Genomic DNA, 72,089 nt, shown 5'->3' on the forward strand with positions numbered 1-72,089 from the left:
ATTGTCAATTGAAATACAGTTACCTGTTAGAAAGGAATTTCAACAAGTAACGCTTGATAGGAATTTTCTTTTTAGTTATGACCTAGGCCTAGGGATAATACCATGAAATTGTATTGACCGTGTTAATTGAATGCTTTGTTTTATCTGTGATTCATTAATATCCATAGATAATTAATTTAAGATCAAAGGTTTATCCTATAAGGAATTAGAGGTAAATATTATTTGAAGGCAGTAATCACTGGGAATAATAATTAATTAGAACAAGGTCAATTTAGGGTACAAAGAGATTCAAAGTCAAACTCGCATCCGTGACATGTTAGTGAGTTCACTTTCCTTGTAGAAATATTTTGAATGATGTCAAAACTAGGAAACTTAGTATTTGTATATGTTGGACCTTATTCTATGTGTCTAGATGTGCATTTTAACATTGGGACACTTAAAATCAATCTAGAAATGTTTTATAAGTTAAAATTAAGTTTTTATGTGAAAAAACTAGTGCATAGGTCGACACATGCGTAAACAAATCAACACATGCTGTGAACTTTGCACAACCAGAGTTTCTGGTCATTATAGGTCGACACATCCAGCTTACAGGTCGACCTATACTGAGTGTTTTTGCAAAATGTGACTCTCTGGTCAGCATAGGTCGACACGTACGAGTTTCAAGTCGACATATAGACAACACATGTCAACACATCCTGTTTTAGGTTGACAAATAGACAATACAGGTTAACACATACGAATGTCACGTTGACACATAGACAATATAAGTCAACACATAGGGTCTAGAGGTCCACACATCCTGTGCATATTTCCAATAACTTGTAAAATTTTCTAAGTACGGGTTTTCAATTATTTTCTCTCTTACACACACTCATATATATATATATATATATATATATATATATATATATATATATATAGAGAGAGAGAGAGAGAGAGACATTCATGCATATTTTACAAAGTTGAAACCAAATAATTTACAAAGATATTTTCATCATCTTCAACCTCTCTCTATGTATACACACAACAATTACACATAATCATTTTTGTTGGGTTCCATCTAGATTTAGATTGATAAGGTCCAATTTAGGATTTGTAAATTAAATTGGGTTGAAAATTCTTCAGGGGTTTCATTGATAAAACTAGTTGGGGTTTTCCCTCCAGGATCAAGGTTGATTTGGGGGTTTTGTGCAACTTCTAACTAGGAACCTCCTAGATATGAGATCCCCCTCTCAATTCTTACAACCAATCACCGCAATAATAAAACATTCTCAATCCCAGTTACTATTTCAAAATAGTCAAAATCCCAGTGACAAAACAAAACAATCACAATCTAGTGGTAAATACCAATCACAATCCCAGTGACTGGTAACCAAAACAAAGAACCAAACAGAAGATACACTTCCAATACAAAACAACTCAGATTTGCTTCAAAGATTTTATTGAGAACAATACTTAACTTTGTGCTTACAAGCTTCTAGAGTGAGAACAATAACTTGACAAACAGTCAAGTAATAATCAGTCTACCTCATGGTATCAAAAGATACATGGGTGACTTAAAACACAAGAGACTCTCAAAACCTAAGACTCTAAGCTTCCCCTAATTTTACAATTGTGAAAGACTTGATTACATTAGGTTTAGGTATCCCTTTAAATACTACGCAGCAGTCCACTGGCTTCAAAGTCTTCACCCAAATATTAGTGGATCCATAAGCTGAGAGCTACACCAATTATGCATAAAATCTCCTTAAATCTTGGAACAAAACCTTAAGTTTCCTAAATTGTTTCAATATCCAATTTTAGAAACTTAAGTTCAGTTGGAGATCAACTCACTTGTTCCAGATTAAATCTTCTTGACCTGCAAAAATAATTGAGATATGTCCAAAAGAAATATCACAAAATCAAATCAAATATGTCAAGATTTAAAACAGCATGTATTGATGTTCTGGTTCAGCATGTCATAACATATGTTAAAACATCTGTCTTTAATGCAACCTTTACACTCTGCTGTATCAGCTTGATCAAGATGTTATGACATCTTGCTCAAAATCTATCATGAACCGTGTTTTAGCAAAATTGTTGTCAATCATAAAACCATGGTACTAACAACATAAATCTTGGACACTACCAGAGGGGTACTGATTCTGACACAGCACAATCCCCAAAAGTTGTAGACCTGCATTATTTGCATGGTCACAAGTCTTACCTATAAAGGAAAGTCATATAGCTTCTTCATAATTTCAAAAAAAAGAGAACTTATTTACTCGTTGTCAAATTGATTAAAATACCACGTTCATCTACTATTCATCTTCATCTTCAATTCAAAGGTTCAATCAAGGTATGTTAACTATTCATTCTTTACTTAGTTATATCTTTAAACATAGGTATCAATAGATGATCATACCATTTAAGCTATTAATAATGAAATCTCCAACGCATGTTAACAAAATCCTAGGTTAACATCAAAAATATCACTTGTATGTATCTTTGTACCACTTTCATGCTCAACAATCAACAAAAATTCATGTTTGAAGTAGATTGTCGCGATAGGCGAGCTATGAGCCTCGCCTAGTGAGAACATTGAAACAGAACAATGTGCACAAAATTAAAAATATGCCATGTTTAGAATTGGACTAACCACAATAGAAAATATATGTGTTCATTTGATTATGTGCAAATGGCTCCAAAGAAATTCATTATTGGGTGGAAAAGACAATATAGGATAGAATTCTACAGAGTACCCTATGATATAAATCAATTCAATAGTCCAAATCATGAAGAAGATTTTAAAGAAAGTAGGCGATTGGTCGCTTAAAGAAGGATTCAACTGGAAGACCAAAGAGAATTTTCCAAATTCATACACAGAGGACAACAAAATTTAGAGAATCCCCCATATGAAATCAATGTGGATATTATAAGTGAATTTTATGCAAATGCCAAGCCTGTAGAAGAAGATGCAATAATGGCAAGAACATCATGGGTAAGAGGGAAATCAATTCCATATGACTCAGATGCTATACATGATTATCTTGAAGATGCATGTGAATTTCCTGAAAGATGAATGAATGCTTTTTAATGGGAGTTTCATAGGAATAACTAGGATTATGATAGGATAGTTTCCAATATCTACATCAAGAATGAGTTTATGAAATAGGTCGTCCAGGTAAACTTCTCCAATTAAGAAAATCTAACCTCACCCCGGAAGCCCATATATGATTAATTTTCTCTTGGATAATGTCGCTCCTAAGCTAAATACCTCCAGCGTAAACTTGCAAACATCACAGTTCATCTTGTTTACTCTGACTCAACAAGAAAGAGATGTGGCTAAAATAATCTCTGATAAGATGTGGGCAATTATGCATTTAATATCAAAACCTCCTCTAACTTTTCTAAGATTAATTACATGGTTTTGCATGATATATGAAGTTGATTTCCCTGATTACAATCATTATCGTATAGATAGTCCAATAGACGATGACTATGCTCGTCGTAACTGCATGACACAACAATATAGGGCCAACAACAGCTGAATACCAACCTCATCACCTCACCACAACCAACAAGAATCAATAGATTTGGAAGATATCAACATAAGAATGAAAACATATTTTATTCATGAGAGGAACATAATGGATACCTATCATAGAGGCTTGCTTGCAATACAAGAATCCATGAGTAATTTGGAGATCAGAATTCAAATTCCCTATTCAGTCACATACAGTCCCAACAAGAATTTGAAATAAATCTTCAATGGCCTAAAGATATGTCATTTTATCCATAAGAAATGGGACCAGAGCACGTTGGTAGAGGTGGAAGCAGTGGGCATGTTGGAACAATTGGTAGAGGAAAAGGAAAAGCAAGAGCGGTTGAGGAAGAAGAGGAGGAGGAAGAAGAGAATCTAGAAGAATATGAATAAGAACCTTTAGAATATGACTCTAATGAATGAAAATCCCTTAATTTTAAACTTTGGCATTTCTTATGAGCTTGTTTTAATTGCTTTCTTGAATTTGTGTGTGTTTTAATAGCTTTGCTGAATTTGTGTGTGTTTTATGAGTTGTAATCAACTGAACACCAATGAAATTTTATATTGATACATCAATCCATTAGATCTGAGTTTCAAAATGACAAAAAAAAATATGTTCTGTTCCTATCACAAAGTGCTTGTTAAGTGAGCCACACATTACGCCCAGCATAATTTGAAGTAGAGGCTGGCTAAGCGCTACCCAATATGCCTAGCGCGACTTGGTCACATAGGTGGGCTAAGCGAGGAAATTAAGGTTGGGAAAAGATATCTTTGCAACATTCAATTATTTTTTCCCAAGGACATGAAAAAAAATTTGTAGGTGGAATGCAAATATGATCCAAACAAACCATATACTTGTTTGTTTTGAATTGTTTTCATGATTAAGTGTCGATTATTCTGCAATTTTTTTTGAAATTGTTTGAAAAAGTGCTCCCAGAGGAAGTTTATATGCAGATGATTCAAATAATGATCTGAAAAGTAAAAAATACATGGAACCACCAACAATAGGTTTACTACAAAAGGTCAAATATCAAATGGCTTGAAAAATGTTTTGTTCTCTTTAAATGTTTCATTCATAATTAATGCCTAGCTATTTGTGAAAAAGAGCATGATTATGAATTTTGTTTTATCCAAAGTCTCATTTTTCTACTATCTACAGAAAACATGTTGGCATAAGTTAGGAATCATGAAGCCTACCAAAGTGAGAAGTGTTCAACCTCGTGTTTTACTAAACACTAAAAGTAAACATGGATAATAACTATGTAGACTTTGCATTAGTCTTGATAATTGCTTGATATGTTTGAAAGTCATGAATATGATTAAGGCATGGTTTGTATTGAGTGAAAAATCTACTTAACCTAAAAAGCCTACCTTGTGAGGGTGAGAATTCTTTGACAAACCCCTTTGAGTCATACAATGAAAATTTACTTTGTTCTTTCAAAATTATAACCTTTAGCCAAATTTGAAAATAAAAACAATGTTCACTACCTTATCTTAAGGATAGGAGAGCAAACAAAAATCAAGGATATTGAAAAAGCAAAAGTTGAGAAGAAAAAGAAAAAGGAAAAGATTTTAAAGAAAACTCAAGTAGTATTGGTGCAATGAAAAGAAAGAAAAATGATTTGACAAAAACCAAAGCTAAAAATCCAAAGCCAAGCATACAAAAAAAGGCACCAAAAGAAAATGGTTGTATAAAAGTGCAAATAAAGAAACAAAAATACGTGAAAAAGAAATACCCTATGCTCTCTTATACGTAGGCTTTTTTAATCCAAATAAAAACCATTTTATTGTAAGCCCAGTCACGTTAAAACCTAAAGACCTTAGAGAGTCATGACTGATGATATATCTTGTGATAATGCATAGACGATATAAAAATACTACTACAAATAATACATTTCATGATAAAGATTTCACCTCGGCCAATAAAAATCTGAGATCGAATAACTTAAGATGCGTCATTTTTTTTAGTTTCATTTTATCGCTCGGTTTTGTAGAAAACCGACAGGTTATGTAGATCAGGGTTTGAGCTTCGATTCCCAGCTTCTTCAAATTTATGCTTTATTTAGAACCAAAAATTTTCCTTTATTTTATAAATCATCTTTTACCTCGATTTTTTAGAAACCCGACATTATAAGTTATTAATGTTTTATCTAAATAAATTAAATGCATTTTTTACCTCGCTTAGTTCCCTTGGTTTTTCTAAAAGCCGAGATGTAAACTCTATTTAATATTCTACTCATAAATCATAAATGTTAAGTTTCATTCATTCCCTTTTTATGCCCTAGAACTTTTCTTCAATTGAAACATCATTCTTTCCACCTAACAAACTGAAACACCATCTTCTTTAAGAAGGAAGGAAGCTCGAATCTTAAATCAACAATTTTCTCCATCACATTTTGTTTATGTAAAACTCTCTCCATGTTATTGTTGTTGATGTATTTGTAGTTGTTGTCGTCGTTGTTGTTATCATTGTTATTGTTAAATTGTAATTCATAGTGTTGAATAATGTGTGTGTCGAACTAGATTTTATTTAGTTATACACAAATTTGATTAGATTTGATTTAGTTCTAAAATAGGTATTTTGGGCTTTTATAGTTTTAGGATTTTGGCTTAGAGAGCAAGCTAACCTAAATCTATAAATAGAGAGAGCAATCCCTATTTTCGTAATCAACTTGTATTCATAGAATTTGCAGTTGCAAGTGAATAAGAAGTTTTCCACAGTTTATAGACAGAGAGAAACTCTGCAGAAAATCATTGTATTTCTTTTTTAATATTTTTCATTGTCATTGTATGGTAGTAACAATCATGTTCATCAATATTAATAGAAATTTATCATAGATATTGGTGGATTTCCAACATTTGGTATCTAGCGCTCCGGTTAATCGATTCAAGGCAAGAAGAATGACGATGATAATGAATCATACGAATGGGCATTTTCCAGCAACTCTTCCAATTCTGAAAGGAGATAAATATGAGAATTGGTGCAAGCAGATGAAGGTTGTGTCCTGTTGTCAAGATCTTTGGGATCTTGTGAAAGAAGAGATAGAACCGCTTGTAGAAGACGTGACGGAAGAACAAAAGACTGCACATAAAGAATCTGCAAAAGAAGCTTGGGAGATCCTTGAAAAGTCTTTTGAAGGTGCAGAAAAGGTGAAAGCGGTGAGGTTACAAACTCACAAGAGAGAGTATGAATTGCTTCAGATGGAACATAGTGAAAGCATAACTGATTTCTTCGCTAGAGTCAAGAAACTGGTGAATCAAATCAAGGTATATGGAGAAGTGTTGACATCAAGATCGGTTGTTGCAAAGATCTAGAGGTCGATATCTCCTAAGTTCGACCACATAGTAGTAGCCATTGAAGAATCAAAATATTTTCCGAAATTGACGAAAGAAGAGCTTCAAGAGACGCTTGAATCTCATGAACAAAGAATGACTGAAAGAGATGCATGCAAGTCGAAGAGCGATGTGGCTCTACGGGCTCAATCAGCAAACAAAAAGAAAGGCAAAGGAATTTGGAATGGAAATAAAGGTAGAGGTGACTACAAAAATTCGACTGGTCAAAGTCAGCAAGAAGGAAGCTGGTTGAATCATAGAAAACCCTCATACCAAAGCAACCAAAGAGGTGGTACTGCAGGTAGAGGAATAGGTGGTGGTTGAAAGCCTGAAAAGAGTTACATTCAGTGTTTCAATTGTCGGAAGTATGGTCACTATTCTACAGTTTTTCCAGAAAAGCAAAATAGTCAAGAAAGTGATGCAAAGTTTGTAAAAGAAGAGGAAGAGATGTTGATGATGGTCACAACAAAAGATGCAGATAAATTCAAGGACCAATGGTACTTGGATTCAGGATGCTCATCACACATGTCTGGAAGGAAAGATTGGTTTGTCAACATAAAGCGCTCAATGAAGAACATGGTGAAATTTGCAAATGACAATACTCTAGTAGGTGAAGGTATTGGTGATGTTATGAAGACGAGGAAAGATGGAAAAAGGTCAGTAATTTCCAATGTGTTGTACATACCAGACATGAAGAGAAACGTGCTCAGCACTGGGAAGTTGGTCAAAAATAACTACAAGGTGTCGATCGAAGACAAGATTATGAGAGTTGCCGATACAAGTGGGAGGTCAATGTGATGGAGCATGAGTAACTTGCAACTACAACTAGGAGAGATAAATATATATGGCACTATCGACTAGGCCATCTCAACTTCAATGAAATCAGAGAGTTGAAAAGAAGAAATTGGTTTTAAGGTTACCAGCGATCCACATTCCAAGAGAAGTGTGCAAGGAATGTGTACAAGCGAAGCAGCACAAAAGCATCTTCAGCAATGATGCAAGAAACAAGTGGAAGGCAATCCTTGAAGTCATATACTCTTATGTATATAGTCCAATCCAAGTGGATTCAGATGGAGTTAACAAATACTTTGTTACATTCGTAGATGATTTCAGTCGAAAATTGTGAAATTACCTTATCAAGAAGAAAAGTGAAGTGATCAAGGTATTTGCCAAGTTTAAATCTATGGTCGAAAGACACAGTGGGCGAAGGCTCAAAGTTCTGAGAACTGGTGGTGGTGGAAAATATATGTCGGAAGACTTCGACATGTTATGTGAGAAAGAAGAGATTATGCATGAGGTGGTGCCACCCTACACTCCACAGCAAAATGGAACTGCATAAAGGAAGAATCAAACCATCATGAATATGGTGAGAAGTATGTTGAAAGACAAGAATTTACCTAAAGAGTTTTGGGATGAAGCTGTGTCGACTGCAACATATATTCTAAACAGATGCCCGACAAAGAAGCTATAAGGAATTACTCTAGAAGAATGTTGGTCTGGTGTAAATCCTAGCTTGAGTCATTCGAAGGTATTTGGATCTATAATACATAGACATGTGCCAGATTAGTTGAGAAGGAAACTTGATGACAAGTCGAGTCAGATGATTCTAATAGGATATCATTCGACTGTAGGATATAAGTTGTTCGACCCAGTGAATAAGAAAGTAGTGATTAGCAGGGATGTGATCATAGATGAACTTAAATAATGGGATTGGACTGAGAATGTCAAAAAGGATTCAGTGAGAATCTTTGGTGAAGAACCAGCCACTGAAGTCAAAAGAGAAGAAGTTCGACAAGAAGAAGGCAGGGGTGATGCAGGCCCAAGAAGACCTTGGAGAACAAGACACGTGCCTGCAAGGTTGCAAGAATGTGTGATTACATCAGATGATATGGTCGATAACGAAGGTGAGCTGGTACATTACGCTTTCTACGCAGATGTCGAACATGTCAATGCAGCTGAGGCATTGAAGGATTCGAAGTGGGTGAAAGCTATGAATGAGGAATTGAAGTCCAACAAAGATAACAACACTTGGTCACTTGTCGAATTGCCTCAAGGCAAGAAGGCAATTAATGTGAAGTGGGTATACAAGGTGAAGTGTAATCCCAATTGGGAAGTGACTCGACACAAGGCAAGGCTTGTGGCGAAAGGATTTCTTCAGAAGGAAAGAATCGACTTCGATGAAGTATTTGTACCCATTGCCAGGATCGAAACAATCATGTTGGTTGTTGGTCTGGCGAACATGAACAATTGGCACATGTGTCATATGGATGTTAAATGTACATTCCTGAATGGACCCTTAGATGAAGAAGTCTATGTTGCACAACCAGTATGGCAAAGAGGGAAAGATGTACATGCTGCATAAAGCCCTGTATGAACTGAAGCAAGCTCCAAGAGCTTGGAATAAGAAGATTGACAGTTTCCTAAGGGAGAAGGAGTTAGTGAAAAGCACAAATAAGCATGGAGTATATGTAAGAATAAGCAAGAGTGAATTGCTTATAATTTGTCTCTATGTTGATAACAGGTAGTTGCAAGAAGGAGATCAAAGACTTCAAAGGTGAACTCAACAAGGAATTCAAAATGTCAGATTTGGGTGACATTTCATATTTCCTTGGCATAGAGTTCTACAAGAGCAATAGAGGTTTGATGATGCATCAAAGAAGATATGCAGGAGAAATTGTCAAGAGATTTGAGATGGAAGAATGCAACTCGATTTCGACACCTACAGAACTAAGACTGCAACTGCCAAAAGATGCAGATAAAGATGATGTCGACCCAACCCAATACAGAGAACTTATTGGGTCACTAAGATACCTTTGTCATACTAGGCCTGACTTAGCATACAGTGTAGGTATGTTAAGTAGATTCATGTAGAAGTCAAAGGTATCACACCTAGCAGCGGCGAAGAGGATACTGAGGTATCTGAAAGGAACTCTCGACTATGGTATTTTGTTTCCTGCAGGTGATGAAGGAAAATAATGCAAGTTAGTGAGATACACTAATTCGAGTTGGTGTAGTGATGATGAGGATCGAAAATCCACAGCAGGTTATGTGTTTATGTTAGGTGGTGCACCAATTGCTTGGAGTCCGAGAAAGGAACTAGTGGTGGCATTATCATCATGCAAAACAGAGTACATAGTTGCTTCTCTTTGTGCATGTCAAGCAACATGGATGGTGAACTTGGTCGAAGAGATAACAGGTAAAAATAATAAAGCAATTACCCTGAAGATCGACAGCATGTCAGCTATCAATATGGCGAAGAACCCGATAGCACATGGCAGAAGCACGCACGTCGAAATGAGGTTTCATTATCTTCGAGAGAAGATAGCTAAAGGAAAGATGAATCTGGAACACTGTAGAACTGAGAATCATATTGCATATAATAGGACGAAATATTCAGAAGACTAAGAGCTATGATGAATGTAGATAGCTTAGACACAATGAATTAGGTGGTGTATTAAATTGTAATTCATAGTGTTGAATAATGTGTGTGTCGAACTAGATTTGATTTAGTTAGATTTGATTTAGTTACACACAGATTTGATTTGATTTGATTTAGTTTTAAAATAAGTATATTGGATTTTTATAGTTTTGGGCTTTTGCCTTAGAGAGCAAGCTAACCTAAATATATAAATAGAGAGAGTAACCCATATTTTAGTGATCAAGTTGTATTTACAGAATTTGCAATTGCAAGTGAATAAGTTTTCTACAGTTTGTGGGTAGAGAGAAACTTTGTAGAAAATCATTGTCTTTTTTTCATATTTTTCATTGTTATTGTGTGGTAGTAACTATCTTATTTATCAAGATTAATAAAAATTCATCATAAATATTAGTGGATTTCCAACTGTTACTAAATTCAACCATATACAACTTTCAATTTAAAATCTCTTTTTTTTTTTATTACTAGAACAATCCCTTAAAATTTAAATAAATACTCATATAAAAATATAAGATATATCAATATTAATGTAACATATTTATTAAGACTGGAGAGAATCTGATTTCAAATATTATGTATTCATAAAGACACTTTATCAAATTTATTGAGATGACATTTTTGTATATCCTCATTAAACAATTGATGTGGATTGAACACTCTATGTACTATATTATACAAATAAACAAATAAATATAATTGATTATTATGATTCTTAGTCCGTGACTTTCCAATGTAAAAAGAAGTGAATTTATTCCATTTTACTATCATAAGAAAAATAATATTACCATGAGGGATTCTTCTGGATTTTTCTATTAAAAAATCCCTTACGATTATTCATGGGTCATATACTATTTTGTTTTCTTATGCTTTTTTAAAAAGAATTAATATATAAGTGGAGTATTCACTATTCGGTGCCTCCAATCATTGCCTTTGTTTTTAATTTTATTTATTTATTTTTAATATACTTTAATAAATTAATATATCAGTTTAATATTTTTTTTCCAAAAGGCAAAATATATTAACAAAACTATTCAAAGCATAAATTTTGTCCTAACTGAGAACCATGGAATGTGGATATAGAGGACATATCTAATGTAATTTTGGCTCCAATCTATTTTGAACGTGGTTTCTATTTTTATTTTTTTAAGATGTACCCTAGTAATAAATTTATTCTTGATTAAAAAAATAATAAAACAAAGGTCACAACCATAGGTTAAACCTACAAATAAATTATAATCATCAAAATCACAAGCAAATATGAGATAATTGAAACCAAATGGTAAACACCGAAACCACCAACCCCATTAACAAATGGGATTAATGGTTATGCACTGTCAATGTAAAAAGTTTTACAATGTCATTCCATCACAAGCATTCATAATTATCATTTTATATACTGTCATTCCATCACAAGCATTCATAATTATCATTTTATATATAATTAAAATAAAAGTCAAACATAACTTTGAATCTGACGGTTATAATTCTTTGACGATGTAAAACTACTTTACATCGTCGGTGTATTCTGTTTAAATTTTTAACAAATTACTCACAATCTCTTTCAAGTAAAATATATAAAAAATAATTTCATCAAATATATATATATATATATATATATATATATATATATATATATATATATATATATATATATATATATATATATATATATATATATATATATATATATATAAACAATAAAAAAGTCTAAGTGAATTAGTCCACCATTAATTTAGTTCAAGGATTTTACTCTGCACTTTTATCATCATTAATGTCGCAACTTTATGCAGTCAAGAATAAAATTGTCAAATAAAATTTAAATTCTTTAAGTTTTCATTTATTAATTTTAAGAGCGGTGTTATTTGAGCATATAAACATTGACATTATATAAGATTAGATTATTTATAACAGTTGCGAATGTAATTCTGTAATTCTATATGTCGAAGTATGTTGTTCAATATAAACAAGGTCGTGTCGAACTAGTTTATTGTGTCTGTGTTAAATTTGTGTGTGTGGAATTGTCGAAGAATTTGCCTCAGAATTTTGACTTAAGCCTATTTTTGTAGTTAACAGAATTAAATATTTTGGGCTTTGCTTAGGAAAAAACAAACTCAAAATCTATAAATAGGGAGTAATCCCTATTTTGTAAACACACTCTTGAATACTTGCAGTTGCAAATAAACTTCAGTTTGAAGGACAGAAAGAAACTCTGCGGAAATTTTTTTTCTTCCCCTTATTTTGTTCGGTCCTAATTCCCTTTCTTCCCAATTCATCTTTCTTTCTTCTTCCATTAACAATTGTGCAGCGAAATCATCTTGCAACCAAGGTTGGTTGATTCACTTGAGTGAAGAGTGAAAACAAGAGAAAATTTGATCGGTGTGATTAAATCTTGTTCATCAAGATTGATTCGAAATTCTCCATAGGTTTGGTGTAATTCCAACATCTGGTATCTAGAGCACTAGATGAGCAATCAGTGGGAAGCGAAACACAATGGTAATGAATCATATGAATGGATAGTTTTCAGCAAGTCTCCCAATTCTGGAGGGTCGGAATTGTGAGAATTGGTGCAAACAGATGAGGGTTGTTTTCTATTATCAAAATCTTTGGGATCTTGTGAAGGAAGGAGTAACACCGCATGCAACAGACATGACGGATGAAGAAAAGACTGCACACAAAGATTTGAAGAAGAAAGATTATAAAGAGGTGAGGTTACAAACTCACAAAAGAACGTATTAATTTCTTGAGATAGAAGAAAGTGAAAGCATAATTGATTTCTTCACTAGGGGTACGAAACTGATGAATCAAATTAAGATATATGGAGAAGTGTTGACATCAAGATCAATTGTTGCAAAGATCTTGAGGCCATAGGCTCCAAATTCGACCACATGATGGTGGCTATAGAAGAATCGAAACATTTGTCAATATTGACAAAGGAAGAGCTTCAAGGGATGCTTGAATCTCATAAAAAAAAGAATGACTGAAAGAGTTGGAGGCAAGTCGAAGAGTGATGTGGCTCTGCAGGCTCAGTCAACAAAAGAAAAGAAAGGCAAAGGAAGTTGGAATGGCAACAAATGTAGATGAGGCTACAACAATTCGACAGGTCTAAATCAGCAATAAGGAAGTTGGTTGAATTAGAGAAATCCCTCATACCAAAGCAACCAAAGAGGTGGTGATGCAGGTAGAGGAAGAGGTGGTGGTCAAAAACCTGATAAAAGTCACATTCAGTGTTTCTATTGTCAAAAGTATGGCCATTATTCTAGTGATTGTCCATAAAAACAAAAGAATCAAGAAAGTGATGTAAAGTTTACAAAACATAAAGAAGAATAAAAGATGATGTTGATGGTTACAACAAGAGATGAAGAGAGATGAAGAGAGACATGTTTGGAAGAAAAGATTGGTTTGTCAACATAAAGCCCTCGATGAAGAACATAGTGAAATTTGAAAATGACAATACTCTAGCAGCTGAAGGTATTTATAATGTTCTAATTATGAGAAAAAATGACAAAAGGTCAGTAATTTCCAATGTATTGTACATACCAAACATGAAAAGTAATTTGCTAAACATAGGACAGTTGGTCGAAAAGAACTACAAAGTTTCGATCAAAGACAAGATGATGAGAGTTGTCGACTCAAGTGGAAGGTTAATCTTGAATGATCCTATATCTCAGAATAGAACCTTCAAGATTGAACTTAATGTGATAGAGCACAAATGCCTTAGGACTGCAGCTAGAAGGGATGAATGGATATGGCACTATCGACTTGGTCATCTCAACTTCAAAGACATTAGAGACTTGAAAAGAAGAAATATGGTTTCATGATTACCAAAAATTGACATTCTAAACAAAGTATGTGAGAAATGCGTATAAGAGAAGCAACACAAGAAAAATTTCAGCAAGGATGCATGAAGTAAGTTGAACGCAATTCTTGAAGTCATATACTCTGATGTATGTATAGCAATGAATGTGGATTCAATTGGAGGTAATAAATACTTTGTCACATTCCTAGATTTGTTAGTAGAAAATTATGGACTTACCTGATCAAGAAGAAAAGTGAAGTGATCGAGGTATTTTCCAAGTTTAAATCTATGGTCGAAAGACAAAGTGGTCGAAAGCTCGAGATTCTGAGGACTGATGGTGGTGGAGAATATGTGTCGAAAGACTTCGACATTTTCTATGATAAAGAAGGGATTGTGCATGAGGTGGTACCACCCAACACTCCACAACATAATGAAATTGCAAAAAGGAAGAATCGAACCATTATGAATATGGTGAGAAGTATATTGAAAGGCAAGCATTTACTTAAGAAATTTTTGGGTGAAGTTGTGTCGACTGCAACATATATTTTGAACAGATGTCTGATGAAGAAGCAAGAAGGAATCATGCCAGAAGAATGTTAATCTGGTGTCAAACCTAGCTTGAGTCATCTGAAGATATTTGAATATATAGCACATAGACATGTGCCAGATCAGTTAAAAAGAAAAGTTGATGACAAGTCGAGTAAAATGATCCTAATAGGATATCATTTGATTGGAGGATACAAGTCATTCGACCCAGTGAACAAGCAAGTAATGATCAGCAAGGAAGTGATCATAGATGAGCTTAAGGAATGAGATTAGACTAAAAATTTCAAGAAAGATTCAGTGTGAATCTTATATGAAGAACCGGCAATTGAAGTCGAAAGATAAGTTCGATAAGAAGAAGTAAGAGGTAAAGCAGGCCCAACCAAACCTCAAAGAACAAGACACATGTCTGTAAATTTGCAGGAATGTGTGATTACATCAGATGATGTGGTCGATAATGAAGGTGAGCCTGTACACAATGCTTTATATGCAGATGTCAAACCAGACAATGCAGCTGAGGCATTAAAGGATTCAAAGTGGATGAAAGCTAAGAATGAAGAATTGTAGTCCATTGAAATCAACAGCACTTGGTCACTTGTCTAATTGCCTCGAGGAAAGAAGGCAATCAATGTGAAGTGAGTATAAAATGTGAAGTGGAATCCTAAAGGAGAAGAAAATCGATACAAGGAAAAAAGGAATCTACTTTGACGAAGTTTTTGAACTTATTGCTAGGATCAAACCAATCAAGTTAGTTGTTGGTCTAGCGAACATGAACAATTGGTACATATGTCAGATGGATATGAAATGTGAATTCCTAAATGGCCCATTAGACAAAGAAGTTTATGTTTCACAACCAGTTGGGTTTGTGAAATAAGACGAAGAAAGAAAGGTGTACACGCTACATAAAGCCCTGTATGGACTTAAACAAGCTCCAAGAGCTTGGAATAAAAATATATACAATTTCCTAAGGGGGGAGGAATTTGTGAAGTTCACAACCGAGCATGGAGTATATGTAAGAAGAAGCAAGAGTGAATTCCTTATACTATGTCTCTATGTAAATGACTTGTTGATAACAGGTAGTGTTAAGAAAGAGATCAAAGACTTCAAAGGTGATCTTAGCAAGGAATTCGAAATGTCTGATCTGGAAGACATTTCATATTTCCTTGGCATCGAATTCTACATGAGAAGTTGAGGCTTGATAATTCATCAAATAAAATATGCAAGTGAAATACTCAAGAAATTTGAGATGGAAGAATGCAACTCGACTTTGATACCTACTGAATCAAGACTACAACTGTTGAAAAACTCAGATGAAGATGATGTCGACCAACCACAGTACAGAAGACTTATTGGGTCAGTAAAATACCTTTGTCACACAATGCCTGATCTAGCATACAGTGTAGGTATGGTGAGTAGATTAATGCAGAAGCCAAAGGAATCACATCTAGCGGCGAAGAACAGGATACTAAGGTATCTAAAAGGAACTCTCGATTAAGACATTTTGTTTCTTACAATTGATGAAGGAAAAGAATGTAAGTTAGTGGGTTACACCGACTCAAGTTGGTGTGGTGATGCTAAGGATCGGAAATCCACAACAGGTTATGTGTTTATGCTAGGTGGTGCACCATTTTCTTGGAGTTTGAGAAAAGAACCAGTAGTGGAATTATCTTCGTGTGAAGCAGAGTATATAGTTGCTTCTCTCTATGCTTTTCAAGCAACATGGATGGTGAACTTGGTCAAAGAGATTACAGAAGAAGATTATGGAACAGTTACCATGAAGATCGACAACATGTTAGTTATCGATTTGGCAAAGAATCTGATAGCCCATGGGCGAATCAAGCACATCGAAATGAGGTTCCATTATTTTTTTAGAGCATGTAGCAAATGGGAAGTTAAACTTGGATCAATGCAGAACTGAGAATCAGATTGCATACATCATGACGAAAGGAGTGCAAGTCGAAGTGTTCAAGAGACAACGAGTAATGATGAATGTAGATAGCTTAGAGACAATGAATTAGGTAGTGTATTGAGAATGTAATTCATTATTTAGAAGCATGTTGCATGATAGAAAAAAGGTCGTGTCGAAATAGCCTATTGTGTATGTGTCGAATTTGTGTATGTTGAATTATCGATGAGTTGCCTCGACAGAATTTCGATTTAGGCCTATTTTTGTAGTTAATAGAATTAGGTATTTTGGGCTTTGATTAAGGAGCAAAAAAATACGAAATCTATAAATAGGGAGTAACCCCTATTGTTGTAAACATACTCTTGAATACTTGCAGTTGCAAATAAATTTTAGTTTGAAGGGCGGAGAGAAACTCTGCAGAAATTATTCTTCATCGCCTTATTTTGTTCAAACCCTAATTCCCTTTCTTCCCAATTCATCTTTATTTCTTCTTCCATTAACAATTGTGCAGCGGAATCACCTTGCAATCAAGGTTGGTTAATTCTCTTGAGCAAAGAGTGAAGAGCAAGAGAAAATTCGATCGGTGTGATTGAATCTTGTTCATCGAGATTGATTTAGAATTCTCTATAAATTTGATGTAATTCCAACAATAACTAATGATGCAATAAAAAGAAAGAGAATTTTAACCAAAAAAAAAACATCATATATAAAATCGTATAAAAATGTTTGCTAAACATTTTAAAAGTTATCAAAATAATATTTTTCATCTCTTAATTATGACTATTTATTGAGAAAATTTTATTATAGCTATATTCGTTATGTAATTATAACTTTTTGGGTCTAGGTCGGGAGCTTAATGACCCATTTTTTCATTCTCTCATCATCAAGAACTACAAGCCAACAACCAACAATTCTAAGGCACTTTAGCAAGCATTCGATCGCTCTTACCTTAAAGAAATTGTCTAAGCCCTAAGGTAGTTATATATATTCTCAAATTTTCTTAATATTAGACACAATATTGCACAACACTTAACAATATTGTTTAGAATCAATTAATAGGAAAAAGTAAGTTTCATAAACAAACATCTAGTAAAGAAACTCTACAAAGAATTACATAAATTACTCAAACATCAAGTAATTTTATTATATACATACTTTCTTTGAAAGAATAAATACTTTTATATATTCTTAGTTTTGTTTCCATCTTTTATTCAGGGATACTTATAAATAGGGTTGGAAATAGGTCAGGTCAGGCTTTAGAAGGCCTGCGCCTGACCTATGATAAATTTTAAAGGCCTGAGTCTGGCTTATGGTCTATTATAGACCCTTTTTTGGCATGGTCTGCCCTTTTTAAAAGTCTGGCCTTAAAGCCTATTTAAATAATTAATTTTATGTATTTTTTTAATCCATTATTACGTAATTAGAAGCAAGACTAAATATAATATTGCAGGCTTGCAGCAATATAATTGACATAATTAACAAACAATCCAATACTTAAAAGTTGAAAACCGTTCATACCATTGTAGCAAGATAATAATATTTATTTCACACTTCAACATTACAAAGATACTAAAAGGAAGTTTAAAAAAAAAAACATAACTCCAAAAAGCTTGATAACTTATGCATAGAGTAGAATAATATCTTAAATTCCAGAATCAGATATGACCAACTCCTTGATTCTAGTATGCAAATAAATGTGATATCAGATCTTCAAGGTGATATATATCTCCTCTTTTTCAACCTTCAAAATAAGAAAGGAAAAAATATAAAAAATACTATATAATTAAATGAACAAAATATGATAATAATGAATAAATATTACTTAATAACATATCATATAAAATAATAACCTTTAATTTTTTTTCTTCACATTATAGTTATGGCGGAACCAATCTCCACCACAAATGAGAGCTTCAACAGATTCTTCATTTAGTTTAGAGCGAAACTCATCTATAACTCTACCTCCAGCACTGAAAGTGGACTTAGATGCCACAATTGAGATTGGAATAGCTAGTATATCAGCAGCCATCTTTGACAATATCTTACATTTCATGCCATTGTTCCTCCACCAATCCAAAGCACAAAAAGAGCTACTTTTAGGAATGTAAATACCTTCATCAAGATAATCTTGCAATTATGATTTTATTTGAGGAATGACTTCATTTTCTTGAATAATACTCATAATTTCATCAAATCCAGTTCTGATAGGTGCAATATTCACTTGGGATGATGATGGATTACTACTATCCAAATTAATAGCAGAAGAAGAAGAAGAAGAAGACTTTGTCAAAGATATAGCTACATACTCATCATATAACTCTTCAGGTGAATACTTGACCTTCTTTATATTCTCATCAGCAACTTCTTTAGATTTATATATTTTGGGAAAACATATACGCACCATATGAAATTTTCACCTAGGATCTAAAACACTAGCTATAGCCATCAACATATTACATCCTCCCCAATATTTGTCAAATTTTATTTTCATTGGACTTGCCATATCTTTCATAAAGAGATCTTCATCTTCATCTGCCTTATCAAGTATTTCTTTCACCTTCTAAACTTCTAACAAATATAAATTTGCAGTCGGATACTCACTACCTACATTTAAAATAGTAGTTATAGGAAACAATTATAAGAATAATAAAGTACAAAAAATGATAAATTACCTGAGATCACATGAGTATCACGATTGGACACTTCTAGCAGTTTACAAACTTTCTCAACTTTGTCCCATTCTTCAAGTGAAGGGGCATAAGCATAATGAGGCTCTCTTTGCTTGTAGGATGCAAATGCAAGCTTAAAGTTCAAAGCAGTTGACAACATATTAAAGGTTTAACTCCATCGTGTTAGACAATCAATAATGAGTTTTCTTTCAAACCTTTCTGCTCAACCACATCACAAAATGCCTTCAATCTTGCATCATTATGGTTAATATATTTAACACTTTCACGGATATTGAAAATGATGTCCTTAATTTTACTAAGGTCATCTTGCACCAACAAATTCAGTATATGAGCATAATATATCACGTGAAATAAAGATCCATCAAGGATTAACTTATTACTTAGAGATAAATCATCTTTGAGATATCTTAAACATGAATCATTATAAGAATCATTATTAACAGATACTGAAAAAACCTTACTTTCAATCCCCCAAGTTTTCAAACACTTATATATTGAATCAGCCACATCAATACCACGCCTTGGTGCAGGAACTTTCACAAAACGCAAAACTCTTTTTTGAAGAGTCCATCTCGAATCAATAAAATGTCATGTGATAACCATATACTCAACTACTTGATGGCTAAATTTCCACATATATGTCGTTAAACTTATCTTACTTACACTTTCTAAAAGTTTCTTCAACACTTTCTTCTCCTTCTCAAATAATGCCACACAATCACTTCTTGCTGTTTTATGAGTAACCTTACGAAAATCGGGGTTTGCAAAGTGGAAACCCCACATCCAAACATCATCATCAACAACACTAAAAGGATATTCATGAACCATGATAGCAGTTGCAATTATTTCTCTCATCTTTTCATTAGAGTATCTAGCACCGGGAGTAAGAAAGGGATTACCTGAATGTGAAGGCTGAAACGGAATGGTGGTTTGTTTTTGTTCGGTAGACTCTTGCAACTTCTTTTGCATGCAACTAAAAGTTATAAACATAGACAAATAACAATTATTTTATTGCATTTCTTCAAATGGTTAAGCTATAGCAAATTTATTGAGAAGACAAAGAGAGTTTGTTGGGGTCACTTCTTTATGGTTTAGAAATTTATGGTATAAGTAAATTGAACTAAAAAATACTTTAGTGAATTAAATTATTTGAATTATAGTGAAAATCTAAGTGTGAGGGGAATTGACGTAACACCGATTTGTGGGAGTGAACAAGGATAAGTTTTATATGAATTTTTCTTCTATAATCTCTTTACATTTAAAAGAAAATTCTTTGAATTTATTTTTAATTTAAACATCCAAAAAAAACTTTTTCAACTTCGTCTCAATTTAAACATCTCATTTTATTGTCTTTTTCACACTTTCAGTTGACATTAGAGCTCTGATATTTTTATTGAACACTTAACCCTATAAGAGTAAAAATATATTTGAAAAAAATAATCGTTGAATATACATATGTAAATGTTGAAGATATTAACATTTCTTTCTCAATCAAAACTTCAGATATTGATGGAGAAGTATATAACTACAAGAAAGAAAGATTAAATTTATAGTTTCTTCGTATCCCAAATTTTGAATCTATGGAATTTGGTACTAAAAGATTATACAACACCTAAATATGTTGAGGGAAAAGAATTAGATATTATAGATATGGATTATGCAAAGGAAAAAGCTTTCAAAATGAATTTAAGGTCACACTTAGGGATATAAATGGTTCCAACAAAATTGAACAAATAAAAAATCCAAACTAAATCAAATTAGAAAAAAACTCGATCTATTTCGAGTTGATTCAAATAGAAATGAATAAATAAAAACTGAACTTATTCTGTTTGATTCTTTATTTTCATTTTTAAAAACTACGAAATCGATGAATCAAACAGATGTGTATAATCATCTCAAGTCTAGATCCCGCGAATAGTTGGTCCAACACAACATAACACACATGTGTTATTTCACCTTTTCTCTTCACAAATTATAACAAACCCTAAAATTATATTCATCTCTTATCAGAAATCCTAAGTTTAATCGCTCACTATTTCTATTCCAGTCGCCTCCACGGTTACACATATTAGAGATATAAAGGTAATCTTGTAATAGACTAGCAAAGGGAATTAGACTATTGTATGATTCCACTTCTATCCCTTATCCCTTCCATATAAGGGAATATGTTGTAACTGAATTAGTTAAGCAATTACAAATTATGTTACACACACTCTCTCTCTCTCTTTCCCTCTTTCTCTCTTATTATGCTTTTCACTTTACACTGTAAATCTAACATGGTATCCAGAGCTTATCTCTGATCCTCAGCGCTAATTGCTTCACCAAAGCCATCCTCATCTCACGCTACCACCAAAAATGGTGACAGCACCTCCGCTGCAAACTCTATGTTCAAACAGAAAATCTCAGTTAAGCTCGATGAAACCAACTATCTACAATGGAAACAGCAAGTCAAAGGAGTTCGTCATGGCAACAAGATGGTGTGGTTCATCGTATCTCCTCAGGTACCAGAGTGATACCTCACTATTGCCGATCGCGACGCCGGAACTAAAAACCCTAACTACGTCGTGTGGGAAGAACAAGATGTGTTGATGTGTACGAGGTTGCTTTCCATGAGTCTAGCCCTTGCCACAACAGAAATTCTTTGGCTCCAATCCTTGCTACAAAAACTACATCTCAAGCATCAAACTCCCAAGATATTTTGTGACAGACTAAGTGTTGTCTCTCTAGCTCATAATCCAGTTCTCCACTCAAGGACAAAGCATACGGAATTGGACATATTTTTAAGTGATCAGCAAGAGTTTAATTGTTTCTCATCTTCCAGCAATTGATCAATTGGCTGATGTGTTATCTAAGCCTCTCTCCACTAGTAGATATTTGTTTCTCAAAAGCAAACTTAGAGTTGTTGACAAGATTAAACTTGATCAACCACCCTAAGTTTGAGGGGAGAGTGTCAGAGATATAAGAGTAATCTTCTATATAAGGGAATCTGTTGTAACTGAATTAGTTAAGCAATTACAAATCCTGTTACTCTCTCTATTTCTCTTCTCTCTCATTATGCTTTTCACTCTACACTGTAATTCTAACAACGCACACCACCCCCCATTATGGTAACTCTGGTTGTTGTATTTGTATTTAATATTTTATTGGTTAGTTTTCAATCTCTTTTCTTCTTTTCCATATTTAGAAATGAATTATAATTTTATTTTGATTGTATTTTTAGTTTTATAATGGATGTAATTTCAAAATAGTAATAACTGTAATTGATGTCAAACTATCATTATTTTAAATATGTAATATGAATTTATTTGTATTTGATGATGAGTTACCATCATTTTGAGTATGTAGTATGTACTTATTTAATTTAATTTGAAGTTTTATGTAAAACTAGTGGAATACATGTGCGTCCGCATGGGTTCTGGTGTGGTACACACGGTTTTTTTTCAAAATATAATGGTGTAAATAAGAAAAACAAAATAGTTTTACAAAAGTAGTTATTATTTCTAAAAGACATATTTTAAAAATAAAAAACTAAATTGTATCGAATTTTCAATTTTTAAAAGAAATACATCAATAATATATATTTCAATTATTCATAGATTATCTTAAAATTTTGGCAAAATATTCTTTTTGGTCTCGTGTGTTAACCTCGTGGTTCATTTTGGTCCCTTAACTTCAAAAAGTTCTATATTGGTCCCTTAACTCTTCAAAATGTGTCATTTTAGTCATTTTTTATCATATTAGCGACTGATTTAGCGATGGATTTTTGAGTTTTTTCGTCGCTAATATGACCAAAAGGACTAAAATGGAACCTTTTGAAGTGTTAAGGGACCAATATGAAACTTTTTAAAGTTAAGGGATCAAAATGAACTCTGAGGTTAACATACGGGACCAAAAACGATACTTTGCCTAAAAACTATTGTATATCAAATTAAAAATAATTGCAAAATAAAAATATTAGATACATAAGTAATTAAAAAACAACACATTTTTCTCGTGTTTGGATTCATACATTATTTTAAATATATTTACTTTTATTTTCTTTAATTGTAAAAAAAATATAATAATTCATACGTTCACAAGGATTTTGGCCTAATTACCCGTGCGCTCACATGGTACTGGTGTGTTACATGTATGTTCACACATATTTTGGCATGGTTACCCGTGCATTCACCCGGTACTAGTATGTTACTCGTGCGTTCACACTTATTTTGGCCTAGTAACCCGTGCGCTCACACAGCACGAGTGCAAATGTGATACGATGTAATGTCATCGTTTTTCATAGTTAGTGAAAAAACAAGTTAATTAAATGCATAATTAATGGAAAAATAGGTTATAGAAATTAAATGCATAATTGAATGGAAGATGGATGTGAGTATGGTTGAAAGTCTTATTTTATAATTTATTTTAATTATTTAGTAATTAAAGAAAATGAAATATAATAATTTATTTTTAATTTTTAATTTAATTAAACAATTATGTAATAGAGTGAAGATTCATTTTAGTCCCTCACAAAAATTAGAGAGTCCAAATTGATCCTTAAGAAAAAAAAATGTTCATATTTAATCCCTTACAAAATTTTACCGAGACAAGTTAGTCCTTTTGTTAATATTTTTCTCAAACCGGTTTTTTTTTATTTTTAAACAAAATTTTGAACTAAGCAAGGGGTCAAACTAGAGGCCTCTTAGTCATTGAATAACATGTTCTGCCACTAAACTAATGTATTTTTCATATTTTAACTTACAAATAACAGTTATGACTATCATTTTCTTTTTATTTTTTAATTATTAGCAATACTTAATATATTTTAATAATAAATCTTCAAATAAAATACACCTACTATAATCACTTTTAAATATTTTTCAAAACCATTTCATACAAATTAAAATTAATTATAATAACATCGAAAATAAAACGCATATGTTTAAATAATAAGAAAATATATTAATATATGTGTTATTTGTAAATTAAAATATGAAAATACATTGAATTAATGGTAGAAAAGATCACCTCCTCATCAAGAGGTCCTTAATTCAACCCTTGCTTAGTGTAAAATTTTGATTTTTTTTCAGCTTTCTTTGATAACTAAATAAAATTAAAATAAATAAAAAAATAACTATTACATAGATTTAAAAATAATTAAAATAAAAACTAATAAGTCCACGTTAGCAAAAATAATATATATTGCACTCCAGTCACGCTTCAAAGGTGGAAAAAAGAAACGATTTGAGAAAGAAAAAAAAGAACCAGTTTGAAAATAATATTAAGACAATGACTAACATGACTCAGTTAAATTTGTACATAATTAAATAGAGATTTTTTTTTCTTAGAGATTAATTTGAAATCTCTAATTTTTGTGAGAGACTAAAATGAATCTGCATTCTATATAATATTTGTAGAAAACACATTGCTGATAGCATTACATGTCTAAAAAAATATATTAATTTTTAAAACAAAATCTGGAATAGAAGTGCTACAAGAAAAATTTATTGTTTAAATACAAGAAATATTTCAAATTGATCAAATGTACATAACCAAACTAAATCAAATCAATTAGCTTGCTTCAGTTCCACTTTTAACAAATAGTGAAAATCAAACCAAACTGAAATAAATTTATATAGATTTCACTAGTGCCTTCACTAACATATATGTATATACACTCTTGTTGAATATAAATGGAATACATATATGTTAGTGAGGGCACTTGCCCCATATTGACGTGAATGGATATGTCTGTGGGTGTAAGTAACAGTTCAATTTGGGTAGATTTTCAGTCAAAACAATTGTTCGAATTAGTGAAATTGAAGTAAGCTAATTGGTTTGATTTAGTTGGTTCAGTACAATTGATCAATTTGAAATATTTCTTTTATTTAAACAATAAATTTGTCTGGTAACACTTCTATTACATATTTTGTTTTAAAAATTAATATTTTTTAGGCATATAATGCTATCAAGCAATGTGTTTTCTACAAATATGACATAATTTTTTTATTAAATTAAAATTTTAAAATAAATTATTATATTTCATTTTCTTCAATTACTAAATAATTAAAATAAATTATAAAATAAGACTTTCAACCATATCTTCCATTCAATTATGCATTTAATTTCTATAACCTATTTTTCCATCAATTATGCATTTAATTAATTTGTTTTTTTCACTAACCATGAAAAATGGTGAAACGGTAGCGTATCATGTAACACCCCTTTTCTAACCTCAAATAATATTTAAATAAATATACACAGAGTAAAATAAATACATAAATAAAGGGCGTCACATGTTGTTTCCACCATAATAAAAACCCAAATTAAAACATACAAACATGCATTGATCACCTTATAACACAATTTGAAACTTCATACTTTCATACATTATGCATATTGCACGCAGAATAATAGATCTCAAGTAATTTCAATAAATATATCACATACTATATCCATCTACCAAATCATATAACATAATCAACTCATATATATACATGTCATATGAATTCAACATTTGACAACATAGCCATCAACACATTATATCCAAAATATCAAGTTAAACACCATAAAGATATCAATATCCAAACTAGAGGTGGCAAAGCGGGCGGCCCGTCCCGCTCTGCCCCGTCATATGCCCGCAAAAAAAAGAGCGGGGCGGGCAAGCCCGCAAATTGAAATGGGCATAAAAACCTAGCCCGCCCCGCCAAAGTGGTGGGTTAGTGGGCGGCGGGCTTGCCCGCCTATTTTTATATTTATTATTTTTTTCATTTTTTTAATATATTTTTTTACATTTTAATTGGATTTTTCACATAGTTTTTTGAACAATTTTTTATAAATCACTTTTTAACAAATTTTACTTAAAAATATTGCATATATTCACAAATAAATGTATAAAATAATACCATCAAAACACACATAACGATAATCATATGTCATTCGCACAACAACATATTAATTAAATCATTAAGTATATTAATTAAATCATTAAGTGCTAACCAATCCAATCCTAATGGGTTTTTTCTAGTAAAGATTTTAATGAGGCATATCCAAAACAATCTAAGGGGGAGTGTTATGAATAATTGGATATTTGTTTTTAAATGATTTTATTTCTTATTTATAATCATTTGTATTAATTACATTGTCTGAATATTGTCTTATAAATAGGACCAATCTCTTTGTAGAAATACACTCATAAAATAATATAGAATTGTTTTTTTTTTTTTTCTCCTTCTTTTATAACATTTATAATATTTTAAAAAACGATTTTGAAAACTCTATTTTAAAAAATAAAAAAAAAAAATCATTTTTTTAAACTGAACAAAAAAGCCCGGAGTCCTTCCTACATTAAACTGATTATGATCATTTTAAGAATTTTTACTCAAAACTTATGTCTATGATACCAATGAGATCAAAGATTGAGTTTTGTCTTCTGACTTGAAGTTTGGATGCAATGTTTTATTGTTTCATTTTCCACTAACTCTCTAAAATTGATTGGAGAAAAGTTTTGACTTCTTATCGAAAAAATTAAATTCATCTAACATTCTAAATGCTATAAAGTCAATCACCGACTTTGAAACACAGGTTCATTGTGAAAAATATTAATACGGATTTGTTAGGATTTGTTAGTAGTTAGATTATGCTTTGATATGCTTTGATGTTAGATTATCAAATCCAAACTATAAAAATTGTCTCTCATTCCACCTGTCTAGCTCTTATAAATCTATCATTTTAAATAAAAATAATCATAAATAAAGTAAATATAAATAAAATTTTACGTAAATATAATTTTTTTTAAAAGTTAATAATAAAAAGTTATGTGGAAGTTAATAGTAACAAGTTATATGAAAGTTAATAATAGTAGTTTAACGGAAAGTTATCCCGTAAATTACTTAATAAAATAAGGATAAAAATGATTAAAAAAAAATAAAATAAAATAATATGTTTGTTAATCTTATCTTTAAAAACTCTTTTAGAGATGAAAAAATGAAAAGTAATTGTTTGATAGATTTATTTTCAAAATATTTTTTAAAAATTAAAAAAAGTAAACTTATATTATTTGTATTTCATTTTTTATAATAATTTTATTTTATTAAATTAAAAAAAATTAATTTATGAAATAATTTTTAAAATTAAAAACTAAATTTCATTCAAATAAACTCTTAATCTACAATGTACCTTTAGAAAGTCCTATAACAATCTTAAAAAAAAAAATTTATATTTTTGATTAATTTCTCTTTCAAACCTAAAACATAATTAACCTGATTAACAGTGACACTATTAATCAGTGACACTATTGATTCTGGTAAGGAAAAAGGCTCATTATCATAAAGTTGTTGCCACTTGGCCTTACAAGCATTATTCCTAAAATCTAATTTATCTTCTTCTATCTTTGACAATAACTTACTTAAATTGAATATTTGTTCTATTACATCATTTTTAAAAAAAAAATTCTAGTAGTGGGTCTCTGATTCTCATCCTCTGACTGCTTTGAGAATAAAGTCAATTTGTTTATCGTATTATTGAAATTTATACATCCCAATGAGATTTTTTTTTATCAAACACAATATATCGAAAAGCTAAAGTCAACTAAAGTGGAAAATTACCCAAGATTCTAAGCTAAACATGATAATATCAATCATTAACATTATACAAGTATCAGAGCATACAAAATCCAAAAGTTTTATAGTATACTTGTTTCTATTAAGATACAACATTCAAGGGTGAAATTTAGGATTACTAATTTCACTTAATTTTTACATGAAAAACTACTTTTACAAGTTCTATCTTTCAAAATATATTTTAAAAAGAAATACATTATAACTTATGAACATTCATTCTTTAAGAAAATTATAATTAAAAAAATAAAAAAAAGCAAACATATTCTAACAATCCGCTTACTTATATTTTAAAAATAAACTTTTGTAATAACTTTTTTTCTAAAGTTAATACTTTTAAAACTACTTCCACTTGTTTTTAAGAAAGTTTTAATAGATGACATTTTTTAAAGTACATTAATAATTTAAATGATAATTTATTTTACAGATGTACACCTAAAATATAAGATTTTTTTTAGTCTCATTCTGAAATCTTTCAATTACAGATATGTGATGAATTAATTGGATAAAACTTTGAGACATATACACTTAAATTAAACTGCTTAATTGAGAACACGTTGAATAGAAATTCAATGTTATTTTAGAATATATTGTCTGTTAAGAATGTAATGGAAGTGCATCAGTGATTCTATTAAATCAGTTTACTACCTCCCTTCAACCAGAAGAAAAAAATGTTAAACTTTCACAGATGAAATAATGCAGAAAAATCATATGTTTGAATGAAAAATATTGGGAGACTATGATTTAGTAAGGCATGCGTGATTCTATGGATGAAGATGAGGATGAGATGGTACCAAACTCTTCCATTTTCAAGGGGAGAATTTTAGCTAACAACTAGATGCAATGCAATAGGTAACTGATTCCTTAAAAATATTAAAACCATTGTGATCTATAAATAACACAACTAATCACACGATGCAACAGAAAGTGCTACACGTAGGTCATTAGATGTTCCACATATATACATTCTATAAGTTTCAATATCTTGTTGAGAGACACTACCACTACGAGCTGCATACTGATTACCACTCACTTTATCGTGTAGCGAAAAAATAATCTCCCTGAGAATTGGTTCGTGACCATTGAGAAGATTGCCCATGCTCAAAACCTTTCTCCAAGACTGGTTAGCAGTGGGAGGAACAAACATATTTGACAAAACTTCCCTTTCATTGTCCCTTACTTCTTGTTTCTTGTCAAATTCCTATGCAAAAATACAAGGATAGATGAAATGCATGTATGAAAAAGGTATGAAAAACTTTGATTGGAATATCAACGAGTTAATTTGAGTTATAGAAGCATTTTACCTTTTCAACAACCTCTTCTGTCAAACCTGTTCCCATTGATGGAATATAAAAGTTGTAGTAATCACTAAAAATTTCCCTTGAGAGGCGTGGTGCTCGTATAAGCTTGCGATGAAGAGAAGCTGCGACAGTCAGTAATTTTTCAATACTTTCAAAAACGACACACAGTCGTCTGATGTCTTCGATAGTCTCGCTGTCTGCAGACAATCGATTTACTACAACAAAATAGAAATGAGTTAAAAATTATTCTTTTCACATGAGTGGAATTAACGAATAATTAGATACCTTGAAGAGGCCTCAAAGCTGATGCCATGGTAGGATAAAGTTGTTGAATCTTAATCTCCATCTGGTTCAGTTCTCCATAACTAGTCTGACTTATTGTGTCGGCTGCCGCTCTGAAGGCGGTAGACACCATTTGTTCAAGCAATTGATGTGGTTGTAAGGTTTCAAGATAATGAAGAACCTGGAAAAAATTGACAACATAAACATTAGACATCATTTGTTCAAGCAATTGACGTGGTTGTAAGGTTTCAAGCAACACAAATATGTACAAGTAGTCCTTTTCCTTTCATAATCAAATTAAATTTTACCATGGTTATCAGTATCTTACGATACATACAAGTCAGATCTCGATTCAATACTTAACTGAAACCAATTGATACGAATCTCTTGAGTGAAAATATTTGGACATGAATCCCATCCTTTTTTACTATGATGAATCATGATTCATTCTAATGAAAAACAATACCTTATGTCACTTGTTATCTTACTTAAAGATGACATTTTTATTGACAATGCATCTTACAAATCTGATAATATTTGATTCACGATTCAGAAAAAAGGTTTTGTGAATCACAATTTGAATCTTGACTTGATAACCATGAATTTGACTGGCTATAATCGGATGCATTCAGTCCTACCTATACCACTTCTCTCACTAGTAATTTCTATGCTATAGCAATCCGAAAATATGTTTCATAATATAAAAAAGAAAAGACAACAAGAATTTCTTTATAAATACTCACTTTTTCCCCTTCTCTATTTGGATCGAGAAGCGGCTTCTGTTCCAAAGCAGGAAGAGCAGGTGAGCTATTCCAAATCTTTCTCCACAAATTTCCATGATCCGACATTCTCTTAGAAAGCTTCCCATGCGGAGGCCAACTATCTTTCGACTTATTGATGTCAAGAGCATTGGATGATGCTGGTCCACTGCTCTCAGGATCATCATCCGCTTCCCAATCTCCAGGTGAATGCCACCTAATAAAGTCTTCAAAAATAGCATCTGGATTCGCTGCTTTAAATGCTGACATATCTAATAGCACCAAAGCCAATTTTGTCTGTCACATATTATAGTATTGAACAATGTTGGCGTGCACTATTAACTATGAAGCATAAAGGGAAAAAGTTTACCAAGAAGGGTGAAACAAATAGTTTATTTATCGTCAAATCACTAAATGATTTGTCTCACAAAAAATTCACTTTTGGATTAAGTTTCATTATGCAGATCAATAACCTAAAAATTTCATATATTTTAACAATTTGTCCTTAATCAATATATTTTAAAATAGAAACTATTATCAAATGTCTATCATTCCATTTAGTTACTGGCATAGGTATATCAACACCAATTATAGAGCATCATGATGCATGAACATTTTAGAAATGTATGAGTATATGCATTTATATTATTTTTAACATATTAAACATCTGCTTCCAGAAATAAAAATCAACGAGATTATCTCATAAAAAAAGAACTAGGAACATGATTAATAATTTTATGGCATGATTAAAAACAGTATAAGTTTTTACCTGAAGTAAGGATATCCTTTTCCAACTGAGCAGAAAAATTCTGCAGAAAAAAGGTGCAATCCTGATTTAAAATATGATATATGCAACGGAACATATATAACTCAACTGCAAGTTTTATTAGAATTCAAAATTCACAATCAATTTATGCAATAATCAACCAAATTCAAATGAGAAAGAAGTTTCAAAATGTTAAATATAGAAGACGGCTATTTAGTCACAAAATCAACATTCATTCTGTAATCATGATTGAGTTACATAGTGTCCTTGCATTTTCAGAAACCACAAGACCTGACTTACTTATAGTACTGATATTTTGCTAAATACTAAAGTGAAATAAAGGGAATCTAACATAAACATAACACTATATACTATATCTGTACATAAGAAATTCCACTATTTAGTCTTCTTCATTTCTCTGTCATCCCAAAGAGGTATAAACTATCCAAAGAATGCATCTACATCACATCACATATAGTATATTGAACAATTTTTTAAGTATATGGAACAACATTTAATCCACGATAAGTCAATAACCTATGATACTTCCTATAAAACTTTACAGAGCTACTTCATCAACGATAAAAGTAACAGTTCTACTTCCATGTATCACTGAGAGTGGTAGTTATTTCAAAGGGGGAAATGGAAACACTATATGCAGGTAGATGAGAATAAAAAGGTAGGTGGAAAAAGGTTCAAATGAATAATTAAGGTCAAAAATAGGGAATGAAAGATGTTAAGAAATGTGGTTGGACCTAACTCAATCCTACAGAACCGGCTTGTAGGGTGAGGATTGCCCCCACTTATAAGCACATGTTCAGGCCATATATTGTCTGATGTGGGACTCTTAACACACCCCTCACGCCCAAGACTAGACAAATAAATGGTGGGTGACCCGATAGCGGAAACCTAATAGTAGTGGCCCACCGGATCTTAAATGAGAACCTAATAGTAGTGGCCCACCGGATCTTAAATGAGGCTCTGATACCATGTTAAGAAATGTGGTTGGACCTAACTCAACCCTACAAAACCAACTTGTAGGGTGAGGACTGTCCCCACTTATAAGCACATGTTCAGGTCATATATTATCCGATGTGGGACTCTTAACAAAAGGCATCATCTTTCTTCAAGTCAAGTAAAACCACCTTTTATGATACAACATTGTATGTGTAATTATAGCTTTTATTATAAAATGTTAACTTAGTGGCCAAGCCAGGCAACTACTCAAGTATGTAAACTACTTATTTCATTATATACCAAGAAAATGAGTGGCTACTGCATGACAGGCACAGATAATTCATACCAATTTACACCAATACCTGTGTCAATAAATAGGCTCATGTTGGTTGGTAACTAGTTTAAGAAGCTATCTAGCTAAAATATCTAAGAGGTCTATGTGGTCCTTTAAGGCTCTACGCTTTTATAGTCAATGACTATTGTTGTATACATTGTATATAAGTTTGAGCTTACAAATGAATCACCAAAGGCTTCAACAGCTTGCATCCTCTCTTCATGCATGTCTTCTGTCATAAGAGGTGGTTCCTGTAGCATAGATAAAAAGATCACGAGCTTTATATTTTGCGACAATTGGTGGCAAAGTAGTATGTTATGAGTACAAAGCCAAATGTTGCCTGGATGTTGGAGAAACCTGTGTGTATGGAGCATGCATACTTTGACGTGACTTGAGAAGCATCATAGAATCAACAATACCAGCTGAACCTCTCCTAGTAAAGTCTGAAGATTTTATGTTATTAGACACGTCTGCATCTTCAGGATTTCTGTTAAAAATGGTTTTTTTCATTAGAACAGTGTAAATTATTAGAAGTTGAAAATTATACATCATGTCTGCTAGAAAAAAACTCAAATATTTCCAAGAGCATGGTACAAATTTGTAACTTGCGGTGCAAAATCTAATATTGTTCTTAACAGAAGAACAATGCAAGAACTACATAGCATGGAGTGCAGCAGGTACAAATGGTTTTTGGAAAATTTGGCAAAAGGCATACTGCTGGCATAGATAATGCATCACGCAAACCTGCAATTTATCATTTTGATTATATTGGGTACCAAAGATCAAAAGCCTATTGTTTCCCACAACATACCTAAATTCTTCTATTATAAAAAGGACCAGAGCAATGGAACCAAAGAAGCAACAATATATTCAGAATCAGAAACAATGTTTTTAAAAGTGGAGCATCATTAACTTCAGAGAAAAGGGAACATGCAAATTGAGAAAGAAATTTGGGGATGGTTTGAGCAAAGAAGTAGGTTCTTTTTCATAAGAGTTTGTGCTATTTTCTTGTTTCTATTATCACCTCTTCAGGAGCATTTGATGCATTACATTTTTGTTTATAAGTATATTACTGTTTTTGATTCCAAAATTATAGAGAACTAAAAGTTCATTCTCTGTTGTGAGAGAATTTGTTGTTCAAGGTCAATATATTTCATTTATCCTCTGATTCCTATTAGATATCAAAGCATTTCCTATATTTGTTGTTGGGTCATCTGATTGTTGGGTCACTTAACGATGTCTAGTTCGGCAAACTCAACACTCTAGATATCAAGTCCAAGACGTGAGGAGGGATTTTGAGATCTCGTGTTGACTAGTGTAGTGATATGGCCAAATTAGTGGTTATAAGTGATGGGAAGCCCTCTGTCCAAGAGCTAACTTTTGGGGTCGAATCAGACTCGACCAGTATTTAATGTTATTCTTGAAGGCTTACCATCCGAATTTACTCCTGTTGTTTCTGTTATTGAGAGCAAGTTTGGTGTAATGGATCTTGACAAAGTAGAGATTCTACTCCTTGCACATTGTTAAGATATGAGGATGGGTCTAACTCAACCCTACAAAACCGGCTTGTAGGGTGAGGATTGCCCCACTTATAAAGACATGTTCAGGTCATATATTGTCCGATGTGGGACTCTTAACACACTCTCTCACGCCCAATACTGGACATCAGTAGCGTGGAAATAAATGGTGGGTGGTCCGATAGCGGAAACCTGATAGCAGGTGGCCCACCGAATCTTAAATAAGGCTCTGATATATCATGTTAAGAAATGTGGATGGGCGTAACTCAACCCTACAAAACCGGTTTGTAGGGTGAGGATTGCCCCCACTTATAAAGACATGTTCACGCCATATATTGTCCGATGTGGGACTCTCAACACACATTAACTGCGTTTGAACAAATTCAAAAAGCAACCACCGCCAGATCTGGTCTCCCTCAATCTCACACATGTAGCTTCCATGGGTTCTACACTTCTACTACTGAGGATAGTATCTCTACAACTTCTGATCATAATACCCAGGCACCTGTGCAAACATCGGACTGAGATTTTCATCACTCTCGTGGTGGTCGTAATTCAAGAGGTGGACGCTCTGGAAGAGGTAGAGGTGACAGGTTTTCTTCCTCCACAGTGCAATGTCAGGTGTGTTTTAAGGTGGTCACTCTGCTCTAAATTGCTGGCATAGGTTTAATCAACAGTTTCAGTCTAAATCCTTCTATGGTGCAACCTAAACAATCAACCCTGGACTGCTTCTCCAAATCCCTTTCCATGCAATCTACCAATGTTTGGACCAGACCTCCTCAACCTAACATGATTCTTCCTGCACTGATTGTGCCTATTGCCTTTGTGGCTAACACCATGTCGTTTGCTTCTCCCAATACATCGTGGTATCCTGACTCTGGCGCCTCCTTTCATGTCACCAATGATCCTAAGAATCTGCAGCAAGTGACACCCTTTGAAGGTCATGATCAGATCTTCATTGGCAATGGCCAAGGTTTGCAAATAAATTTATTTGGCTCTAGTAGTTTTACTTCTCCAACACAGTCTCACACACCATTCACACTTCATAAACTTTTACTAATTCCATCTATAACCAAGAACCTAATTAGTGTCGGTTAGTTCTGTCGTGATAATGCAGTCTATTTTCTGTTTACTTGTGACAAGTGTCTTGTCAAATCTCAGGTTTCTCATGAAGTGCTGCTTGAAGGATCTATTGGAACTGATGACCTGTATGAATTCTCCTCAATCAATTTGTCCAGTTCCAGTTCTGAGGCATCTACCATTTCCAATTCTCAAATAGTGTCTCCTAGTATTAATTCTGTTGTTAATTCTAGCACTACTAATAAGTGGCATTTGAGGTTCGGCCACCTTAGCATGCATACTCTCAAGCTAGTACTAAACAGTTGTAATGTTTCATTCAATAATAAAGATTGTATTTCCTTTTGTACTGCTTGTTGTATGGGCAGGTCCCATAGAATTCCCTCTTCACCATCACACACTATACACTATAAGCCATTGGAATTGATTTATGGTGACCTATAAGGACCTTCACCTAATGTGTCTACCTTAGGTTTCAAGTATTATATGTCCTTTGTTGATGCTTGTACTAAGTTTACTTGGATCTACTTTCTTAAGAATAAGTATGAGGCTTTGAATATTTTAAACAGTTTAAAAACATGGTTGAGTTGCAAGATGGAGTTCCTATCAAAGCCTTTCAATTTGACTGGGGTGGCGAGTTGGGGAGTTTAGACCTTTCAAAAAGTATCTCTAAGAGTTACGCATTTTGCATAGGATCATTTGCCCTCATACACACTATCAGAATGATGTTATAGAGAGAAAGCATAGGCACATAGTGGATACAAGTCTAACCTTGCTTAGCCAAGCTTCCTTACCCCTGCCATATTGGAACTTTGCTTTTTTCCACTGTTGTCTATTTCATTAACAGACTTCCTTCAGCCTCTGTTAATTTGGTGTCTTACTCACTTTTGTTTGGCACCATGCCTGACTATTCCTTTCTTAAAGTGTTTGGGAGTGCATGCTTCACTTTATTAAGGCCTTATTCTACTCAAAAAGTTAACTTTAGATCCCATGAATGCATTTTTCTGGGATATTCCACTTCTCACAAAAGTGATAGGTGCTTGTCTCCTTGTGGTAGACTGTACATCTCTAAAGATGTATTGTTCACTGAGTCAAGGTTTCCATACCCTGAACTTTTTCAATCTCCCAAACCTACCGTCACTCATAATTCTTCATTTACTGTCTCTCTTTCTCCCTTACCAATTTTCTCCTGCACACCCTCAGCTTCTACTTCATTTCTTGACTCAGCTTCACCTCATGACAGTTCTTCTCCACCATCTGCAGAAGTCCTAGTTTCTCCCGAGTCTTCCAGCAATACCAGCTTATCTGCACCAGTTAGTGCTTCACCTGTTCTCTCTAATACTGTCAATTCCAATAGCAATTCTCACGTGTCCAACACTCCTCGGGCCTCAACATCCACTACTTATGTCAGTGGCACAGCTCCACTATCTCATGGTGAATCTAGTGGCCGTTATAATTCAGATGCTTCCATATCTGTCTGTATTCCCCTTAAAGCGATTCCAGTTGATGCCAGACCTGTCAATAACCACTCTATGCAAACTAGGGCCAAATCTGGCTTCACTCAGCCAAGGCTGGAACCTAGATTACTACTAGCTGCTTCTGAGCCTAAGAATGCTAAACAGGCTCTCTCTAACTCAAAGTGGAAGGCAGCAATGCAAACTGAATATGATGCTCTTAAGTCCAACAAGACTTGGACACTTATGCCTTTTCCTCCTCACAGACAAGCCATGGGAGCAAGTGGGTTTTTCGAGTAAAAGAAAATCCAGATGACACAGTAAACAAATATAAGGCCAGACTTGTGGCCAAGGGATTCCACCAAAGGGAAGGATTTGATTTCAATGAAACCTTATCTCTGGTTGTCAAGCCAATCACCATCAGGACTATTTTTTCCCTTGCCCTAACCTATAGGTGGTCCATTCAACAGCTTGGTATGAACAATGCATTCCTCAATGGATTGCTAGATGAAGAAGTGTATATGGTCCAACCTCAAGGGTTTGAAAGTCCTAATCCTAATCTGGTGTGTAAACTCAATAAGGCTATTTATGGTCTTAAGCAGGCTCCAAGGCAATGGTTTGAAAGGTTGCAAGTTGCTCTTGTACAGCTTAAGTTCAAACCAAGTAAATGTGATCCTTCCTTGTTTGCCTATTTTTCAGAAGGTTACACTGTTTATCTAATGGTCTATATAGATGATATTATTATCACTGGCAGTTCTACATCACTCCTATAGTCCATAATCATCAAACTCAATGTGGCTTTCTCTCTCAAGCATTTAGGTGATTTGGACTATTTCCTTGGCATTCAAGTTAAAAGGGTGACCTCTCAATCTACTGCATACTCACTCCAAGTATGCTAAGGATCTTCTTCAAAAGACCAACATGCTTGACTATTTCCTTGGCATTCAAGTTAAAAGGGTGAACTCTCAATCTACATGCAAGCTCATCAAAGTTGGCTATCCTGAACTTGCCGACCCCTACATGTATAGATTTGTAGTTGGTGCCCTCCAATAAGCCACACTTACACGGCCTGACATTGCTTATGCAGTGAATAAGGTGTGACAATTCACGGCACATCTACTTGAAGCTCATTGGGTAGCAGTAAAAAGGGTAGTCCTCTTATATACTGCAATTGACAGCTGTCAGTATAGAGAAATATCACCCACAGTAACAAGGTGCCACCTCATATGTAACTGACTTCCACTGTAACAGAATTCAGTTATCAGTTAGGCTTTGTTTGCGAGTTTGGAGGGAAAGGGGGGGAAGGGCTTTGGAAAATATGAAGGATTGGGGAGAAAGAATAGAAAGATTTTGAGTAGGAGGGTTTTGGAGGGTTTGATTTTATTTATCACCAAAAACCCCCTAAAATGGGGGAACTAAAAAATTGTATTGAATGAGGGTTTTAGAGGGCTTACATAAATTTTCTAAATATCTTTTAGGTTGTTATATTACTCTGAAAATTAAAAATATAGTAATGATAATGACTCTTTTATCATTCTAAACAAAATCATTTTTTCAAAAAAAGTTAAATATTTTCCTATATTTTTTAAAATTTTCGTTTTCGGAAGCCTTCCCCTCCCCTCTCCTCCAAACTCGCAAACAAAGCCTTAGAGAAATGAAAATCTCATCTTCACCTACTCTAGTTTCTAACATAATAAAAAACTATAGAAGTTTGATTCAACAACTAAGATTGGAGATAATTGGTAATATGAATCATAGTAATGGATGAAATAGCCATAAGAGAGGCAGCTCTTATCTAATAAGACTAAGCAGCTAGATTTAAGTTATAATTTTTATCAACCGAGCAGGTTCTCACTTGCTAAGTTCACCTGTCAACTTTCCCAGAAAAATTCTCACTGGGTGTCTGTGTATTCAACAAGTCATCCCCAACCACACTTTCTTCCTGCAATTCAAATAAGACCAATTTACAAAAATAATACAAAGCATACTGTTGAAATAGTAACAGCAACAAAACACCAATCGACTTAATCCCTGAAACAAAAGGAGAAAATGGTATGTCACCTCAGATATAGAATCTATATGATCATTACTTCCAATACAATCTTGAAAATCATCAACCAGCTGACACTTCCTCTCGAGGCATATTGCAAGCTGAATACCAAAGGATAAAATTGTATCACCAATTAGCCATATCATTATGTATTCTACAGTATACAGAGACCAAGACATCAAAGGAAGGGGAAATTACATAACAAAATTACCAACAATATATATGTATTCAATACACTAATGAAAAAAGAATAAGTCATTCCAAAATGAGGAAAAAAAAGTTAAGATTTATTTTTCTTTTAGCTAAAAAGTATGTTAAAATGTTCTAGAAAACACGCACAAAAATCAATTTTAACATAAAATTTCATGTAAAATATGTATAGCCTACAAGCATACAATGAGAAAATTTTAGCAAACATCCTCTCAAGACAAAAAATTACCATATGAAGTTTCTGATTAATCAAACAAGTAGAAAGGTCGATTGATCCGTTAGGTGGCATCCTAGGTAATGGTTGTGACTCTTCCCAACACCACCTAACCTCTCGAACAAACTCTATCCATAGCACAGATATAGCTGTCAAAGAGAATAAAATTAAATGATACAAAATGATTAGTACAATACAAAAGTGATGTCTAAGAAAATCAATTACACATAGGTGATCAGTTCTCTCCTACTCTAGGTTGAGGTTACAGAACAAACAAACCCTAATTACTTTTGGTTTATACCACGTATATTGCAGTTGCCAAACCAAAGAGAATGTAAACAAAATTGTGCAAAGAGCGATTCAAGAGGTGCGCCTTTTACAGCTCGCGAAGTCTTATATCCCCCATCAGAAAAATCTGAGAATTTTACACCTGCAGAGATTACATCACTGGTTACACAAAAATAATGTAAGACATCAAAACCGAATTCTAACCAGCAAAATATATCAGCATGTCCAGCCAGGAATGACGAGGAAACTTGAAATCAAAATTATTCACTAAGTTAGTAAATACCAGACCTTAAGTTTTAGACTTAGATTTGATAAAGGAGTGATTTTAAGATTATAAGAAATGTTCCCCAATTTTTTTATTTACGTTCAAGACAAAAGCAAATTTTCTTTTCAAGAATGTGAAAAGAGTGCTCATAATTGTTCTTCTTGGAGTTAAACGGTACCTACTGTTCTCAGTAACCAATGCGAGCACATGTATCCATATTTGGTATTCTTTGAGTTAGTGGTATGCTTTTGAAATATCAAAAGGTACACAATATATATTTTAGAAAATGCCACATAGCATAATAATAATAATAGCAATAACAACAACAACAGCAAGATCGTCAACAACAAATATTTATATAAGTATGTGTGTATTCAGAAATTTTCAAAATTAACAAATACTAAAAAATGGAAAATAGAACAATTTAGAATATTCTATTGATATGATAAACTCAAAAAATATTCTATTAATAATTTAAATTTTTATCATAGAAAAAAATAATATAATATGGTTAAATATAATAATTTTAATAATAATATAACTGAATAATCAAATAAAAATAAAAACTAATGATTTTTGAAGTAATACTAACAATATATGTACAAGTGCTAGTTCTCATTTGTTGCACTTTTTCCTTTCTAGTATCCCCGTGATGGACAAAGGTCCACTTCCCACTGTTTTTCCATGTTATGTTTGGTAAAAAATAGTGGATATCAAATAAGCTAGCTAATAGCAGATAGCTGATAAGCTAGCTGATGGCGGATAAGCTAGCTGATTTAATTTGTAAAGTACGGTAAAATTGGTAGTAAAATTAACAGTTGAACTAGCTTATAAATTTGAAATAGCATAAAAAATGTATGTTAAATTAATATTTAATATTTTCAATTAAGATAACAAGGGTAAAATTGAGAGAGAAAATGACAAGTTATAAGCTACTTGAATTAGCTTATCAAAAAACACAATAAACCAAGAAAAATAAGATATAAGCTTGTAAGAAAATGATAGCTAACAAGCAAGTATCTTTTAGTCCCTATAAAAACAAATGACATGTTTTGGTCCCTACAAAATTATTATGCACGTAGTTTTAGTCTCTATTGTTAAACCAATGTGTATTTTTGAATGATTCTTTTGGAGATATGTTAAGAACGTTTTAAAAAGATCCTTGAAAAAATAAACTCAAAATTTAATTTTTAAGTCGAGATTTTTCATTACTTTTATTATTATTTTTTGAAATTTAAAAAATTCATATTTAATTCATGACATTCTAAAAAATTCTAAAATTTGGTAAATAAATATTTTACAGTATTCTAAACATGTATACAAAAAATTATTCAAAAATTTAAAAATTAAAGGGTAATTAAACAATTTTTAAAATTTTAAAAAATAGCAGGGACTAAAAATGCATGAAAAAAATTTTTAGAAGGACCATTCATTGAGGGAAAATTTTTTAGGGACTAAAATTAAATGTTGGTTTATTTATAGGGACAAAAAACTTATTTAACCCTATAAACTAATATGTAAGCTATAAGCTACTCCCTCCGTTCCTTTTTAATTGTCACATTTGTCAAAAAAAATTGTTTCTATTTAATTGTCACTTTATAGATATAAGATCAATTATACCCTTGCTTTTTTTATAGAAAAGCGGAATGATGGATTGAATAAAGATAAAGGTAAGGGTAAATTAGGAAAAAAAGTGAATATTTTTGTTCTTTTTTGGTTGTCTTGGTTATAGAGATTTTGGCAAGTGTGACAATTAAAAAGGAACAGAGGGAGTATTACCTATAATTAGTGTACGTTCCAAAATGTCTAATCTATCACACCCTCGCCTAATGGTTAAAATAATAAAACCACGCCCTCGCCTAAGTTCCACTAATATCTGTAAACTCCCCTGCCCCATATCCCCTCTTTTATTTGTATTGGTTGGAGAGAACAGAGTCTCTTTCATAAAATGAAAATACGTAGTCGGAACATGATTGGCTGTTTCTGTCCAAATTTGTGTTCCTCAATGAACTGAAACAAAAGTATACCACATACTAGAATGCGCCTCATATTATGACTTGAAAGGGTGATTCAGCGAATTTGTCAAGGTGTGGATATAGACGTTGAGAGCACATTAGATGTGATATACCCTAAAAATGTAATTATAAGTAGTAGGCACCATTTACGTTACAAGCAGGTTTTGAGTTAGACCCACCCCAAATTCTGTTATGGTGTTAAAGTCTATCATAGATCTATTGGGCCACTCGTTATCAAACCACTTGGGCCAAGTTTCAAATGTCCAGTTCTAGGTGTGACGAAGGTGTATTGAGACTTGAAGAGTCCCATATTCAATGTGAAATGGCTTGAAATAATGTTAATATGGTGGACATCTTTTACCTCACAGGTCATTTTTGGATTGAATTAAGCTGAACCTAAACTCTAAAGAGTAACCAATCCCCCAATGAACAATATCTGCCTGTGCAATTATCTCGTTTTCAAGCCATGCTATTTTTCCACTGTCCAAAATAATTTATGTTTCATTCTTCGGTGCCTCGGACAAAAATCATTTATATTTCATTTCACTCTTTGGTGCCCTAAGACTCCAGCATTTTGTCCCTGTGGCAGATTTATTGACCATATATAGGATGTCTCAGAATTTGGGTTTGGGCTAAGCCTAATTCATTCCTACAAAACCGGCTTGTAGTAGGGTGATGATTGCTCCCACTTATAAACACAACATAGGCCATATCTCTAAGCAATGAGGGGCTAAATTCACCCCTTCAAACCCAATAAAATGAAGGTGTTGGAGGCTGCAATGGAGGCAAGCCAAAGTGCCGCAATTAAGGCGGAAATTCAACACCCCCTCGCGCTTGGGCCTCAATGAGCCCGAAGCATGGACGATGCGAGAAGCCCAACAATGGATCTAGGATAGGCTCTGATACCATCTCAGAATTTGGGTTGGGCCTAACTCATTCCTACAAAACCGGCTTGTAGGGTGAGGATTGTCCCCCACTTACAAACACAACACAGGCCATATCTCTAAGCAATGTGGGACTAAATTCACCCCTTCAAACCCAACACAATGAAGGTGTTGGAGGCTGCAATAAAGGCAAGCCAAAGTGCCGCAATTAAGGCGACTAGGGCGAACCGCAATTAAGGCGAAAACTCCAACAGGATGTAAATGTAAGAGCAGACTAATGGTTAATAAACTATCATCAACAGTGTGAGTACTAGAGCATACACTTAAAATTAAAGACAATATAAGAGGCTGAAGATCTACGTACCTTCAATAAACAGTTCTTTCAGCACACGATCTCTAACAGTCGGTGAAGGTATAACCAACGAGGATCTCAGATTATCGGAACCTGGATTTTCAGCTGCTACAGGACACAACAAGGGAAAATGCTGAATTATATACCGAACTTGAAAAGTTATACTAACTATGAAACATAAAGGCTGCATTTATAATTGGAATTTACTATATAATGTACGAAAACAAATTTGAACCTGAAACAAAATCTTCTATAAATTGTGCCTCGAATGACATTTGCAATGCATCAACAAGAAGATGCAACTGGGATGCAAATCCAATCCGACTCTCTTTAGAACCTTCAAGTCTATATGCATAACAATAAGATTAAGAAGCGTATGTCAAACTTGGTTACGAGTTTCCATAGTAATTGTATATGAAATATACAACAAATTAAATGTATTTCCGCTAGCATTAAAATAATGAAGCTTTTTTAAATCATGTTATTATACAAGGACTCTCGGTAAGTGCTTTAAAAGTGTAAATGAAAGGACAACAGTTAAGTAGATGTATAGCCTACCTAACCATTACATGTTATAAACATTCAGTTTGACACTGATGAAAATGACATTTCTGGGTAACAGCTATAAATTGACCACTGATGTGACCCACATACTAAACCTGATTATTATTCAATCATATACTTTAAGCAGAAGATAATCATTACATACTTAATGTTAAGTTTTGATTCAATCAATAGCATCAAGTCATCATGTTTGCTTTTGATTCTACCGGGGTTAAAAGTTAATGTTTGGGGTAAACCTTAGAGAGATTGACCACTTCTCAGCTTCATGAGGTGAAGCATTTTCCAGTTCAGCCATTTCCATAGAACTTTCAACCATCTTCTCTGACCATGTTGCGATCAGTTCAAAACCTGCATGCAACCTATATATAAATTAAACAGAACTGGAACTGAAACTAGAAAGATTCATGAAAATAGCAAAGTTTGAAGAGCTTTTATTAATTAAAAAATAAAATCTGAAATCACCAGAAATGTCCCAGGTCATTAAACAAAGCTCTCAAAAAGACAAATGAAAGTAAAGGAATTAAGGTCTATCTGAATTCAGAAAGGCTAGACATACAGAATGGACTAAGTAATAAGTATATACAGTGTCCTCTATTTTCCAAATATTGGTTAAACTTTTGCAAATCCTTTGTTACCCATAGACAAAATGAGCAATAGGTTTTTTTTTCTGGAGCAAAATTGTGTTTCTGCCACCCAAATGCATCAAGAGGGGTGGGGGGCTGTCGGTGTCTCTTTCTCAATATCTTCAGGACACTCTTGCAAAGGTTTTTATATCTTCTTTTTGCTGTAAATTTAAAATATATACAAGAAAGGTCCAAAAATCAATGAGGTGTTGTAAATAATGTATTTTTATAATGATTAGTAATTTGCATTTGGTTCATTAGTCCATCAGTTCACTGGTTAGGCCCATTAGGTTTATAATTGCCTATTTAAACAGTTTAGTGTTTGTACACAATTCATAACTTCGAAATATATTCAGTTTTCACATGGCATTAGAGTGCCCGATTTTAAGGGGCCTTGCTTCCGCATAAACCCTAGCCATTGTCTTTGGGGTTTCTTTTGTTTTTAAGCCTTCATTGTGGTTTTTATTGTTTTTCTGCCATCATTCAGGCCCTTTTGAGATCCTCTTAGCCTACTCAAACCTCTCCGTTTTGTTTAATTCATACTGATTTATAGGGTCCCTCTAATATTTAAAATATATCAGGTGGCCGCTGGTTTGTAACATCTATTGATGATTGTATTCAAGTTACTTGAGTATACTTCATAAAACAAAAGTCTGAAGTTACCTCTATGTTTATACAATTCTTCTCAATGGTAAAAAAGCCAATATGTTAGCATGACTTTATGTTGCTTGTATAATACAATGAATCACATGCTACTGGTACAGGAACTAAGGCCTGTCTCGCAGTTTTTAAAGGATAAAATAGAAGAAAGGAAAGATGACAGGAGTGACATGTAGCCAGCAAACCATTAAAGTTAACATTCAACAGTTCCATGATTAACCTAAGTTGACAGACGAATTGTGTTACAGCATAAACTTTGAAAATTGCCTCAACTTCAAATTTTTTAGGGGGCAAGGGATGTTGTATTTTAAACTTGCAACGCGTGAGTTTTAATATCGTATAATAAATACTGATGCCATGATAAAAATTTAATTAAATTCACATTCTACTGAAAAGAGCTAAAAGCACTTGATGTATCAAAATTCTCTGATCATGCATGCAAACGGACCCCTATTTTCCATTTTTTGTAAATCATTGTCCATCCCAAACTAGTCTTCTACATGCCTGAATGAATACATAAGGATATACAAACATATTTATAAGGAATCTCCAAGTCTTAAAACTTGTACTTTCTAATTAAAGCATCGAAGCAAGTACCTAATTACCTAAAGCCATTACTACCAACAAATTCCTTTATCATAACAATTACCTTTAACAGGATCTTCTGCAGAATACCACTCGCTCCAAGAACAATCGTCATCCCACTGTGTCCCATTGGATGTTTCCCCAGAAAGATTTTCTCTTGATTTGATCATTTTAGCATCAAAGTCTTTCATATAGTCATCGTCAAAGGGAAGTGTTCTGAATGTAAGCTTCATTGCAATTCGGACTTTGAAATTATGAACAGATAGATCCAGTGTGGAGTATGCCTTCATTATCAAATGAAAATTAATTACAGGCAGAAGTTTAAAGAACAGTGCAGACAAGTCAAAAATTTACATAGGCGAACAACTGGTTCTAACAAATTATTAAGAAGAGGTCATTATGGATGCAATTGCAAGGAACCAACCAACATATTTGGGAAAAGTGAATATGGAAAACAAAAAAGAATATATCACACACATAACGTTCTTAAAGAATAAAGAGAGCTCGGAACAAAATTCCAATTCTTTATACAAATATTAACGCAACAATAAAATAAAAAGCTGTTGCATACTTGCATTCTCCATAGTAATACATACTCCCTTGGTCCCATAATAACTATCACATTTGTAAAAAGAATTTGTTCCAAAATGATTGTAACTTTTAGTTTCCAATGCAACTTTAATTGCCTACTTTCCAATTGTACCCTCAAATTAATGGTATGAGCATCACTACCAACCCATGATATGGTATAGATCAATAGTTGAATGGGCAGATGGGTAAAATTATCTTTCTCTTATATTTATCATTTTTTCTTAATCTGTGTGAAATGGTCAAATGCGACAAATATTGTGGTCATTCATATATCCACTTATATATTTTATCTCAAGATCTCCCTTCCCGTAAGGTAAGGTAAGACTAATGGGGGAAGAGGTAAGATAAGACTAACTGGTAAACCAATTGTATCATTGCATGTTAGCATTAATGCACCAGTTTTGTAAAAGAAAGCAAAGTAAGGAAGCATAAAGCAACAAGGGGATATCACATGAAAAATGTATGTATAGTCCTAACATCTGAAAATTAAATGAAGTTTAAATTAAGCAACTAGAGACATGAACTCACAAACTTAGATACAAATAACTCGTACAGCCCCTCCAAATGCATAAGTTTTATTGGAACCTGACTACCAATTCGATCAGCTTCAAACCTTCTAGTAAATACAGTGCCCATGCTCTGAATTCCAATATAAGCTTTTCGCGAAGGATCGTGAACTGGAACAAATGCTGGCCACAAACTTTGAAGCCAAAGTTATTAATAAATAATATACTGTTTCATTATGTTCTATTCATAAACAACAAGCAATAGTTACCTTGAACAATTTGACAAAGCAATTGCAACAGCACTCAACAGCTTGCTAGCCTCTGGCGCATCAAGAACCACGCCGCTTGCACTCTGAGGAGCAATCACCTAATGATATACAAGACAGAAGTGATTTCTTATCCTTTGTGAAAGTAATAAACTTTCAGTGAAAGTCAAAACACAACATTAAACCATACCAAAAACTCCTTTACACCGAAACATAACTGGAGATCGTGCAAATCAAAATTCCAATTCGCAGGCTTGCCTGCATCAACTAAATACCACAATAAATTAAAAATGAAAAATTTCCTGAATTTATCTGAATCTATAAATCATCTTCTACCCAAAACAAAAAGTACCAGCAGAGTTGGTCTCAAAGTAATACTCCATGCTGTAACTTTTCATGGCATACTTCGTCTCAGATGTCACCTTGTACAAATTGCCAGAATCATCCAAGAGAACCGCACCTTTTACCTAGAACAAAATTACAGAGGATGTTATTGTTCATTCCAGTCCAAAAAGAAATGGCATAAAATCATCATTTTTCAAGTTTCAACAGGAACAAAAGGTTGGCTTGAAACACAACACCCACACTCTTTCCACGAACACAATGTCATAACAGTGCAGCAAAAACACAATTGAAGAAACCACGTCAAAAACAAACGTGTTTGCACTGTTTAAGTAAGATTTTCTTGCATGAGAATCACGGACACCCCAAACACGACATCTGACACTGACACAGCGACACCGGTAATAATTTAAAAAATAAATTAATTAAACGCAATCACAGGTGTCTGGGCCAGTGTCTAGTGTCTCACACAGAACGTCTCTTTTCAGAGGTTTCGGTGCTACGTAGAGCATCAGCATTCCAATTATGCCAAATTCAGTGAGTTTCAATAATTACCATTAAATTCTTTGGACCATCAGACATCCAAAGCCGACAAACAGCCTCTATTTCAGAAATAAACCTACAAAAAATACACAATTAACACCAAAAATTAAACTTAAATAAAACTAATTTTATCAAAAAATTAAAATCAAAATATAAACTAAATCCATCTAAACTAAACTAAATTAATCAAAATTAAGTTCAAAACAAACTGAAGAACACAATGTGAATAGGAAAAATCGGAGAAACATCACACACCGTTCCCACGACGAGGCAAGGGTGAAATCGTCAAAATGTTCGAGCTGCATCATCAACAAAATCAGTTGTAAAGTGAAATCAAAATCAAAATTCGATTCGATATTAATTGTGCGTTAATTAAAAACCTACGTCGTCTTCTTCTTCTTCCTCGTCTTCTACTTCGGTGTGTTCTTCATCAGTAGAATCAGCTTGGATCTTCTTGCCAGTGTTGGAGGAAGACGCCATCGAATCCGAGATATGAAAACGTTCACGCAATGAGCAAAATCATGAATATGTACTCTGTATTGTTATTGATTGATATGTTATGTTATGAAGATGGAAAAACTTTTTGATTTTTCACTTTCACTTTTTTTTCTTCCTTTTTCTTTTCCGATGTGATCAAAATACCGCAACCATCCTTCAGAGTTCAGATCCGAATGTGAAACCATCAAATCAAATAAAATTATTTTTATTTTTATTTTTTAAGAAAAATAAAATAAAAATTGTCAAGTTAGACAATTTATTATAAATTGCATTTCTTTTTAGTAACATAAATGAAATGAAAATGGCAAAAAGTCACATCCTTTTATTTGAATTGATGGAATGGAGTGGAAAAGAACATTACAATGCTAACATGTGTCTTTAGGACACATGTTAAAAGCTAATTGTGGAAAAAATTTCTTAAAAATTATGAATTATTTTAAGAGTTTAATGGTTATGTATTGACAGTGTAAAAAAAGTTTTACACAGTGTAAAAAAAGTTTTACACAGTCATCCAATTAAAATATAACATTCTGCTATGTTAGGCAAGTTTTTTTAAATTTTCAGGCTGACTTGTCCTGATTCAGGATCATCATTGGTTGACCAACCATGCATAAATCTTGCAGCCTAGATATAGCCAGTTGCATGACATCATGAAACCATTTCTTTTCAGGTTATTGCAGCTTCGCAATCTTCATGTTGTTGTTGATGCATTTTAAAGTCTCACGATACTATAAAAAAATACATCATCGTCAAAAAGTTCAAATATTATAACATATATGTTTAAAATAATAAATACATATTTATTTTACCTCTTCATCCCACATATGCCTAGCAGTATGTTTGCATACAAAGAAATTAGTGAAGTGTCATATGGGCCTCCTCCAAAAACATCAGGAACGACAGCAGCAGCAGCAGACTGATCAGGATCACTGCTCCAGGATATGATTGATGCTAGGGAAATTGGGTTTAACTCTCCTAAGACTCCTATCAGGATCACTGCTCCTATACCCAGTCATGATAAGACTGATTAATATCTATAAGGATGGCTTTTGGATCATTAGTTTTTACTTTTAGTTGAAATTTCTTTTCTGTTTGTTTAAACATTTGACTTATGACGGACTTTATTTGTTTTCAATAACAATCATTACTCCATTGCACATGTTTGTCTTGAACTATTTCTTTCGCTATCACTCATTTAAACTGTGTCTTTACTTTGTTTCTGTTTGTGATATTCAACTCCTGCTAAGTTATATGCCTTTTAAGGGAGGATGACGAAAACGATACTGCAACCTCATATAATATGTTTTTGAACAGTCTGTACTGACGATGTACAGGCATTGTTTCAGTTCCTAAACAGTGAAGATATAAGGATGTTCATCCCTAGTCAACCTCTTTGAGCCTAAGGTGTAGAAGTTTTCCTTCTTGTACAGATTAAAACCCTAATCATAACCTGGGAGAGGGTAGTTACTCAGTTAACTCAGTTATGCCAGTACTTCTCTTACACAATTAGTGATGAGTTCCTGTAATCATTAAATCAGGCAGTCAATATCCATAAAAAAAACTGTTAAGTCAAAACCTATGAAGGAGACTTATAAAAAATTAAGACATCCCGTTGACTGTAATCTCAAAATAAACAGTTCAGGCAAAAGTTAGGGACAACAAATTCAAAAAAGAGTTTTCTACAAATCCTCGACAAAAGAAAAATGTTAAAAAAATGATGACTACCTTCTCAAATAAACTTCAGGTTTTGAACCATCGCCATCACCAATGTCAGTGTTACAATTCCGAAATATTTTGGAGCTTAAACGCATAGTTAACTAAGCATAGGATCGAAGAACATCACGAAGATTGCGATGGGTACAAATAAACTTTGAGCCATTATACTTTGTTTCTTAAATCGTGAACCAGGCCACGTTACAACCCTTGAAAGTCCTAACTGAAGCATGGTTAGTTTGAAAGCATACTGTTACCAAAAAGGTATCCTGACTCCTGAAGGTTTACCCTAAATACGGAGTTGATATCACATTTTTATAAATATCACGCTCTTACATCTTTTGTTTTATTAAAAAAAATTCAAAACTTCAAGACAGACATATGTAGCGCATCTCATGATTTTCATTATTAAACATGCTTGTCTGCATATGGTCAAATGTTTAGCATTAAGAAGAATCTGCATGGGGAATGACTAATGACTAAAAATTCTTCCGACAGACAAGATCATTTCAAAGGTAATATTAACTGCAATTGACTCAGTTGGTCAAAAGTCAATGTATACTAGGGGCATGACACGTTTTGTCCAATCGATTTAGGGCAATCAGGTCAAGATTCGAAGAATCTCTCAGGGGCATCGAACAATCAGGGGCATGCACCCAATTGTGTTTGAAGATACTTCCCGATCAATCAGGGGCATTGTTCCTAAGTTTATGACAATGGGGGAAAATTACCTGTGATAGCACATCTTTAAGAAGGTCCTCACGAGGCGAATCTCTTCAAAGCCCTACTGGTTGGGGCAAAGCTATACTCACCTGATACTTCGACCAATACTCAATGGTGACCCAATCAATACAAGCTTGTTTCAAGCTCACTTTTAACTTTCTTTATTTTGAATGCGTAAACGTCCAGTGATAATTTCGAATGAACATATGCATTTTGAATATGATTGATGTTTACCAAAAAGAATCATATATATTCATATATAGAAACAGGAATGGCAATCGAATAACATCTGAGTCATCCGGACGTCTTCGCCAAATCAATATCATAGAAATATCCCCACAGAATGATCTCCACAGAATGATCATCAGAAAATCATCTTAGGTGAACTCTTCCCCAACGGAGATACACTCCTCAGCAGAATTCCTGATGAGATTCCCGTCCTCCAGCAGAATTGAGTTAAGTACACATCCTCAAAAGAGTAGGTGTCCATCCTTACACTCGGTCAGATGGTGCATCGGAGGATTACCCGACTTTTCTTGGACTTAGTCAGATAGTGCATCAAAGGATTATCTGACTTTTCTCAAACTTGGTCAGATGGCGCATCAGAGCATTCTCTATCTCTTTATTTCCAGTCAGGGTACACAAGGATCATATTCTTCAACGAGCGATCGACTCTCCTCGAGGTTACTCGTATCCCCAAGCAGAAGTCGAAATCCCCATTTAAATATCCTCAATACGGAAATGCCGTCGTCATCTCCAGTAATGAGCAAGGATTTATTTTCCCGACTAAGAGTTGCTACAACCGAGGCGTCAATGCGTTCAACTACATAGTCATGTTTCATACACCATTCATTCAAATAACATAATCATGAGCATACGTCATTTATACATCATCGTGACAATGCATGCATAACATGTAAGATTCTCATTTATTTTGAAAACCACATTACATCATACATTACATGCATCATGGCATTGTATGAAACTAATATTGCCTTTTCAGGTTATCTCAAACATACAATGCAGGGACAATCAAGTCGATGACTTAATTCCGACACACATTCAGATCTAATCCTGCCACCTCGGACGGTGCAAACGCGGTCAACTTTCAGATCTAATCCTTCCATCTCAGACGGTGCGGATGCGGTCAACTTTCAGATCTAATCCTGCCACCTCTGACGGTGCGGACACGGTCAACCTATCTAATCCTGCCACCTCGGACGGTGCGAACACAGTCATTCTCAGATCTAATCCTGCCACCTCGGACGGTGCAGAGACGATCAACCTTCAGACATAATCCAGCCACCTCAGACGGTGCGGATACGGTCGACTTTCATGCGTAATTTTGCCACCTCGGACGGTGCGGATACGGTCGACTTTCAGGCGTAATTCTGCCACCTCGGACGGTGCAGATACACTCAAAAAATAAGGCATATACAATCGACACAAAGATGTATTCTGATACTCATCAATACATTGGATCCGGTCTGACGTACGACTCATCATAAGTATCTACCCGGGATGGTATCTTTAAGCCCATCCCCTACAACACTCTGTCAACATCGGGATGGCATCTTTAAGCCCATCTCCGATGATAACATCTTCTCCATCAGCGAGTGCAAATTTCAGGGCACTTTAAGTGTTCGATCCTCTTCCACCTTCACATCACAATAGGCGAATAGGCCAATCTATATGCTCGGGTTTAAGAATATTGAACAAAGGCAGCTGTTGTACCCGAAAATTTGCCCTCATATATTTGAAAATGTCATTCTATTTCGAATAAGTGGCATAACACAGTTGGTAAGGATTTGAGGTTAAAAGGTACAAGAGCGAGAGGTCTCGGGCTCGAATCTCACTTCTAACTTTTTCCCTTTTACTTGCTTTCTAATTTTAGTTCTAACTTTATTTCCATTTATTCAAAAATCACAAATATTGCATTTTTTACTATTTAAAATTAATTTTTCTATTAATTAAATAGGCATTTTTTAAAATAATTAATTTTCACTTTTTATGCATTTTTAGTCAAAAAAATCACCAAAAATCATAAAATATTCAAAAAATCCAAAAAAAAAAGGAAGTTTTTAATCTTATTTGTTCTATTTGTAGTACTTTTCATATCTTAGGGAGCAAGTGTAACACCCCAAATCTACCCCGCAATAAACAGGAATATCAGAGTACAAAATTCAAGCAAATAGAACATAACGATTCGGAGCATCACATTTTAAACAACAAAATCACATACGTAAATCATGCTCAATCACTTAGATACATAGCACACATGTAGGAGAACAATATCGAAATCATTAATCATTGTCAGCCAATTAAGTACTTGCATCGCAGCGGAAAATCATATGTCAACAACAATACAACTCATAATATCACGGCCAAACACGGCACGATACATCTAAAAAGTCTCAGCATAATCTAAGGACAAGGTTTAACAAGTATAAACACAAGAAACCAAAACATAAACAAGTAATCCAACGTTCCCCGAGTGCTACGTATCAGAGCATCGACACACACCGACTCGAGCTATAGGTACACAACTACTCCGCGTCATTACCTGCACGTTACCAACGGAGGGTAACATTCAAACAGAAAGGGTGAGATATCATTCATTATAAAGAAGCGTATGATAATATTCAAAGCGGAGAAATAATCATACATCGGTCACCACTTCTCAACATATATCACTTACTACTATTCACAACATTCAACACCTTACCGACAACAATAATATCAATCTCAATTAAGGCATACATAGTCATTTATCACATATGCTCAACGAAACAACCATCAAGTTGACACAAGATAACATTCATGTTATGCGCACATAAATATTCCAATACTACTCATCATACGACTTTACTTATGCAACTCAAACAATGCAAATGCATGTGATACCATTGGAGTAAAACTCCCGTCTCAAACAATTGCCATTGGGCCGTCTCAAACATTCGCCACAAGGGTCGTCTCAAACATTTGCCACTAGGGCCGTCTCAAACAATGCAATGAATGTGACTCAATGATGCACATTCACAATCACACTTAACGACATAATCGACTCGAACAACACAATCCACGTAAACGACATGATCAACTTAAACGACATAATCAATTTCGGATATCCAATGTCAACAAAATCCAATTCAAGAAGATTCCAAGAGTATTCAAAGTTACACTAAGCATATTCAATGGAAAGACATCAATTAGGGCTTCACGTAGGTTCAAACGGCACTTAAAAAGGAGTTACGGTTCAAAAGTTACATCATTTCAAAGTTTAGGAAAATTTCTGCAAAACAGGGTTCGCGGCGCCAACAGGGTTCGCGGCGCGAACTGAGTGAATCAAATATTTCCTAAGTTTCTGCCAAGCAGTTCGCGGCGCCAACAGGGGTCGCGGCGTGAACTGAGCGAATCCAAAAATCTCCAACTTTCTGCCAAGCAGTTCGCGGCGCCAACAAGGGGTCGCGCGCGCGAACTGAGCAGATCCAGAACTTCCAAAGTTTCTGCCAAGGGGTTCACGGCGCGCACAAGGGTTCGCGGCGCGAACTGGCGATTTTCAAAAAACCCCAAACATAGAAAACAACATACGAAACCCATCCCAAAACCCCTAAACTCAACCCAATCAAGTTGGAAAACATCAAACATCACGAACAACCACAGAATACATGGTATCAACACAAATACAACACATATTATGGGTCTTATAACATCATAACATCAATTTAAACACATTTCAAATCATCAAATCAAGCATTTGTTCATGGACCTTAACATCTCTACACACAACTTCCATGGATGCAACATACAATTAAATCCCACCCAAAATATCATCATACATCCCTTTAACATGAAAGAATCCCACCCTTACCTTAGGTTTGGATTGAAGACAACTCTAGCTTCAATATTGAGATTACCCTCTTTCTCTTCACTCTACTCTTCTCTTCTTTCACCAAAACCCCAAAATGAACTTCAAATTTCTATTTCCTCTAAAACCCTTGTTTTAGTTAAACTCTTACTACCTTAAATTACTAATGGGCTCTAACTAACACCCCTCACTTACTAATACCGGCTTAGGCCCAATTATCAACAACACTTACTATCTTATATTATTACTAATAATCCCTAAATAAAACAACATAAAATCAATTAAACATATAATTAACACATAATGCACAATTAATTCACATAAATAAATAATTAAAGAAAAACGGTCGTTACAACTCTCCCCCACTTAGAATATTTTCGTCCTCGAAAATTACCTCAATCGAATAACTCAGGATACGACTCGCGCATCTTGCTTTCCAATTCCCACGTCATACTTTCACCGGTAGCACCCGACCAAACGACTTTCACCAAAGCAATCTCTTTGCCTCTAAGCGTCTTCGTCTCGCGATCCTCAATCCTTATAGGCATAGTCTCCACCGTGAGATTATCCCGCACTTGCACATCGTCTATATGAATCACATGCGAAGGATCCGAAACATACTTTCGAAGTTGCGACACATGAAACACGTCATACAAATTCGAAAGATTAGGCGGTAAGGCCACTCTATACGCCACATTACCAACTCTCTCAGAAATCTGATATGGTCCGATAAAACGAGGAGTTAGCTTCTTCGACTTCAAGGCTCTCCCTACTCCGGTAACCGGCGTAACTCTCAAGAATACGTGATCACCAACTTGGAATTCTAAATCCTTCCTCCTCTTATCATGGTAACTCTTCTGCCTACTCTGAGAAGCCTTCATCTTCTCACGGATCAACTTAACCTTCTCGGTAGTTTCTCGAACAATCTCAGGTCCAAGTACTACACTCTCACCCGTTTCATGCCAACACAACGGAGTCCTACACCTCCGACCATACAATGCTTCAAACGGTGCCATACCGATACTCGAATGGTAACTATTGTTGTATGTGAACTCTATCAATGGAAGATAAGTATTTGTTAGGAGTAAATTAATGGTAAATTCATGTGTTAATATAAGAGATTTCCTCTCTAAACTAATGCAAATTGTGATAGATCCATAGGTTTTTAGTGAGAATTGAACTGAAAAGGTTTAGTTCATGTGTAAAGCAAATCGAATCACTTGTGGGTGTTGTTGATGCAGGTTTAGAGCTGAACTGGAGCTTTAGGAAAACATGAAGAGGAAAGGAAGCTGGAAGTATCAAAGGCAAAGCAAAAAGATGAAGTTTGACAAGGGCGCGCCGCGGGAGTTCTAGCCAGCGCCGCGCCAAAGTCTCTGTTTGTGATCGCGCCGCGCACATCCGTTGCCGCGCCGCGGCCTCGGCGTTAAAAGCCCAAAACTTATAAATAGAAGCCCTAGCGTCCAAGTGAAAGGAGAGATCTTTTGTGAGCGAAATTAGGAGAGCATTCTGAGTTTGCAGTCAAGAACAACAATTGAAGGCCAATTCTTTACCAATTGAAGAAATTCCGTTGAAGAAGATGAATCCCTCCATTGATTCTTGTGTGTTCTTCATGTCTATGGAGAGCTAAATTCCTCTTGTTGAGTTTAAGGTAGTAGTTAACCTATGAATATACAATACCATTGATTCTTTCCTATGAACAATTGTTTGAATTTTATTATCAATAAGAAACCTTGCTTTTAATTTACATCATTGTTGAATCCTTGATCGAAAGAGAGGATTTTTACTTTTGCCCTAGGTTACTATATTGATTCAATTGCAATTTGCAGAGATGGAATTGTGATTGGGTTTTCATAATTATCGTTCCTAATTACTATTATTGTTATTGATATTTGGAGAGATTGAATCTCATACCGGTAAAAGTTATCTAATTTGGTTTGCAGACATGGAATCATATTTGAGGATAAGTGAAGATAATAGTTCAAATGATTGTTCAATTGTGAATTAATCCATAAGTTGTATAGGAATAGGTTGATGAACCCTAAAAGCTCAACATATTTCCTTAATCGTTAACAAATTCTCATTATTTGCATTCTTATTATTATTTAGATTTGACAATATTAGAATCATAAAACAAATCCAATTACTTTTTCTCACTCAAAATAAACAACTATAGAACGGCAGTGATATTAACCAATCCCTGTGGATACGATATATTACCGAAAATATTTTCCCACAAATACTTTCAACAAATTGGCGCCGTTGTCGGGGATTGGTGTCAATATTGCACGCATTGCAATAGTTCTTATTTTGAGTTTTAATTTTTATTTTCTTGATTTGGTTGTTTCACCCGTTTGTTAGTTTGTGCAGAAATTCGTGTATGCGCAGCAAAGTTTCTAGCGATCAACTTCTTTTTGATCCCGAGATCGAAAGGACCGCTAGGAGGTTAAATAGCAAAGCACGAAGAAGAGCAAACATAGCAAGAACAAGAGACAACGCAACCGCGACATCGTCACAACAACTTGAAACTATTGACGAGTCGCAAGAAGGACTCTTCTTTCACGAACTATTCACGGAAGAAGAACCGGAAGTTATTATACAACCTACTGTTGTCAACATGGCTGCTCCTGGTCCATGTGCAAATAGTCCAAGACTCAATCCTCAGTTCGCTAGAACTGCCGCCAACGGGCGACCGACAGAACTGAAGACCGGTATCATACAATTGATTTGTGCAAGTCCTTTCGCCGGATTGGACCATGAAGACCCGTACACGCATCTTACTCGATTCTATGAGTTAGCGGGTACCACGGGTGTCGCTCAAGCTGATGAGGAAGCATTATTTAAGAGGTTGTTCCCACACTCTTTGCTATCCAAGGCAAAAGATTGGTACTTGGATCAACCTGAAACAGTGATGACTGATTGGAATACCTTAGAGGAAAAATTCTTGGAACGGTTTTATTCTCAAAACCGATTTTTTGAAGCAAAAACGGCAATAGCAGTATTCTCTCAAGGTAGTAGTGAATCATTGAATGAAGCATGGGAAAGGTATAAAGCTATGTTGAGAAAGTGCAAAGGACACGGTTTTACAGAAGTTGATCAAATCCACATGTTCCGTAACGGTCTCACAGCTACAAACAAGACACTCTTGGATGCCACAACTGGTGGTTCACTTATGTCCAAGACACCTGCTGAAGCTACTCAAATAATTGAGCGAATGGCTCTGAATGATCGTCAGGGTAACCATGATCGAACTGTCAGAGACAAGAAACCCGGAGTATTAGAATTGAACAACAGTGATGCCCTGCTGGCCCAAAATAAGCTTCTAACATCACAAGTGGAACTTTTGACACAACAAATGTCTAAATTACCACAACAAATCAAGGAGCTGAACGGGGTATCTAATTCTTATCAAGTTGCTAAGTGCGAATTGTGCAAGGGAGATCATCAAACAGGATTCTGTCCACCAGTTCTAGAAGAAGAAGTGAATTACATGAACAACAACCAAGGACAAAGGCAGAATCAATATCAAAACCATCCATACCAACAAGGTTATCCACCAAGGAATAACAACCAAGGGTACCAACAAAGGCCACCAAATCAAGGGTATCAACAACAAACCGTCTAACCTTACACTCAACCACCACCACAACAAGGAGGACAATCTAAGTTGGAAGAGACCATGAATCAATTCATGCAAATGTCAATGACAAATCAGAAGAACCAGGAAGCTGCAATTAAAAATCTGGAAACTCAAGTAGGGCAACTAGCTAAACAAATTGCAGCTACTCAGTCAAATGCAACATTCTCCGCCAACACTCAAGATAATCCTAAAGAGCATTGTAAAGCAGTGACGACTAGAACCGGTCAGAAAGGCGCTGAGAAAGAAGTTGAAATCAATGATACCGAGAAAGAGGATAATAATCAAGCTGCGGAAGATGAGGAGAATGAAATCATAGTGAGCACCATGAGCAAAGATGCTGAAAGAGAACTAGATGAGACCAAGAAAGAAAGAGGGATGACAGAGAAAAGAAAAAGTTCTAAGAAAAAGAAGGTAGACCCTGTGATACCAAGCCAACATCTACCATACCCCCACGCTCCGTCAAAGAAGGACAATGCCAGGCAATATACTAGGTTTATGAGCATCTTCAAACAACTCCACATAAACATACCATTTGCCGAAGCATTAGAGCAAATGCCCAAATATGCTAAATTTATGAAGAAAATGCTCACAAAGAAAAAGGGATGCACAGATGAAGAAACTGTGGTGCTTGATGCTCAATGTAGTGCTATAATCCAAAGAACTACTCCAAGAAAGGAATCCGATCTGGGGCGAGTAACTTTACCATTAAATATTGGAGGTAATTTCACTGGTGATGGGTTAATTGATCTGGGGTCGAGCATCAACTTAATCCCTTTATCCATTATCAAGAAGCTAGGGAATGTTGTGATGAAACCTACTAGTATGACATTACAATTGGCCGACAAGTCTATCACTTCACCCTATGGAGTGATTCAGGATCTGCTAATTAAAGTAGACAAATTCTTTTTCTCGGTAGACTTTGTGGTTGTTGACATGGAAGAAGATCATGAGGTACCTGTGATTCTAGGAAGGCCATTCATGAAAACCGCTCGAATGATGATTGATCTGGATGAAGGGATCATGAAAATAAGGGTGCAAGATGAAGAGGTAAAGTTTACTCTGTTCAAGGACAAGAAGCATCTTAAGAACAAGAGTGATATCTTCCAAATCGATGCAACTAAGGGAGCAACCAAGGAAGACAAAACTCAAACTCCGAGCTACTTCCAAGTTGGACAAGAGGTACTCCTGTGCAACTCAAAACTAAGATGTCTCTCGGGTAAAGCAACAACAAAATGGTCTGGACCACTGATAGTAAAAGATATATGCGACCACGGTGCCATTATGGTAGAGAATCCGCTGACAAAAGAGAGGAGAACCGTTAATGGAAAACGGTTAAAAGATTACTTCGGGGGAGTGGAGCAACATGCACCATTCCTAAAACCTTGAAACCATGAACCGTCAAGCCATGTGACGTTAAACGAGGCACTTCGTGGGAGGTAACCCACACTTCTAATGTTTTATTTTGTTTTGTTTATCTTTATTTTTTTCAGGAAATAATAAGGGGACCTTTCTGGTGAAAGCTAGGAAGAATGAACTGATATGGCAATACCCCTTGTGAGTCAACCCTCTCGGGCTTGTGCTGAAACATTGAGGTCAATGTTTAGTTCAAGTTTGGGGGTGGATTTACTCTTTTGCATTTTTCAATTTTATGCTTTTATGTTTGTTATTTGTCCCCAGTTTAGAATGAGTAGTCCCACAGCAGAATGAGAATCTCAAGCAAAGCACCAACAATGAAGCAACATGCATGAAAGTGGTAGTGAGTGAAGTGAAAATTTTTTAGTTCGCCTACTTTTTCAATAAAGTAACAAAGCAGGTATTTTGAACTCAAACTCCTAATGTGTGCATGAAATTTAGGTTGTTAGTAAATTCTTAACAGAAGTTCTTTATGGTACACTATTTTATTGGATCGGTTTAGCCTTAACCATTGTGAGGAAAGCTTTCCATTGTTTACTATATGCAGGAGACCATCAATTGTTTTGACTTGTTTGTATCATGCTAAACCGGTTGTCGCATCATTTGTGGAAATCTGTGAAAGTGATTTAGGCACTTGTTTGAATCTGAGAGTTTCTTTAAGCCAATTCCAACTTAAAACTTATTTTCTTCTGTGAGAATGTGATTCTTTGCTAACCATTCTTTGAGCCTGAGGTCAAGGTAAGCATCATAATATGCACCGAGGAAAATACCTAGTGAGTTTTGATCTCAATAAAAAGTTTTGTTTTGGACCATCAACCATAAATTTTGGTGATGTGTTTTTTCTTTGACCTTTTTAGAAAGTAGGGGAGCATTCATATAATCTAGATACGGGTTGATCTCCAAGTTGGGGAGAGTCACAATCAAAAGAAGAGTAAGTACAGGTAGTAATCTGTGAAGGATAAAAGAAATTCGTAGCTTGAAAAAAATTTGTTGAAAAAGAACAACGTTTGAATCTAAACAGTTGTTGAAAAAAAAAAGAAAAAGCAAAGAAAAAGAAATACTGAGCTACGAATGAAAAAAGATGAATGGGTGAGAATTAAAGTATAGAGAAGAAGGAATGAGTTATGATTTGGATGCTTCCTTAGATTAGGAACAACCCTTGATTATCTTCTTTTCTTTGAATCTAAACCGCATTACAACCCTAGAAAGACCTTCTGATTCTCAGATTCCACACAACTTGATGCTAACAATTTGGTGAACGTATGATATGGATCTTTGTTGATTTAATTGTTTGGATGAGTGTTTAACCCCTCTTTTATTCATCATACTTTTTGATGAGAGTGATTAGTGCTGATTCAATTACAATTGTGTAGTGTTTTGAACTTCTGGAGGTAATTTGCTTTCAAAATTTGTTTCATGTGTATATTCTGAGTTTGCAGGAAGAAGAGGAGTAATTTGACTTGGTTACTAAATTGAACCACTTGAGAAACCTTTTTGAAAAACTTGTTGCATGACTATTGGTATGTTTTGTTAGAGGTAAGTAATTTTGTTTAGGGACAAACAAAGCTCTAAGTTGGGGAGAGTTTGTTAGGAGTAAATTAATGGTAAATTCATGTGTTAATATAAGAGATTCTTCTCTAAACTAATGCAAATTGTGATAGATCCATAGGTTTTTAGTGAGAATTGAACTGAAAAGGTTTAGTTCATGTGTAAAGCAAATCGAATCACTTGTGGGTGTTGTTGATGCAGGTTTAGAGCTGAACTGGAGCTTTAGGAAAACATGAAGAGGAAAGGAAGCTGGAAGTATCAAAGGCAAAGCAAAAAGATGAAGTTTGACAAGGGCGCGCCGCGGGAGTTCTAGCCAGCGCCGCGCCAAAGTCTCTGTTTGTGATCGCGCCGCGCACATCCGTTGCCGCGCCGCGGCCTCGGCGTTAAAAGCCCAAAACTTATAAATAGAAGCCCTAGCGTCCAAGTGAAAGGAGAGATCTTTTGTGAGCGAAATTAGGAGAGCATTCTGAGTTTGCAGTCAAGAACAACAATTGAAGGCCAATTCTTTACCAATTGAAGAAATTCCGTTGAAGAAGATGAATCCCTCCATTGATTCTTGTGTGTTCTTCATGTCTATGGAGAGCTAAATTCCTCTTGTTGAGTTTAAGGTAGTAGTTAACCTATGAATATACAATACCATTGATTCTTTCCTATGAACAATTGTTTGAATTTTATTATCAATAAGAAACCTTGCTTTTAATTTACATCATTGTTGAATCCTTGATCAAAAGAGAGGATTTTTACTTTTGCCCTAGGTTACTATATTGATTCAATTGCAATTTGCAGAGATGGAATTGTAATTGGGTTTTCATAATTATCGTTCCTAATTACTATTATCGTTATTGATATTTGGAGAGATCGAATCTCATACCGGTAAAAGTTATCTAATTTGGTTTGCAGACATGGAATCATATTTGAGGATAAGTGAAGATAATAGTTCAAATGATTGTTCAATTGTGAATTAATCCATAAGTTGTATAGGAATAGGTTGATGAACCCTAAAAGCTCAACATATTTCCTTAATCGTTAACAAATTCTCATTATTTGCATTCTTATTATTATTTAGATTTGACAATATTAGAATCATAAAACAAATCCAATTACTTTTTCTCACTCAAAATAAACAACTATAGAACGGCAGTGATATTAACCAATCCCTGTGGATACGATATATTACCGAAAATATTTTCCCACAAATACTTTCAACAGTATCCCACGTACCTCCCTGCTCAAGAACACAAGATCTCAACAAATCCTCCAAAGATTGAATCGTTCTCTCCGTTTGACCATTGGTCTGAGGATGATACGCCGAACTCAACCTCAACTTAAAACCCAACGCCTCTTGCAAACTCTTCCAAAAATCTGAAGTGAACCTCGGATCTCTATCCGAAACAATACACAAAGGAACACCATGCAACTTCACAATCACACGGACATAAATTTCCGCCAACTTCGAAACTGGATAAGTGATGTTAATAGGTATGAAATGAGCCGACTTCGTAAGCCTATCAACAATCACCCAAATCGAATCATGTCCTCTCACGGTATTCGGCAAACTTGTCACAAAATCCATGGAAATACTATCCCATTTCCATTCAGGGACTTCTAACGGTTGCATTAAACCAGCAGGCTTCTGATGTTCAACCTTCGACTTCTGACAAGTCAAACATGCGTACACAAACTGAGCTATGTCACGCTTCATTCCAGGCCACCAAAACAAATTCTTCAAATCTTGGTACATCTTCGTAGCTCCGGGATGAATACTCAGATTACTCCTATGACCTTCCTCAAGAATAAATCTTTTCAAATCCACATCATCAGGTATACAAATCCGATCACGGAACCTCAACACACCGTGCACATCTAACTTGAAATCACCATTCTCAGCTTGATCGACTTCAATCATCGAATCAACCAATTTCACATCCAACTTCTGGGCCTCTCTGACACTATCCAGAAAATCATTGTTAATCTTCAACATACCCAATCGAACACTCTTAGGAGTCACTTCACATACCAAACTCATATCTCGAAACTGCTCAATTAATTCTAACTCCTTAACCATCATTGCCGACATATGCAAAGTCTTGCGACTTAAGGCATCAACAACAACATTAGCTTTTCCTGGATGATAATTCAAACTGAAATCATAATCTTTCAATAGTTCTAACCACCTTCGTTGTCTCATATTCAATTCCTTCTGATCAAACAGATACTTCAAACTCTTATGGTCGCTAAAGACTTCAAATCTAGAACCATAAAGATAATGTCTCCAAATCTTCAACACGAACATTACAGCAGCAAGTTCCAAATCATGTGTAGGATAGTTCTTCTCATGAACTCTCAACTGTCTTGATGCATAAGCAACAACTTTACCATTTTGCATGAGCACACCTCCTAAACCCATCTTAGAAGCATCACAATAAACCACAAACGATTCTTCCAGATTAGGCAATATCAAAATCGGTGCCGACGTCAACGTTTTCTTCAACTCAACAAAGCTCCCTTCACAAGAAACATCCCACACGAAAGCCTTACCCTTACAAGTCAACTTAGTCAACGGAAGGGCTAACTTAGAGAAACCTTCAATGAACCTTCTATAATAGCCAGCTAGTCCCAAAAAGCTTCGAACCTCGGTAGCCGACTTAGGAGTATCCCATCTCAACACGGCATCAACTTTAGACGGATCCACGGCAATGCCATCACCAGAAATGACATGCCCCAGAAAACTAACTTCCTTCAGCCAGAACTCACACTTGGATAACTTAGCATACAATTTCTTCTCTTTCAAGACTTGCAATGTCAACTTCAAATGCTCAGCATGATCTAATTCTGATTTAGAGTAAATCAAAATGTCATCAATGAACACCACCACAAAATGATCCAGATATTCATGAAAAATACGATTCATGTACTCCATAAATACTCCAGGTGCATTAGTAACACCAAAGGGCATCACGAAATACTCATAATGTCCATAACGTGTTCTGAAAGCCGTCTTTTGCATGTCCTCATCTTTCACTTTAATCTGATGGTAACCCGACCTCAAATCGATCTTGCTAAACACACGAGCACCAACCAATTGATCCATCAAGTCATCAATTCTTGGAAGTGGATACTTGTTCTTGATTGTCACCTTATTCAACTGACGATAATCAATACAAAGTCTCATACTTCCATCTTTCTTCTTAACCAACAATACTGGAGCTCCCCACAGCGACACACTAGGTCTCACAAACCTCTTCTCAAGCAATTCTTCCAACTGCTTCTTCAATTCAGACAATTCAGATGCAGACATCCTATACGGTGCCATAGACACATGTCTAGTACCAGGTACAAGATCAATAGAGAACTCAACTTCTCTCTCAGGCGGTACATCAGGAATTTCATCAGGGAAAACTTCAGGAAATTCACATACTACCTTCAACCTTTCTATTACAGCCTGATTCTCAACAAACATCGAAGCAACCAACGCGAACACTTGAACATCTTCTTTCATCAATAAACAAAACTGTCTAGCGGATAACAACTCAACACCTTCCTCTTCAGGAGAAGAAAACCTCACAGACTTATCATAGCAGTTGATGTGAACACGGTTATGCTCTAACCAGTTCATCCCTAAGATCACATCCAAACCTCTCAACGGCAAGCACACAAAATCAACAAGGAAGTCTCTGTCAAAAATCGACACTGGACACTTCAAACACACAAGAGAAGTGGTCACCGAACCCTTAGCCGGAGTATCGACAACCATCTCCCCGTTCATAGCAGACAACACAAGACCCAATCGATTAACACAATCAGCAGATATAAAGCAATGAGAAGCACCGGTATCAATAATAGTAATTAAAGGAATGCTATTAATGAAACAAGTACCTCTGATGAGTGAATCCTCACTAGTGGTCTGAGTTCCCGACAAGGCGAACACCTTCCCACTAGATTGTTCCTTCTTGGGCTTCTGACACTTGCTTCCAATATGGCCTTCTTCACCACAGTTGAAACACACCATATCCTTATGCGTACAATCGGACGATGCATGACCAAACTTCCCACAACGGTAGCATCTTCTAGCATCAACATTACACGACGTGCTCTTGTGACCAACCTTGCCACACTTGAAGCACACAATACCAGCAGGAGCATCTCCCCCACTAGTTCTCTTACCCTCAACCGCTTTCTGCTTGCCCTTTCCACTCGAAGCTTCATAAGGCTTACCACGACCTTGATAACCCTTTCCCCTCTTCTCACTTATCACACGATAATGAGCATTGTTATCCTCTTCATAGATCCGACAACAATCAACCAAATCAGCAAAGATACGAATCTTCTGGTAACTAATTGCTTTCTTAATCTCCGGACGCAACCCATTCTCAAACTTAATGCACTTGGAAAACTCACCATTCGGCCCATCATAGTGTTGGTAAAACTTTGCCAACTCAGCAAACTTAGCAGCATACTCCACAACAGATTTGTTCCCTTGACTTAGCTCAAGGAATTCAATTTCCTTCTTGCCACGGACATCTTCAGGAAAGTACTTCCTTAAGAACTCCATGCGAAACACAATCCAAGAGATCTCTTCACCACTCGCTTCCAATCTTCTACGGGTCTCTAGCCACCAATCATCCGCCTCAACTGCTAGCATATGAGTCCCATACCGAACCTTCTGTTTAGGAGTGCAATCCATGACACGGAAAATCCTCTCAATCTCCTTAAGCCATGTCAATGCGCCATCAGGATCATAAGTTCCCTTAAACACATGAGGGTTCTCTCTTTGGAAGGTAGCCAAACTCCGAGAAGCAACACTCTCTCTACCATTCGGTTGGTTCTCCAAAGCTTGAGCCATTGCTTCCAAAGCAGCAGCTATTGCAGCATCATTCCTCCCAGCCATCACAAGTCTTCACTACAACACAAAAGCAATCAGCACAAACAACAATATAAGCTTGTTAGACTACACTACGACACGACACATGGCCGGACAAGACCGACCTGCTATGATACCACTAATGTAACACCCCAAATCTACCCCGCAATAAACAGGAATATCAGAGTACAAAATTTCAAGCAAATAGAACAACGATTCGGAGCATCACATTTTAAACAACAAAATCACATACGTAAATCATGCTCAATCACTTAGATACATAACACACATGTAGGAGAACAATATCGAAATCATTAATCATTGTCAGCCAATCAAGTACTTGCATCGCAGCGGAAAATCATATGTCAACAATAATACAACTCATAATATCACGGCCAAACACAACACGATACATCTAAAAAGTCTCAGCATAATCTAAGGACAAGGTTTAACAAGTATAAACACAAGAAACCAAAACATAAACAAGTAATCCAACGTTCCCCGAGTGCTACGTATCAGAGCATCGACACACGCCAACTCGAGCTATAGGTACACGACTACTCCGCGTCATTACCTGCACGTTACCAACGGAGGGTAACATTCAAACAGAAAGGGTGAGATATCATTCATTATAAAGAAGCGTATGATAATATTCAAAGCGGAGAAATAATCATACATCGGTCACCACTTCTCAACATATATCACTTACTACTATTCACAACATTCAACACCTTACCGACAACAATAATATCAATCTCAATTAAGGCATACATAGTCATTTATCACATATGCTCAACGAAACAACCATCAAGTTGACACAAGATAACATTCATGTTATGCGCACATAAATATTCCAATACTACTCATCATACGACTTTACTTATGCAACTCAAACAATGCAAATGCATGTGGTACCATTGGAGTAAAACTCCCGTCTCAAACAATTGCCATTGGGCCGTCTCAAACATTCGCCACAAGGGTCGTCTCAAACATTTGCCACTAGGGCCGTCTCAAATAATGCAATGAATGTGACTCAATGATGCACATTCACAATCACACTTAACGACATAATCGACTCGAACAACACAATCCACGTAAACGACATGATCAACTTAAACGACATAATCAATTTCGGATATCCAATGTCAACAAAATCCAATTCAAGAAGATTCCAAGAGTATTCAAAGTTACACTAAGCATATTCAATGGAAAGACATCAATTAGGGCTTCACGTAGGTTCAAACGGCACTTAAAAAGGAGTTACGGTTCAAAAGTTACATCATTTCAAAGTTTAGGAAAAGTTCTGCAAAACAGGGTTCGCGGCGCCAACAGGGTTCGCGGCGCGAACTGAGTGAATCAAATATTTCCTAAGTTTCTGCCAAGCAGTTCGCGGCGCCAACAGGGGTCGCGGCACGAACTGAGCGAATCCAAAAATCTCCAACTTTCTGCCAAGCAGTTCGCGGCGCCAACAAGGGGTCGCGGCGCGAACTGAGTAGATCCAGAACTTCCAAAGTTTCTGCCAAGGGGTTCACGGCGCGCACAAGGGTTCGCGGCGCGAACTGGCGATTTTCAGAAAACCCCAAACACAGAAAACAGCATACGAAACCCATCCCAAAACCCCTAAACTCAACCCAATCAAGTTGGAAAACATCAAACATCACGAACAACCACAGAATACATGGTATCAACACAAATACAACACATATTATGGGTCTTATAACATCATAACATCAATTTAAACACATTTCAAATCATCAAATCAAGCATTTGTTCATGGACCTTAACATCTCTACACACAACTTCCATGGATGCAACATACAATTAAATCCCACCCAAAACATCATCATACATCCCTTTAGCATGAAAGAATCCCACCCTTACCTTAGGTTTGGATTGAAGACAACTCAAGCTTCAATATTGAGATTCCCCTCTTTCTCTTCACTTTACTCTTCTCTTCTTTCACCAAAACCCCAAAATGAACTTCAAATTTCTATTTCCTCTAAAACCATTGTTTTAGTTAAACCCTTACTATCTTAAATTACTAATGGGCTCTAACTAACACCCCTCACTTACTAATACCGACTTAGGCCCAATTATCAACAACACTTACTATCTTATATTATTACTAATAATCCCCAAATAAAACAATATAAAATCAATTAAACATATAATTAACACATAATGCACAATTAATTCACATAAATAAATAATTAAAGAAAAACGGTCGTTGCAGCAAGTCAATCTCATTGAATTATTTTGATTTAATTTTTTTCTAGAATTAAAACAAATTAACTTTTTAGCCTTGATTTGTTTCATTAGTTTTTATTATAATTTTCCTTTTTCTTTTAACCTAATTTTTGTGTATAAATAGACACTTTCTCATTCTTAAAAGGGGACTAAGAATTAACCATTATTCTTTGTCACTGATAATTTTTCAACCCTTATTAACAAACTAACAGTTACTAATTTTTCAATTCTTTCTCTCAGAACTAAACCCTTATTTTTTTAACCAGTCATTTTCATTCACCCTTCTCCACCCTCCACCATCATTTATGGCCGTTACGAATAACCTTCTGTCACTCTAAAAAATTACGATCAAACACCCCAAATCACATAATTTTTTCGGGTAACAATTTCTTTTTGTTTTGCAGGTTGAAAGATCAAAAGGATCAAGAAGATTTTTTTTCTTTCAGAAGCAAAACGGATCCACGACGCCATCCTCAGCACGATGATAAACTTTCCAGCCTATCGGCCGAATTCTGAAACTATTGTTTCGATTTTCTCCGAATTTTTTCCAGAAGTTCCGAAAAAAAATTGCGGAACAATACTCCTTTAGAATAGATTTCGACCCTCAAAATCGCAAATTCCTCTTTTTTCTATTTTATTTGATTTAATTTCTATTTTCATATTTTCAAAAAAATCTCAAAAAAATTGTAGGTTCGTGATCTTATTTTATTTGATTTATAATCAGGTTTTTATATATTTTTTATTTTATTTTAATCCCTTTTCTAATTTTTCCATTTGTTTTCTTAACTGGAACATTGCAGTGGTTTATGAACAGGTTTCCTATGGATTGACCAAGTGGATGGAGCTTTACCCCTTGACCTCAAGGAGTATTCCAATTGTTTTTTCCTCAAAAACTCTTTGGTTTTTGGCCAAATCAAGGTTATTCATATTTGGCCAAAAAACCTTTGGTTTTTGGCCAAATCAAGGTTATTCGTATTTGGCCAAAGACCCTTTGGTTTTTGGCCAAGTCAAGGTTATTCGTATTTGGCCAAAAATATTTTGGTATTTGGCAAAATCAAGGTTATTCGTAATTTTGACCATAATTTGATTTTCTAAACTCCAATTCTTTTCTTGTATTATTATTATTACTATTATTATTCTTATTCTTATTATTATCCTATTTTTTTCAGGTACTTCTTTTGGCCAAATGGGAGCAGGCCGGACTCATTTGGTTTGATTTTGCTAACCCTTTTTCTAAGCCAAGGTTTTTAACTAATTTAATTAATTAAATTAATTAGGTTTTTTAACCAATTAGGTTTTTTAGCCAAAAATAACTAATTTAATTAATTAAGTTAATTGAGTTTTCTAGCCAAAATATTTAATTTGATTAATCAGGTTTTTTAACCAATTAGGTTTTTTAGCCAATTATGCTTTTAGCCGATTTAATTAATTAGGTTTTAACCAATAATTAATTAAAAAATTTAGGATTAGGGTTAATTAGTTTTAATTAGGTTTTCACCTTATAACCCTATTTTTTCTCAAATCCTAATTTCATTCTATTTTCATCGATTCTTAAATTTTTCCTCGCGTGTTTAATTACTTTTAATTATGTATCTATTTCGAGGTCGTAATAATTTTAATTAGGTTTATTTTCCGTATTTACCTTTCTTCTGATTATAATGTAACTACCCCGAAGCCATGTAATAGTTTTAGGGTTTATCTTTCCGCATTTTAATTTCCGCACTTTACTTTTTCGCACTCCCCCAGTTTTTTGGTTATGTAATTCCTCATCCCGAAGCCTTGTAACAGTGTAGGATTTTCTTTTCCGCATTTACTTTCCGCACCTATAAACTGCTTAGATGTATGGATAATAGGATTGTATGGAAAGACTAAAATCAAACTAGAATAACCCTAATTTTCAGGATTAAATAAATCAACCACTTTTATTCATACACTCACCTTTAAGGTAATCCTCTCTTATGTTGTCTTTCGACGAATAATAGTCAAGTCCCTCGACCGCAGGGATACCTTAGCAAATGTTGCCTCAGAGTTAAATCATCATAGTCCCTCCGATTTAAAGATCATGGTCCCTTCGATGTTGCCTACAATAAAAATGATCTCGTCCCTCGAGTAAATGATGATAGTCACTTCGAACGCTAAGGTATCCTTACTTGTTTCCTTTTATGACTATTCACATCCAATGCATAGGACTTCCTACCCTCTTTATGGTATGGATAGCCCATATGACTATTCGATGACCCTTTAGATCCAATGAAAGGACTTCCCACTAACTAATGATGTGGATAGTCTCTTTCCCTTAACGAAAGGAAAAGAACAAGATAGACCTTACAAAATTAGGATAGGTAGTTCCTAATTGCTTGCTCACAACAATTCAAATGGTGCCTACACCTCCCTTTGTATAACCTACCCCCCGAACTCAAAATCTTTTAAAGGTCTTTCCTATTCTTTTTACCTTTCTTAATTGGATAAAATAAAAGTCGGTGGCGACTCTAGTTATCCGCACATTTCTAAAAGTCAGTTCTCCCAACGTATTACAATTAGCTTGAGAGGGAGATATATAATCTGAAATTTGACCATATGATCCAATCTATTTTATAAAGTAAGGATATTTAAACAAAATTTTGTGATGCATACAACATAAATCATTTTGCCTTGGTGAAGGTGTTAAAATGTTGGAAAAACTTAATACTCTAATATAGGAAAACATCATTATACGTTGGCAAAATATTTATTTTGGCCCCTTAACTATAGGTCATGATTCACTTTGGTCCCTTGTCTTTTTTTTGTGCCAAACTGGTCCCTTAATTTTCAAAAGGATGCAAACAAGTCCATTTCGTCAACTCTGTTAGTCATAGTCTGTTAAAAATCTATGTGGCACATTTGACCAACTATTGTGACGGAGTTAGTGTCGGAAAAACCAACACTTAAACTATTTCGGGATTTTAATTATTGTTCATCTCCTTCCCCAAATTTTTTGTGCATTTTAATTTTTGATGGCTCATTTACAGATCTAGCTCCTACTAAATTAACATATGAAACTAAAACCCTGAGGACTAAAAAACTCTATCCGCCTCTGTCGCACGCTCGCGAAAAATGAACAGAGTCGCCACCAATATATTTATCCCATAAGGGAAAGGAATATCAGATAACCTAACAAAGGAAGGAACAAGGTCTCGCGACCAGAGAATCAAGGTACGGGAGTCGGTTACGCAAGGGGAAGGTACTAGCACCCCTCACGCCCATCGTACTCGATGGTATCCACCTATGTTTGTTTCTATCTAAAGAGTGTGTACTATGTCTAAACCTAAATGTGAATGAATGCAAAATGTAGGGAACATAAAGAATTGTACTCGCACGGGCCCTACCCCGCTGCCTACGTATCCTTTTCAGGAATCAGAGTTACCGTAGCTCGGCTCATATGTTTCTGTTTGTTTTTGTGTTTTTTAGTTGGGCGGAGTTAACGCTCGCGCTCTTGCATAAGGGGACAGCCTAGGATGCAATAGAGCGGAGATAACAATGCCCTTAAGAAATGAGAGAAGAGAGAGTTTGAGTGTTTCGAGGAAATCCCTAAGGCAAGGGAAACTCGAGTTACTCTTTGGTTTGTGTCTTTTAGAATTTGGGAACTTACGCCCGAATGGTTCCCTAAAGCAAGGGAGATCCAAGCACTCGAATGATTCCCTAAAGCAAGGGAGATTCAAGCTTCCATTCCCTTTTTAATGATTTTCACTTTTTTATTAATGTTTTACTGTGTTTTCTTGGTATTTTTTAAAGGGGATTTTATTTGAATATTTGTTAGGTGTTTTAGTGTTGTAAAGGAAAAAGAAATGAAAAGAGGGAGACTAGCCTAATTTCTAAGCCTAGAGTTATTTACAAGTCTAAGTCCTAATGTTAACATGGTGACTAAATTCTAAAAGGAGCATTAAAATGGTATTAACAAAGTAGACCAAAATATGGCCAAAAATACAAGCAATAAAATCATACAAGAATCATACAAAAATAACTCGGGCATGGTACAAAAACATAAAGAACACGACTCAAGTATTAGCGCAAAATTAACTAAAAAAGCTATTATTTTTATGGGTCTTTTATGAAGGAGAATTGAACTTCTAAATCAAGCAAAAAGAGGCAAAAACCATAAGCCTAAAACTAATATTTTTTTATGAACATTTTTATGTCAAAATTAGTATCAAAGCCTAAAAATGATAGTAGAGAAATTAGCATTTTATAACCTAAAAAAAATAGGAAGAAGTCTAATTAAACCTAAATTCTAGTAATTAAAAATAGGAACAGTGGGGGTGTCAATTGAAAATGAAGGTGTAATCAGAAAGCTGGGCGCAGGGGGTGAGATTA

At 34.7% G+C, this 72,089-nt stretch overlaps 1 protein-coding gene across 5 annotated transcripts; it reads right to left on the minus strand.

Moving 5' to 3' along the window:
* Nucleotides 1–28,666: 28,666 nt before the first annotated feature.
* LOC131637585 (uncharacterized) lies at nt 28,667–47,903 on the minus strand. 5 transcript variants are annotated; one of them, XM_058908183.1, is made up of 22 exons: nt 47,616–47,903; nt 47,487–47,530; nt 47,244–47,307; nt 46,699–46,813; nt 46,537–46,604; nt 46,350–46,447; nt 46,103–46,274; nt 45,048–45,267; nt 43,352–43,463; nt 42,787–42,896; nt 42,564–42,659; nt 39,049–39,177; nt 38,763–38,896; nt 38,335–38,424; nt 38,142–38,215; nt 32,583–32,712; nt 32,405–32,476; nt 30,938–30,977; nt 30,154–30,440; nt 29,414–29,591; nt 29,132–29,343; nt 28,667–29,028 (listed from the first exon to the last, which is right to left on the minus strand). In XM_058908183.1, the coding sequence occupies exons 1-22, from the start codon at nt 47,709–47,711 to the stop codon at nt 28,732–28,734; spliced, it is 2,838 nt and encodes a 945-aa protein (XP_058764166.1). In that variant the 5' UTR covers nt 47,712–47,903; the 3' UTR covers nt 28,667–28,731. The 5 variants fall into 5 exon arrangements, with proteins under 5 accessions (XP_058764166.1, XP_058764167.1, XP_058764165.1 ...); XM_058908184.1 differs by having other exon boundaries at nt 42,564–42,656; nt 47,616–47,902; XM_058908182.1 differs by having other exon boundaries at nt 42,564–42,656; nt 46,537–46,613; nt 47,616–47,902.
* Nucleotides 47,904–72,089: the final 24,186 nt, after the last annotated feature.

Source organism: Vicia villosa, unplaced genomic scaffold (assembly GCF_029867415.1).
Source record: "Vicia villosa cultivar HV-30 ecotype Madison, WI unplaced genomic scaffold, Vvil1.0 ctg.002034F_1_1, whole genome shotgun sequence".
In the NCBI taxonomy this organism is placed as follows: domain Eukaryota; kingdom Viridiplantae; phylum Streptophyta; class Magnoliopsida; order Fabales; family Fabaceae; genus Vicia; species Vicia villosa.

Excerpts from the sequence above, each read along its gene's own strand:
- LOC131637585 (XM_058908181.1), bottom strand. The coding sequence starts at position 47,711 with ATGGCGTCTTCCTCCAACACTGGCAAGAAGATCCAAGCTGATTCTACT. Across the intron at positions 43,464-45,047 it reads TGCAGAAGATCCTGTTAAAG|GTTTTGAACTGATCGCAACA; the intron begins GTAATTGTTATG and ends GGTTGCATGCAG. Across the intron at positions 38,425-38,762 it reads TTAATCAGAAACTTCATATG|CTTGCAATATGCCTCGAGAG; the intron begins GTAATTTTTTGT and ends TTTGGTATTCAG.